The sequence below is a fragment of the Anomaloglossus baeobatrachus genome, chromosome 4 (assembly GCF_048569485.1).
Source record: "Anomaloglossus baeobatrachus isolate aAnoBae1 chromosome 4, aAnoBae1.hap1, whole genome shotgun sequence".
NCBI lineage: Eukaryota > Metazoa > Chordata > Amphibia > Anura > Aromobatidae > Anomaloglossus > Anomaloglossus baeobatrachus.
In genome coordinates, this window is record NC_134356.1 from 321,887,579 (window position 1) to 321,959,667 (window position 72,089).

Below are 72,089 nucleotides of genomic sequence, written 5' to 3' on the forward strand. Positions count from 1 at the left end.
GTATCCTTTACTTTGCAACCCTTGGAATTGGTTCAGTATGGCAATTTGGCCCTTGGACAAAAAGATGTTGTGCATCCCTGTGCCCTGTGCTAAATACAACTAAATTACTGTGCACTGCTAAGCTAAATACACAGTAATTTCAGTAGATTTGGTACGTTCAAGGAGGTTGCTTTATCTTTACAACACCCAGTTGACTTGAGCAACCAATAGATGCTGGAGGGGGTGAGTAGAGGAATGCAGCTATACCAGGATGGAGCCATATATATATCAGGATGGGTCCAGGATCAGGACAGATATACCAGGATAGACCCAGGATGATGGACATACTGTATATATACACCACGATCTTGGACATATATACCAGTATGGGGACATATATACCAGGATACGCCTGAAATGGGGGACATATATATATATATATATATATATATATATACAGTTAGGTCCAGAAATATTTGGACAGTGACACAAGTTTTGTTATTTTAGCTGTTTACAAAAACATGTTCAGAAATACAATTATATATATAATATGGGCTGAAAGTGCACACTCCCAGCTGCAATATGAGAGTTTTCACATCCAAATCGGAGAAAGGGTTTAGGAATCATAGCTCTGTAATGCATAGCCTCCTCTTTTTCAAGGGACCAAAAGTAATTGGACAAGGGACTCTAAGGGCTGCAATTAACTCTGAAGGCGTCTCCCTCATTAACCTATAATCAATTAAGTAGTTAAAAGGTCTGGGGTTGATTACAGGTGTGTGGTTTTGCATTTGGAAGCTGTTGCTGTGACCAGACAACATGCGCTCTAAGGAACTCTCAATTGAGGTGAAGCAGAACATCCTGAGGCTGAAAAAAAAGAAAAAATCCATCAGAGAGATAGCAGACATGCTTGGAGTAGCAAAATCAACAGTCGGGTACATTCTGAGAAAAAAGGAATTGACTGGTGAGCTTGGGAACTCAAAAAGGCCTGGGCGTCCACGGATGACAACAGTGGTGGATGATCGCCGCATACTTTCTTTGGTGAAGAAGAACCCGTTCACAACATCAACTGAAGTCCAGAACACTCTCAGTGAAGTAGGTGTATCTGTCTCTAAGTCAACAGTAAAGAGAAGACTCCATGAAAGTAAATACAAAGGGTTCACATCTAGATGCAAACCATTCATCAATTCCAAAAATAGACAGGCCAGAGTTAAATTTGCTGAAAAACACCTCATGAAGCCAGCTCAGTTCTGGAAAAGTATTCTATTGACAGATGAGACAAAGATCAACCTGTACCAGAATGATGGGAAGAAAAAAGTTTGGAGAAGAAAGGGAACGGCACATGATCCAAGGCACACCACATCCTCTGTAAAACATGGTGGAGGCAACGTGATGGCATGGGCATGCATGGCTTTCAATGGCACTGGGTCACTTGTGTTTATTGATGACATAACAGCAGACAAGAGTAGCCGGATGAATTCTGAAGGTTACCGGGATATACTTTCAGCCCAGATTCAGCCAAATGCCGCAAAGTTGATCGGACGGCGCTTCATAGTACAGATGGACAATGACCCCAAGCATACAGCCAAAGCTACCCAGGAGTTCATGAGTGCAAAAAAGTGGAACATTCTGCAATGGCCAAGTCAATCACCAGATCTTAACCCAATTGAGCATGCATTTCACTTGCTCAAATCCAGACTTAAGACGGAAAGACCCACAAACAAGCAAGACCTGAAGGCTGCGGCTGTAAAGGCCTGGCAAAGCATTAAGAAGGAGGAAACGCAGCGTTTGGTGATGTCCATGGGTTCCAGACTTAAGGCAGTGATTGCCTCCAAAGGATTTGCAACAAAATATTGAAAATAAAAATATTTTGTTTGGGTTTGGTTTATTTGTCCAATTACTTTTGACCTCCTAAAATGTGGAGTGTTTGTAAAGAAATGTGTACAATTCCTACAATTTCTATCAGATATTTTTGTTCAAACCTTCAAATTAAACGTTACAATCTGCACTTGAATTCTGTTGTAGAGGTTTCATTTCAAATCCAATGTGGTGGCATGCAGAGCCCAACTCGCGAAAATTGTGTCACTGTCCAAATATTTCTGGACCTAACTGTATATATATATATATATGTATATATATATATATATATATATATATATATATATATATATATATATATATATATAAAACAGGATTTGGGACATATATATATTAGAAAAGGGCCCAGGAGGCATTACTACAGGATGGGTGACATTACTTTATAATGGAAGGGGGGACAACACTTATGTCTTTATAGGATATAGAATGCTACAAGGGCCCAAAATTCTGACCAACATGCAGATGAGGGCTTCCCAAATCCTGCCATTGGAAGACCCATTTCCACCCAAGCTTTAAGTTCCTGACTGATGTCTTGAGATGTTGATTCAGTATTGCTACATAATCTTCTTTCCTCATGATGCCATCTATTTTGTGAAGTTCACCAGTCCCTCCTGCAGCAAAACAGCCCAACATGACGCTACCATCCCTGTGTTTCACAGTTGAGATGGCGTTCTTAGGCTTTTTAAGCTTCTACCTTCTCAACCAAACGTATCGGTGGTCATTATGGCCAAACAGTTCAATTTTAGTTTTGTGAGACCACAGGACATGTTTCCAAATATTATGCACATGTCTTACCAAAGCACGTTCATCTATGGTGCACAGAACCCGTCTTCTTCCTGAGCGGTATGATTGCTGGACATTCCCATCTTGTTTGTACTTGTGCATAATTTTTTGTATAAATGAGCGAGGCACCTTCAAGTATCTAGAAATTGCACCCAAGGATGAACCTGACTTATGCAAGTCCACAATTCTCTTCCTGAGATCTTGGTTGATATCTTTTGACTTTCCCATGATGCTACGCAAAGAAGCAGTATTTCAGGTGTGCATTAAAATACATCCACAGGTGTGTCTTTAATTAATCCAGATGTTGCCAATAAACCTACCAGAAGCTTCCAAAGACATGACATCATCATATGGACTGTCCCATATTGTTTAAATGCATAGTACAGTGGAACCTTGGTTAACGAGAACAATCCATTCTGGGAGTGTGCTTGTAAACCAAGTTACTCGTCTAGCAAAGCAAGATTTCCCATAGAAAATCATTGGAATGCAGACAATTCGTTCCATGATTTGTTCAACGTCCCATTCCACACATGCACAAACACACACAAACACACACAAACACTCACGCACACACACATATTATGCTCACCTTACCTTCCGTTCCTTCGCCGGCCTCCTGGTTCTTGCAGTTCACCGCTACAGGATGTGTATGGGGTAACCATCACGACCGATGCCGGAATTTCCGCTGCCAGAGCGCTGACATCAAAGGCTTGAGCCGCTTGCCTCTGATTGGACATCGCGCTGCCTTTGAGTAGCAGCTGACTTCGGTAGTTCCTCCCTCGTCGCGATGGTTACCTGATACACATCCTGCAGCGGCGAACTACAAGAACCAATAGGCGGGTGAGGGAATGGAAGGTAAGGTGAGCATAATATGTGTGTGTTTGTGTGTGTTTGTGCGGACTGCAAGAGCGGGTCAGAGCGTGGTGGAAGTACAGAACCGGAAGAGTGTGCGGTGAGTATTTGCTTATACGGCAAAGCTTGCTCGTAAAGGGAGTTACAAATTTACAGCAAGCTTTGCTCGTAAAGCGAAATACTCGCTAACTTGTTTACTCATTACCGAGGTTCCACTGTACTCTTAGTGTATGTAAACTTTTGCCTTTGCAGAAAGTAATAAAAAATGCCTTGAAACATTTTCTCTCTCTCATTATTCTGTCATTTGCAAATATAAATCATTTTGGTAATCCTAATTGACCTAAAACGGGAATCGTTTATTTTGACTTCATGTTAGATAGTGAGAAAAACATGCAGAGGTGTCTTTTTAGATAGCGTATGTAAACTTCTGATTTCAACTGTATGTAAAATTCCTTTCCACAAAAAATAGTAATGTACACTGTTTACAGTCAATGAGGTGAACAGGGATTTCTCAAAGTCTGATTTTCACTACACGTTTTTGGAAATATTTTATTGCAGAACAAAGGAGATTTCTGAGAACCCTAGAGGAAGAGTTGTTGATTCTCATCAGGCTGGAAAGGGTCACACAACCAAATTTAAGTTATTGTACTCCATCAATCCAGGGACAAAATAGGTCATGGTCAAATTGAGGAATTTCAAGACCATTATTAACCTCCTCTGGAGTGGTCAATCAACAAAGATGATTCCAAGAGCAAGACGTAAAACAGTCCGCAAGGTCAGAAAGAAACCCATGGTAACCTGTAAGCAAATAAAAGCCTCTCTCACATTAGATAATGTTAATGGTTAAGAGTCCACCATCAGGAGGAAACTAAATAATGTTGTGCATGACAAGATTGGAAGAATAATGCCACTGATGTCCAATATAAACATTGTCGCAGGTCTGCAGTTTGTAGAAGATCACTTGGATAAGCCAGAAGGTTACTGGAACAATGATGTGTGGGTGGATGAGACCAAAAAGAAGTTTTTCGGTTTTGAATGAAAAGCATTAATTTGGGGATAGTAAAATACTTCATTATAGCATAAGAACCTCATAACATCTGTGTTATCTCAGTTGCCGCATATGTACAGTATCATAGTGACAGAGATGACAATGATTACTATAGAGAAGTATTGAGTTTTCTTTCCACCGGAGGAAGGATGCATTGTGCTACTTACCAATGAAGAATCAGACATCAGAGCATTCTCCAGCTGAACGATTCATAGTAGGCCTACATGTACACCTTTCCCTGCCCACTATACCGCTGCTATCTACATAATGTATTGGACAACATTGAAAGGTGATGGAAACCAGCTGTGCAAAGATATTGATGACTTTAGAAGAGATCATCAATACCGGATCAATGGAGGTCTGACACATGGCACCCCTACCGATCAGCTATTATCAGGTAATCAGTCCCTTTTCTATTTTCTATGTCTCTTGTGATCACTTTATCTATGAAGACATACATTTTGCTTATAGCTCACTGTGGTTAATACTGAGTTTGTATGTATATTTTGGGGGATTTTCCGTAGAGTAAACTTGTAACTGTTGTATAGTGCGTGATCATTATCAGGAATGCACTCGCTGTGTTACTTTATATCATTTACAGTTTCTGTTTTTCTGTGAACACATAAATACCATAGGACACTCTTAAATGCTTTCTCGAGTTTCCTAGGTGTGCTTTCAAAGATGTAGAATTCTGTTTATACTGTGTGAAGGTTTCCAGATAATCCAGTTCATTGGTCCATAGGCACATTGTGAAGAAACTCTCTTTGCTCGGGCTGGCTGTAGGAATAATTCCTTATGTTCTATTTAGCTGTAAGACAAGTTAATGAGAATGACCTGTCATTCAAGGAAAGATCAAGAACAATATACCTCTCCAATTGTAAGAGCTGAAATGTGACCAGGTCATCAAAACAGCATTGTTCAATACTAGGGCAAACCAAAGGAAAAGTCTATTTACTGTAAAGCATGTGAAGAATATATTAACCCCTTCACGTCATGACCATTTTCTGTCTTTGCACTTTTGTTTTTTTTTCCTCCTCTTCTTGCAAGAACCATAACTTTTTTATTTTTCAATATAACCACATGATGGTTTCTTTTTTGCGGGACGAGTTGTACTTTTGAAAGACTCCCTTCAATTTACCATATAAGTGCTCTAGAAAATGGAGAAAAAAAATCAAAGTGCAGTGAAATTGCAAAAAAAAGTGCAATTCCACAATTATTTTTTGGGTTTTTCATTTACCATGTTCACTATATGGTAAAACTGACCTGGCAGTATGATTCCCCAAGTCAGCATGAATACGTATACGTAGATACCAATCAGGTTTTTTTAAGTTGTGAAAAAAAATCATAATTTTGTAAAAGAAAAAATGTAGCTTTTGCCTCCATTTTCCAACACCCATAATGTTATCATTTTTCAGGTTCTTGGTCTCTGTGAGGGCTTAATTTTTTTGCACCCTGAAGTGACATCTTTACTGATATCATTTTGGGGGCGATACAATATTCTGATCACCTATCAAAATGTTGATTAGAAAGCATGATTATTGCACATGTGTGCCTTAGGCTGGCCACATTGAAATGCTACTCTAAAATGTGCAGTTTTACAGCATTGCATAGGTCCATGGGGTTGGTGGGGGAGTCAGAAAATTGATCAGTATCTGGTGTGACCACCATTTGACTCATGTAGTACACATCTCCTTTGCATAGAGTTGGTCAGGTTGTTACTTGTGAAATGTTGGTCCACTCGTCTTCAATGGGAAGTAAAGTTGCTGGATATTGGCAGGAACTTGAACAGGAATGGGTGGCGTGTCAGGTGAGTATGCTGACCATGCAATAACTGGGATGTTTTCAGCTTCCAGGAAATGTATACAGATCCTTACAACATGGAGCCCTGCATTACCTTCTTGAAACATAAAGTGATGGTCGTGAATGAATGGCACAACAATGGGCCTCAGGAGCTCATCACAGTATCTCTGCACATTCAAAATGGCATCAATAAAATGCACCTGTGTTTGTTGACCATAGCATACTCCTACCCATAACCCCACCGCCACCATGGACCACTTGATTCACAACATTATTGTCAGCAAACTACTTAACCACACAATGTCATGCATGCAGTCTGTCATCTGTCCTATACAGTGAAAAGCATGATTTACCCATGAAGAGAACATCTTTCCAATGTGCCAGGCACCATCGAATGCGGAATTTGCCTACTCAAATCGGGTACAATGACGAGCTGCAATCAGGTACAGACCCCATTGAAGACGTTGATCCTGCAGTTGAACTTCCATGAGATGGTTTCTGACAGTTTGTATGGACATTCTTTGGTTATACAAACCAGCTGTTGCAGCAGCTCTCCAGGCAGTTGGACAATCTTGGAGGTAAAGATGTTGGGTGTTGAGGTCCTGGGCTGTAGTGGTTACACATGGTCTGTGGTTGTGAGGCCAGTTGGATGTATTGCCAAATTCTCTGAAACTCCATTGGTGGTTGGTGGAGAATTTAATATTCAATTCACAACAATAGCTTTGGTGGACATTCCTGCAGTCGGCATGCCAATTGCACGCTACCTCAAAACTCGCAAAATCTGTTGTATTTTGTGTGTGGTAAAACTGCACATTTTAGAGTGCCCTTTTATTGTGGCCAGCATAAGGCACACCTGTGCAGTAATCATACTGTCTAATCAGTATCTTGATATGTCACACCTGTGAGGTGGATGTCTCAGCAAATGAAAAGTTCTCACTAACACAGATAACAATATTAATATTGTGAACAATATTTGAGAGACAAAGGCCTTTTGTGTACATTGAAAAAGTCTTTAATCTTTAAGTTCACCTCCCGTAAAATAAGAGCAAAAACAAAAGTGTTGCATTCATATTTTGTTCAGTGTATATATGTGTTCTCATGTCTTTTCAGAGATGGAGTTGTTTTTTATTTTCTGTTAGTATGCAGGCTATTTTTATCAGACTCTTCAGGGTTGTTCATTAGTCAGTCTGTGCTACATACTTACAAAATGCCATCTTTCCATTTCTGAGTTTGTGTTGTTTGTTACTTCAGAATTCTTTGATGCATGATATAAATCATTTTATGTTGCATTATGTAGAGGAATGGGTTTCACTACATAAATCATACAGATAACGTCAGTCACTTTTTATAGTTAAAGTGTATACTGTATACATGTCATTTTTTTTCCTCACCATTCTAAGGCTATGTGCCCACGGTGCTTTTTTTTCAGCACAAAAAAAGCTGCTTTTTTCTGTGCTTCTTTTCATGCTTTCATGCTTTTTTTCATGCTTCTTTTCATGCTTTCATGCTTATTTTCTTGCTTCTTTTCATGCTTTTTTTCTTGCTTCTTTTCATGCTTCTTTTCATGCTTCTTTTCATGCTTTTTTTCCTGCTTTTTTTCATGCTTTCATGCTTTTTTTCCTGCTTTTTTTCCTGCTTCTTTTCATGCTTTTTTGTTACTATTGAATGCTTGTTTCAGCTCATTAAAGTTGGATGTGAAAAAAAGGTGTTCTGATGTCATTTCCTTGTTCAGCCCATTTTTTTCAATCTCCATTTTGGAATAAAAGTGACAGGAAAATGATGATCTATTAGATCGTTTACCAGCACCGCTATTTACCGGCTCATGCAGGTGAATAGCGGTGCCGGGAATCAGGTGCTCGGAGATCACCGTTGCTATAGCAACCTGCTCATTAGGTTACTATGGCAACAGTGGTAGCGGTGATGTCACCGCTTACCAACCTGCAGTCTCTGCTAACTCATTGAGTGATTAGACAGCACGGGGATTTGAAGCGTTCTTCCTCCCCCGTGCTTTCTGATATAGCAAAGCTAGATCGGTGACAGAAGACCAGGATTGAGGAGGGGTGAGAGGGAGTAAAAAAATGGAGTCCCTAAGTGTGTCTGTGTATTTATTTTTAATAAAGTATTTTTTGTGTGGTGTCTTTTTTTAACCCTTTATTGGAGATTCTTAATATCCGGGTCAAACTTGGCTTCACATTAAGAATCTCGGGCTTAATACCAGCTGGTAAAACAAAGCTGGTATTAACCCCTTATTACCCAGCGTGCCACCTGGCACCATGTCCACTGGAAGAGTTGGATACAGCGCCAAAAGATGGCGCTTCTATGAAAGCACCATTTTCTGGGGCAGCTGCGGACTGCAATACACAGCGGGTGGCCCAGAAATCTTGGGCCACTCAGCGTTGCGGTTTCCAGTCCCCAGCTGTCTGGTTGTACCTGGCTGGACACAAAAATTGGGCTAAGCCCATGGAATTTTTTTTTACAATTTTTGGCAAAAAATCTCAAGAAAAAAGGGCTTAACTGGATTTTTCATTGCCAGTGAAGGTAACACCAAGCAGGAGGGGTTAGCAGCCAGTAGCTGTTTAAGTTACCCTAGCAATAGAAAATACAGCGAGAGCCTAAGCATTTTTTTTACTCCTAACCCTTTTGGGTTATGTGTTTGTTTTTTTGGTTTTTTTTTAATGAATTAAAAAAAAAATCGACATGGGCTTCGCCATATTTTTGTATGCCAGCCAGATACAGCAGGCAGGTACGGGTGGCCTCCAACCCCCAGCTGCCTATTTGTACCCAGCTGGGAACCAAAAATATAGGGAAGCCCTTTTTTTAATTATTTCATGAATTTCATAAAATAATTTAAAAAAAAAAACGACATGGGCTTCGCCCAATTTATGTGTCCAGCCAGGTACAACTAGGCAGCTGGGGACTGGAATCTGCAGTACAGGGTGGCCCAAGCTTTCTGGCCCCCCCCACTGTGAATTGCAGTCCACAGCTGCCCCAGAAAATGGCGCATTCATAGGAAGCGCCATCTTCTGGTGCTGTATCCAACTCTTCCAGCGGCCCTGGTATCGGGTGGCTCACTGGGTAATAATGGGGTTAGGGCCAGCTTTGTATTATCAGCTGGCCCTAAGCCTCAAATTCATGGTGTCATGCCAATATTAGACATAGCCACCATGAATTTCTAGTAAAGATAAAAAAAACACAACACAGAGAAAAATATTTTTTATTAGAAATAAAACACAACACAATTAGTGACTCCATCTTTATTGAACTAAAGAACCCCCCTCCGCTGTAGTCCTGGGTCGAGGGTCCCTTGATGTCCAATCCGAATCCAATATCATCTGATTGAAAGGCAAACTGATCAGATGATGACACATCATCTGATCGGTTTGCCTTCTGATCAGATGATATTGGATTCAGGTCTTTGAACCTGACACAGGGTCAAGGACCTGAAACAGATTACACATCAGCTGATTGTCTAAAAGTCCCATGGGCTCCAGGACCCGCTGGTAAGCAGCTGATGCTATCACCTGATAGCATCATCCGATCGTTTACGTCCAGGGAAGATCAGCTGATTCATCATCTGCTTGTTAAAAAGCTGGCAAGCTGTTCACCGCTGGACGTAAACAATCAGCTGCTTACCGGGAGGTCCTGGAGCCCATCGGACGTGACCCAGGAGACTGCAGAGAGGTGAGTAAGGTGAAGAGTTCATGCCACAGCGGATCTCCTACATGAACTGTATTCAACTTGTGACATCCCCGGACCTCCCTGTAGAGTGGTGTCGGTAAAACACTGCAAGAATACTGAATGTCTGGTGCAAGGCACAAGGTGAACACAGTTCATGCAGGAGGATCACCGGGGTTTTTCGGGGTTCACCTTGATGTCAGCGGGGGTTGCCTGCATTTATGTGGCATAGGCTGTGCACCAGGCATTCAGTATTCTTGCGGTGTTATACCGCGACATCTCTTTGCAGGGAAGTCCGGGGATGTCAGGAGGCGAATACAATTCATGCTGGAGAATTACCGGGGGCTTTCCTGGAGATCCCCCGCTGGGATTAACTATTCACCTTGTGACGTCAGCGGGGGTCCCTGCATTGTTTAATGCCACACGTCACTGCAGAGAAGTTCGGGATGTCACAATGTGAATACAATTCATGCAGGGGGATTACCGAGCAATGCTGCCCACATTCTTGGAGATCCCCGCTGGGATGAACTCTTTACATTGTGACATCAGCGGTGGTCCATGCATTGTTTACCGTGACACCTCGCTGTATAAGTTCAGGGATGTCACAAGGTGAATACAATTCATACAGGGGGATTACTGTGGGATTTCCTGGAGATCCCCTGCTGGATGAACTCTTTACCTTGTGACGTCAGTGGGGGGTCCCTGCAGAGGTGTCGTGGTAAACAATGGGAGATAAGATAACAGCTGCCTATGCTGGCTATGTGGCTTTCTTCTATGAAGGAATCTACATAGCCATAGCTTTCTTTTCTCCCTAAAAACGCCCAAATGCATAAAATATAAAGCAACGTGGGCATTACACATGCGTTTTTTCTTGCTTTTTTCCCTGACTCCATTGAAGTCAATTGGGGAAAAAAGCAGGGAAAAACGCTAAAACAATTGACATGTTGCTTCTTTTTTCAGCAAGAAAAAAAGCAACTGAAAAAGAAGCAACGTGGGCACAGCAAGTCCTGATTCTCATAGACTTTGCTGGGATGCTTTTTCCTTGCTTTTATTGATTAAAAAAAGCAATGAAAAACGCTAGAAAAAACGCTGTAAAAACGCCCTGTGGGCATAAGGCCTTAAAGAGGTTCTCCAGCGTGATACGCTATATGACGCTATATACGCTATATAGTGTGACACGCTATATGACTGCAGACTTCTGAATCGTGACAACAAACAGTACACAGTATGTCATGCTTCCCGGGAATTCCTGATGCTTGTAGAGGGTCCAGTGATCACATGTATGCAGTTTGCATGCAACTAAACTCATTCGGCTTCTCTGAAATAGAAGTCTAGTTGGTATGTGACTTAAAATATGCAAATTGAATACATACAGTTACGTCACAATTCGGCATTCTGCTGACATAAAGTAAGTTCAGGCTTTTGTCCCAAGCCATGGTTAACCCTTTTAAGACCCTTGCAGTCAGTTATTGCATACCGGGTTACATTCAAAGGCTGAAAACCAATCCTCAAGTCCATGTAATATGTGCAGGGCCCAGGAAATGTATGAGAGATCTAGATTGTAATACACCATATAGAAGTGTCAATACAAAAAAGATATAATGACAATTTAGGAAAACAGTAATATTTGCTGTTCGAGCAAATAATCTAACAAATACTTAATTATATCTAAGTTGTTACAAAAATGTACGGTTCCTGTAGATGTGTACTTACCAGCTTACCAGATGTTGGCTCTCTGCCGCACTGTTACTGCTGTGTGTGAATATACTGTTAAGAATAAATCCGCCATACATACTTCAGAGCCGTCTGTTGCTGATTACAGCTGTGCATGCATTCCTGATTACTCTCTGAGTGACAAAGACACTGCAACATTATAATTAATGCAAGAAGCTTACTCTAAAATTATGTGTTAAAGTAGCAATTTGGTGGGTATATGATGTGCATGTTTACAGAATTTTCTAAAAAGAACATTGTAATCTAAAACAAAAGGAAAAAAAGCAATTATTCTTCATCTCTATAGAATGAGGCCACTATGGTCAATAGGTCATGTTTGTTATGATCTTTGTTGGTGGTAGCCCAGCAGCTTTTAAAAGGACTTTCATGGAAAGACATTGCACTAGTTACTTTACTCAGTAGTTCCCAAGAGAACCCTGGCCTTCACCATTTAAAGTGTACACAGTGATTTGCACTTATAAAAGGTTCGCTCAATTAGGTCTACAGAGTGGCTGCTGGCCAGTGGAGCAAGCTGGCATAGTTGTCGTAAATGCCACATCACAACCAAACACAACCAAACTAAAGGGTTGGATTCATCAAGACTGGCGGTTTTAACACTGATCTTGATGAGGTGACAGAGTGAAGTGTGATGTGCCTGATTTAAGAAAAGGTGCACACCTCTTAATATATCACGTGAGTCGTGAAGTAGATTGTGCCTCTGTGTGTACCTCGCCACGAATCTTACATTTCAAAGCTTTTATGATACTTTTTTGGTGTAAAGCTTTGATGAATCAGTATATAATCCGCAGTAAGGGTGAAAACAATCTGAGGTCACCCACAGAATATAACACGCAGGATTAAGGTAGCAGAGGTACAAGGACTGAAGCAAGGCAAGATATAAGCTATACCTGGCAACTTGAGTCAGAATTTAAAGTGGAAAGACCACCGGACATGGCCCCCAGCAGCAAGTTAATTAAAACGGATAATCAGGTCTCTGCAGAAACCCAGGTTGGCTGACAGGTTGGACAACAAGTCCCTGCTATAGTAAAGTTAAATGTATAACATGCTTGCATTTCCCAGAATCATCTGCAATGAGAACACATTCCAGATAAAGGCAGAGTAGTAGAAACATATTCAGACACAGATGTCACAATAGTCATTTATTTATCATTTGTCATTATTATTGAGGACTCCAACTACCCTGATATAAATTGTGGAGTAGACACCTGCAGGTTCAGCAAAGGAAACAGGTTTTTTACAACAATAAGGCTATGTGCGCACGTGTGCGCTCTGCACCGCACCTAAAAGGTGCGCTTCAGAGCGCAGCTGAAAAGCTCTGTTCTGAAGTGCATGGTGCCGGCAGAGAACGTGCGCTCTGCATGCTGCCTCTCCCTATAGACAGCATGTAAAGCGCATGGAAGAAGTGACATGTCACTGTCATGATGTGTTTTGCCTTCTCACTGTATTTGCTGTAATACTATGTCTTGGGATGTAAGTGACCATACCCCCCCAGCCTGTATCATATTGCAATCAGGCTTCAGCAGTAGCTGTTGTCATTGATTTGGCGGGGGTTGCATATATATATTGTTCTTCTCAGCATGGGACTTCTCCAATCTACAACTTGGTAAACAGAACAGAGCCAGCAGTCTAAAGTCTATTCATGCATCAAATGGCCAGGGGGAGGTGTGCCCACCTAAGGGGCTGATCCCAGGAGAGAATTAGGTGTCGGCTACAAAGGACTCTCTAAGGAGCAACTAATTGAGGCATTGGAAAACGCTTGCCTGCAAGATGGCACCGAGGAACAATTTCCACAGCAAGGGGAGTAAAGACGGGAGCCGGAGGTAAATACCCAAAAAAGTCAATGGGTTGTGTGGTACGAGGAGGAGATGGCCTTGCTGGGAGAGGAGACCACCATAGAATATAAGATGGAGGTCATGCGTGGAGCTAAAGAGAAGGAGCGCAGGATGGAGGAGATGGCATTGCTGGATAAGCAGCTCGCTGTGGAAGCCGCGAGAGGTTCCAGACAGACTGTAACCCCAGCACCCATCATGAGGGAACTTCCCAGGGTGTCCCGCAAAGACTTCAAGCAGTTTAATGAGGCTGCTGGTGACATTGAGGGCTTCTTCCAGGACTTTGAGCATCAGTGTCGATTAATGGAAGTCCCAGAAAGGGAGCGCGTCCGGCATCTGGTTGGGCTCTTAGAGGGTGGAGCTGCTGCAGCCTATAGAGCTATGGACCCTCGGTGGAACTGTGAGTATGCGGATATTAAACAGACTATTCTAGAACATTATGCTGTAATGCCAGACACTTACAGGACTCAGTTCCGTACTCTAGCATGTGATGAGGAAGTGTCCTTCAAGATGTATGCCCACAAACTCAAACATCTGTGGCATCGTTGGTTGGAGGCAGAGGAGGCCTTAACCTTGGAGACCGTCCTCCAGGTCCTCCTAAAAGAGCAGTTTTACTTCAAGTGCCCCGCTGAGATCCGGGAATGGGTGCGTGAAAGGAGACCAGCCACTGTGGAGGAAGCTGCAGCTCTAGCTGATGAGGCTCTCACCATCAAGCCTCGGTGGAAAAAACTACTACCCAGTGAGAAGAAAACCACCAAACCCCTAACGCTGGCAGCCCCTGGTCCTTCTGGCACCAATGTTCACCATCACCCTAGACCGTCAACTCATGGGGACCTTCGTGTGACTGTGCCTCGCACTACTCATGCTCCACCTTTGGGAATACGACGTGGAGGAAGAATCCCAGAGCGCAGATGTTATGGGTGTGGGCAGCCTGGGCACATGCAATTCCAATGTCCAGGTGTTCGGAGACAGAACAGCTACAGACCACCTTTGCCTGTTCATTATCTACAGACACCTTCACCAGGAGAAGAGCTGGATTCTGTGCCTGATGACTTGCCAAGTGACTCAGATATCCTGGCACCCCTACCCGGAGTCTATGGGGTGCGAGCTCCAGCCACCTGTTCTTCTGATCTTCAGGACAAACATCTACAGGAGGTCGTGCTGGATAGCCAAAAAGTTGTTGGCTTCCGTGACACTGGGGCTTTCCTCACCATAGCCGATCCCCGAGTAATTCAACCACAAGCAATTCAAAAGGGACCAGGAATTGCCATTGAACTGGCCGGAGGTACCCAGAGATATATTCCAAGAGCGAGTGTGACCCTGGATTATGGCTTTGGGGCAAAACAATGTGTGGTCGGTGTGATGAGCGGCCTCCCTGCAGACGTTCTTCTAGGAAATGATGTGGGGAATCTTCATTGCCACTTTGTCGGTGTGGTAACCAGAAGTCAAGCCAAGAGAGCAGCCCATGTGGACGTGTACAACCCATCCATGGAAATGAGGCCACCAGAACTGCCATTACAGCCGGTGAGTGATTCTTCTTGTAGGGATAATATGAATGTTACTTGGGATAAAGTTCAGTTTAGACAAGAAGTAGAGACTGACCCCACCCTTGCTAGTTTTAGAGCCCGAGCTGAAATAGGGTAGCTAGGGGAGAACGGAGAAAGAATTATCAGAGAAAATGGACTTCTGTATCGGGTTGCCAATGCCGACTCCCTAGATAAGCCCTGGACTTATAGCAAACAGCTGATTGTTCCTCAGAAGTACAGAATTCCCCTATTACACCTGGCTCATGACATTCCTACGGCTGGCCATCAAGGCAAAACCCGCACCGAGAGACGATTGACTCAAACTTTTTATTGGCCGGGGATTTCCCAAGCAGTGGCGCATTTCTGCCGAACTTGTGACATATGTCAGCGTAGAGGGCGACCCGGAGATCACCCAAAGGCACCCCTGCAACCGCTCCCTATAATAGAAGAACCCTTTCAAAGAGTAGCTGCTGATATCATTGGACCTCTGGCTAAACCAAGTAAATCTGGAAAGCAATACATTCTCACTGTTGTGGACTATGCCACCCGATATCCAGAAGCCGTGGCCTTGTCAAGTATCTCTGCAGCAAAGGTGGCCGAGGCCTTGGTTATTATTTTTACCAGAGTAAGATTCCCCAGTGAGATCTTGTCGGACCAAGGCTCCCAGTTTATGTCAGAGTTGGTCCAGTGTCTGTGGCACACCTGTGGAGTACGAGCGATCCGAACGACCCCGTATCATCCCCAAACAAATGGACTTTGTGAACGATTCAATGGCACTCTGAAGAATATGCTGAGGGCCTTCACGGACCGAGATTCAGACTGGGAGAAGTACCTACCCCATCTGTTGTTTGCCTATCGGGAAGTTCCCCAGGAGTCCACTGGATTCTCCCCCTTTGAACTACTCTATGGAAGAAAGGTCCGAGGACCCTTAACCCTGCTCAAGGAATACTGGGAGGGGCAAGTTGAAGATACAGGAACCCCTGTTGTCCCTTATGTCCTAAAGCTGTGAGAAACCCTGGCCCAACTTGCTAGTTTTGCCCAGAGTCATTTGCGTATGGCTCAAACCAGACAGAAGACATGGTATAACCGTAAAGCACGCTATCGGGAGTTTGTAGAAGGACAACAAGTCCTAATGATTGTTCCCCATCGGCAGAATAAACTGCAGACCACATGGGAGGGTCCCTTCCGGGTTCTCAGAAAACTGAATGATACCAATTACCTTCTTGCTTTAGATGATCAGGGGCTAAGGCAAAAGACTGTCCATGTGAATATGATTAAGGAGTACCATGACCGGAACATTCCAATGATAGCAAGCTGTCAGTTGGCTTCAGAAGATGGTCAAGAGGATGAGGACTCTCTACCTGATCTCGTGGAAGCAGCGAGAGCCCCATCCACTGTGGAACAGGTTCCCCTGGGAGATCACCTGGACTCCTTACAGAAAATCCAGATGCTGGAAGTGCTTCAACAGAGACGGGCTGCTTTCTCATCCCAACCAGGTCGAACCACCGTCACCCAACATCATGTGGACACTCAGGGCATCCGTCCCATACAACTGGCTCCTTACCGGGTACCTGAATCAGTTCGAAACACCATGCAGCACGAACTGGAGGAGATGTTACAGCTTGGGGTAATCCAGGCCTCCCATAGCCCTTGGGCCTCCCCTGTGGTGTTATTACCCAAGAAGGATGGGAGTACTCGATTTTGTGTGGACTATCAGCGATCCTTGCCCAATGCCTCGTATTGATGAACTTCTAGACCGTCTGGCTGGGTCCCGATATGTCACTACCTTGGATCTCAGTAAGGGATACTGGCAGATCCCTCTAACGGATGAAGGGAGAGAACGGTCCGCTTTTATAACCCCCTTTGGTCTGTATGAATTTCTAAGCATGCCTTTTGGAATGAAAAATGCCCCGGCCACCTTCCAGAGAATGGTGGACCAGATCCTCCGGGGATGTGGTGACTTTGCTTGTGCCTACTTGGATGATATCGCCGTCTTCAGCCACACATGGGAGGAACATCTGAATCAAGTAGCCATTATTTTGGACCTGATTCTGGCAGCCGGCCTAACTATTTGACCCGATAAATGCCAATTGGGGATGGGTGAAGTCCAATATCTAGGGCATAGAGTGGGAGGAGGGAAGCTCCGTCCTGAGCCTGCCAAAATCCAGGCTATAAGAGACTGGCCTGTACCCCAAACTAAGAAACAAGTTATGGCTTTTCTGGGCACTGCCAGTTATTACTGAAAATTTGTTTCTTATTTCAGTACTGTGGCCATGCCTCTTACCGACCTGACCAAGAAAACAATGCCCCGGCTAGTGATCTGGACTCCAGCCTGTGATGAGGCTTTTAACCGGCTGAAGGACGCTCTGGTCTGCGATCCTGTCCTGGCTGCTCCAGACTACAAGCGAAGATTTATTGTGCAAACGGACGCCTCTGCTTATGGACTGGGAGCTGTCCTCAGCCAGGTGAATGCAGCTGGGGACGAACACCCAAGTGCCTACCTCAGCAGGAAACTGCTGGACCGAGAAGTGGCCTATGCAACTGTTGAAAAAGAATGTCTGGTCGTAGTGTGGGCCCTTAGGAAACTACGGCCGTATCTGTATGGGCGAGAATTCACTGTGGTTACTGATCACAATCCCCTCACCTGGCTGAATAGAGTCTCTGGGGACAATGGACGCTTGTTACGATGGAGCCTGGCTCTGCAGCCCTATAACTTTACCATACAGTATAGAAGGGGCAGCCAACACCAAAATGCAGATGGACTGTCCAGGGAAGAGGAGCCTTGAGTCCTGTCAGCCATGCCTGCGTGTACTTAACCAGCGACCTGTAGAGGTCCCTAGTACGTACACAAGTTGGGAGGGGAAGGAATTGTCATGATCTGTTTTGCCTTCTCACTGTATTTGCTGTAATACTATGTCTTGGGATGTAAGTGACCATACCCCCCCAGCCTGTATCATATTGCAATCAGGCTTCAGCAGTAGCTATTGTCATTGATTTGGTGGGGGTTGCATATATATATTGTTCTTCTCAGCATGGGACTTCTCCAATCTACAACTTGGTAAACAGAACAGAGACAGCAGTCTAAAGTCCATTCATGCATCAAATGGCCAGGGGGAGGTGTGCCCACCTAAGGGGCTGATCCCAGGAGAGAAGAACATGTTAGAGCAGTTAGTTGGGAGCTGAGTTTTGAAGAAGAAGGGAGCGAGATCTGATTTTGTGGACAGATCTCGCCGTCCAGTGGATTGTGTGGGATTTCTGGGACTTTGAAAAAGACTATTACGTCGTGATCTGGCACTTTGGATTATCGGGAGGTGCCCCCGAATCTGTTTTATTTGGACTTGTCGTGTGCTGTTCCTGTATTCCTGTTAGTAAACCTGTTGGATCATCCTCGGCCTGTTGTCTCTCCTTGCTCTGCTGTACACCCCGTCACAGTCACTTCTTAGAATGCAGCGATTCGGGCAGCAGCCTAATCGCTGCGTTCTAATAGGCCACGTGCGCACGGCTCCTGCACAATCTCCATAGATTGTGCAGGGGACGCAGGACGCATGCAGTTACGCTGCGGTGCAGAACGCAGCGTAACTGCATGCAATACGCACACGTGCGCACATCCCCTAAAAGACAATTGCCTAACACAGCTGGTTCAGGACCCACCAAGAAGGGGGGCGCTGCTAGACCTAATATTAACCAAAAGGCCAGACTGTATGTCAAATATACGGGTTGGGGTCACTTGGGTAATAGTGATCACAAAATAAATAAATAATTAAAATAAAATCAATAATACATTTTCAGGTATCCTTTAATGAGATGTATTGAATAGGGGCTACAAGGACACTAAACTTCAGGAAGGCAAATTTCCAACATCTAAGAGATAAACTTAGTTTCATAAACTGTGACAATGTCCTGAAAAATAAAAGTACAGAAATAAAGCATCCTGATTAGATCCTGTGCAGAATATATAAACAAGCTAGAAATAATAGGAAACCACTATGGCTAAATAGAGCTGTAAGGGACGCAATGAATGACAAAAAGAAAGCATTTAGAAAATTAAAGCAAAAGGGTAGTGATAAGGCATTAAATACTTATAGAAAATTAAATAAATTCTGTTTAAAGCAAATCAAGGTAGCAAAAATTGAGACAGAGAGACTCATTATCAGAGAAAGTTAAAATAATCCAAAATTATTCTTCAGCTGCATAAACATTAAGAAATAGAGATGAGCGGTTATGTGCACTAGATTCTGTGATTGGGCATTAATCCAGGGAACTAGTCTGATTGCTGAATGTGGAGTCGAGAAGGAATTTTCCCCCTAATATGACTTTAGGTCTACTTTCAACAGTAAAACTATATAAGATATGTTCTCATTGTTACATTTACAAACGGTACTAGAGTCTTACTTGAGGTGATGAATCATTGTTGGAAGCCAACATGGACAATGTATGTATCATAAGGAATTACTAGACTCCATATTGTATCTATGAGCTACCGAGATTACCAGGACTTTACATCAAATGAATCGGCCTTGTACAGTGAGGAGTTTCATAACCTGTGAGGCAAGGAGGCCATTGTGTGTTCTGTGATGATCTGATCTTTGTTCTATCAACAGAATAAAGGTTGAACCTTCATGTGAATTGAACAGGGTGCCTTTAGCCTCTTGGAATATACACAACTCCTGTGGTGTTCATGAATTGAATGTCCTGTTTATGGCCTATTAAAATGTAAATTTTTAAACAATCCCTTCTTCAGGTGGAATACAAGCCATTGTTCTGGAGATGGACATCAAGTCTCTAACCTCAATGGCATGTAAACCTGTCCTCAGGCTTTGTAATATGAAAGACCTTTGCTATATACCAGGACACTATCCATAGGATCCACAGGTTTGTCAAGACTCTTGATCCTTTAAAGGCCCCTTTACACACTGCAACATCGCAAACGACATCGCTGTAACGTCACCGGTTTTGTGACATAATAGCGACCTCCCCAGCGACATTGCAGTGTGTGAAACACATCAGCGACCTGGCCCCTGCTGTGAGGTTGCTGATCACTACACATCTCTCAGGACCATTCTTTGGTCCTTTGTTTCCCGCTGTGCAGCATGATCGCTAGAAAGTCTCAGTGTGTAAAGGGGCCTTTACAGCGACTTCGTTAGCGACTTCCCTTTCAAAAAGCTGCTTTACAACGTTCCCAAATACTAGCTAGGTCATTCGGCAGGTCGTATCGCTGTTGCGTCGTTTTCCAGGTTTGCCTGTTTGACAGCTCACCAGCGACTCACCAAAGACTTTGTAGCGATCCCGGCCAGGTTGGGATCGCTGGTGGGATCGCTAGAAAGTTTCAGTGTGTAAAGGGACCTTAACCCATGGACCTCAGAGAGCCACCATCAGGAGAGAGTTGACTTCAGCAGCCATATGCACGTTCCTGGACAACTCAAAAGACAGTGACCTGATTGGATGGTACTATCATGTGGAGGTGTTACAGAAATGGGCACTGTATGGGGCATGTTTGATTGTGTGTCTGATATAAAGGTAGCATACCAAGCTAGTCAGTCTACTCACTTCCATCTTCCACCACCCTCGTCTCTTACCTTTTCCCTTTCATTGTACCTTTTCCCTTAGTTAGGCTTCCCTTATGTATTTCATTGTAATTACCCTATTTGTAATAAATCCCCTTTTAAAGATCCAGTAGCTCTTGTTAATTATAATTGACTGGCACCCCAAAAATCAGCAGCAGATTTCTACAATCAAATAGTTGATTCTTTCCACTTAATATTTCATTATGTAATCTGGTACCATTTTTGATTTACATTATGAATTAAACTTGCCCCTTGATGAGTGTTATATGCAGACTAAAAACTGTATCATGCAGTTTGCTATGGATCCTGGACACTTGGTGACTCGAATTTATAGGCATCAGTTACTCTGCATGGCTTTATATTGACGTCATCCACCTACTAGTCTAATACTTTATTTTGTGATATGGTGATCATCAGCTTTCTTTATGTGAATATATTCATATACCACATAGTCACAAGGTATACTGTATAAACTAAATAATGCTTAGCTATTTATGAAGGAACTGAACATTTAGAGCTAAATTATGAATAAAACCATACATCAAGAACAGGAAGACTTTTGTAAAACAGGCTTAGACAGTCGCTTTCCAAAGCTTGGAAGTAGTGATCCAATTAAATCCTTAGTTCTGAATACACAGCTCATGTGTGGAGTCATACTATGCTCTTATAAACATTACCAGGTAAAGATCTTATATTGATACCAATTGATTACCGGGAACCGTTCTGACATCAGTCAATGCTGCCACTGCATTGCAGTTATTGGTTTCAGTTTGTCTTCATGTTCTCAATCACTTAAGGGGAATGCGTGATCAGAGAATGACCTATTGTTTAAATCAGGTTTTTCTTTACATTTATTTTTTCAATTTTTTTTTCATATAACAATCTGTTTTAAAAAAAACAAAATTAATAATCTAGCTATTTTCATATTGGTCACATGGCTATTTTAGATTCATATGACCTGTCCTTTCCGGAAGACTTTTTATCAGGCTCATTATAATCAGAGGCTGAATTATAATGACAGATATCACCTGTATACACACAACACAGGATCCAACAATCACAATTAGTAATGTAACAGTTCCCCCTGATCCCCTCCCTTCAAATTGACCTTTGCATATGCTCATTACATACTTCAATAAAAAAGGTAGGGTGATGTCCATGAAAGAGGAACTTAAAGTATAAAACAGTCCCAGTGCCCTGTGTGAAAATTATAAGTTTTATCTTTTGACTACAGATTGTGATGCAAAAAGAAACCCCATTAAACATTAGATATCAAGTTAAGTTATAATGTTTCAGTATGTATTCAGTCCGGTTCAGTTATCAAGTATTTCTATGGATTAAACAGCTTTGGATACACATTCAACTGAAATGAATCACTGACGTTGGCAGGCCACTGGTTCCAGGCCACATTGTTAAGGCACCTCTCGTGCCTGCGGGTCACATGAAGCAGCCTCAGGGGCTACATGTGGCCACATGTTTGAGACGTGTCATGTAGACATAAGTTCATCAAATTAAACATATGATATCATCAGGCTATTTTACCTAGAAGTGGATGGCTCTCATATGGTGTAGGAGCAGTTCTATCACAAAATTCCTCCAAGTCTAGAAATGATGGTTTCTTCTCAAACTGAACGTAGTTTGTCTATTAGTGTTATAAAACTCTTTGACTTAAAATTAGCTCTAGAGGGTTTGTGACATTTATTAGAGCTATGTTTCTGAGGAACATCTATATAGACCATAAAATTGTAGAGCATCTTTATTCACCCCTGAGGATGAAGCAGTCTCAAGCTTAATAGTCACTTTTCTTTTTGCAATTTCATTTCATCCTCACTTACCGACCATCCGGAAAAAAATAGAGGGCTGATGCCCTTTCCAGGAGCTTTGATCCTTGTGAAGCCTCTGAAGATGCTCCCTCTCATTTAATTGATCCTGAATGTATTAAACTTATTCTTGCTTCTATCTATTGATTCTGCACCTAAAGGACATTGACTTAACTGTATAGTACTTCTCCAGAAAGTCTTAACTTGGGCCTACTCTTCTCTTTTCTCAAGACACCCAGGAGTAAAATGAACTGTCAAACTCCCTTCCTGTTTATATTGGTGTGCTAAATGGAAATAGGCTCTCAAAGAATTTGTGGCATCTTGTCCTCAATATGCCCAGCTCAAATCTCATGTAAAGTACCTCTTACTCCTCTTCAACCTCCAGCAATTCCAAAATAATCTTTGGCTAAGATTTACATGTATTATATTACAGATGTACCTGAGGTGCAAGGGTTCACTATCATTTGTGCTGTGGTTCACGGTTTTTCTAAAATGTTTTGTTTTGTTATATTATCTGGATTTCCATCTGCTCCACAACTGGCCCACGTGTTAAAAAAAATAAATGTTCTGGTTCCACGCTATATTTTTGACAATGGTGTGCAATTTGTTTCTGGATGGCACTCTGCAACAATCCAATAATGTATTTAGACTTCTCTGCCTATCACCTCCAACGTTTATGGAGCAATACCTATGGGATTTCTCTAATTCTAATCAAAATAATTGGCAGGATTTGCATTGTTGGAGATACTCACCCACAACAATTCCATTTCTAAATCCTCTGAGAAATATCCCTTTGTCAAAGTCTGCAGTTATGACATGATCTTATGCTGATTAAGATGATTACTCTGATTATTGCATCTAAAAGACAACTATCTGCTGTGAATATTGTCTCTTGTGACATTGATGACATCTGAACTGAGGTCCATCAAAATTTGCTGCAGTTGTGGCTAAAGCAAAAAAAAAAAAAGAGTACTGGCAAACACTGTCAGCCTGTTCCCAACATCTCTCGTGATATCTCTGCTATTCCTGTGGGTATTCACACTTCTGTTATCAAGATTTTGGTTAGCCTATAAATCTACTGTATCTTTGATACTTCTGTGTATAAATACAGTTCTATAGTAAAATACCAGTTGCCAACACATTTTATTTGCTCCTATGCTATCTTCACATCTTGCACAGTTGTACCTATTGCATCCAGCTCCTCTTGTCCATCTATTATCCTGCATATGGTGTTTGATTGTTTCAAATTCTTATTATTCTTGTGCCGTCCGGTAAGCCAGCTCCGCTTCATCAGCACATCCAGTTCATGCTTTTAACCCAAACCTAAAGCCTTATCAGGTGAACCATAGCATTGCATGTCTTCCAAAGCACATAGCATGCTCTGCTTTAACAAAAAATTACCAGGTCAGCCTCTCTAAAGTTAATTATATTTAGCATTCCCTTCCGCCATTGCACCAATCATACAGGGTGATTCACTTCCTATTTTACCCACAAACATTGTTATAATTTCTAAAAGAGACAATCTATCGCACTGAAATTTGGACTATACATACTTTGGTTCATGAGAGTCTTATGTTTTAAAGCAGATGTTGAAAATGCCCACCGTTTACATCCAAGCACACCTGCATCTGACGTTCTATATTGTTGAATGTATTCTGCAGGAATTCTGGGGTCATAGCCTGAATTTCTCGCTGTATTTTCTCTGGGAGTGTCTGTAATGTTAGTGGCTTGTTACTGCACACTCAACCTTTCAAATGGCCCCAGAACAAAAACTCTGGCAGCATTAAATTAGGTGATCTTGGTGGCCTTGATTACTCTGTGATCAAATATGGTTTCAATCTCTGTTTTGCTGACAACCGACCTGTGACGTTGCAGCATCCTGTTGGAAGTAACCCATTCTAAGCTACTCATCGTCCGGCTAATTGATGAAGGTTTGCAAGATCCATATAGACCTCTGTTGCACTGTTACTTAAAAAACATTGGGCCAATTATGCACTGCCTAGAAATGGCACACCAAACACCAACTTCTTCTGGATAAAGCGGCATCTCATGAAGCACATGCAGGTTGCTAGCTTCCCAAATACGGGTGTATTGTGAATTTTGTGAATTGACATTGCCACATAGGTGAAACTAGGCTTCGTCTGTGTACCCCATATAATCCAATATGTTTTCTTTTTCAGCAATGCAGCTCTGGAACCACTGACAATAACAAATTCTTTTTTTTTTTATCAGGCCCTTTCAATTCTTGAATGATAGTGACTCTGTATGGGCGAACACAGCCGTTCTTGGCCGCTTGTTGACATGAGGAATCTGATATGCCTGTCTCCCTGGAAAGCCTGTGCAATGATTTATGTTGAGTTGGCAAAAGTTGCAGTTTCACATCTTTTATTGTTTCCTCAGAAATTTTTGGATGTACTGCATCATGCATATCCAGTAATGTTGCTGTATGTAGCAGCTTATTCACCAATGATAGAATACATGGTTTGGAAGCCGAGTTTCAAGCTCCAAACTTGTTTAGAAACTCAATTTGGCACCTCTTTATGGATTCAGTTTTGTAATAAGTCTTCACAATAAAAACACACTCCTCCAAACTGTATCTATACATTGTTAAATGAACAAGGAATTCGCCAGGAGTGAAAGTCGAGCACCACACATAAACTACTGATATGCAACAAATCTATCTTGTGGTGGAGACAACCGGCAGGGTAACAATTTGGCGAGACCACTCGGTGACAGGATGTTTCTCGTCGCTCAGGTTCATTGTAGTGTTCTTTCTCATGAACCAAAGTATGTACATTCCAAATTTCAGTGCGATCAACAGTCTCTTTTAGATGTTACAAAAATTTTGATAGGTAAAGTAGCAAGTAAATCACCCTATCATAATCATAAAAGTGTAGTGGAATGCTTTTCCTGACCACTATCACTTTGCCTCTGAGGGGTCCTTCCTATGGTGGGAGTTTATGCGGAGAACAGCAATACCTTATCACTGATCTCAGATTTGATGATGACATTGTTGACAGCACTTTTTTGGTACACTTTCCCACTGAATTTGTGTACATATATCACAATATTTGTTTACATACATCACAAATGGCAGTACATTTTGAAGGTCATACATTTTTTAATTTCAATATAGTTCTGGTATTTTATAGAACACCAGTCCTCATTATGTCTACTAGCATCCTGAATAGTAAAACTACTGACCTTACTAGATGTGAGAAGTCTTAAGACATATATCTGCTGAAGTGACTAGGCACTGAGGTTTGAAGAATGCTCTAAGGCATCATCTCTCCTGACATTGACAGATATGGACAGTTGTGCTAGTATTTTTTGTTCTAAAAGAGCTGAGATCTACAATGAGCTGAAAGAATTAATTCCAATGACAGGGCATGCTCCAGAGAGCAGAAAGACAACTGACAAGATAGGTTCACGGGTTCTGATTAAGTATGGTACTGTATATAAGAAATTTTGTCTCACTAGAAAGTATGTACTTAACCCAAAGTAATTCACCTTAATGTTTCATAATGAAAATATTTTAAATCTTAATACAAATGAACTGAAAAGTTTATTTTTTTAAAAAAATATATATATTTATATTTTTCCTCAGCAAATGCTTTACAGTGGATATGGTGTGCTTTGGATCATGAGCCATTCCAAGCCTTCTCCATACTTTCTTCTTCCATCATTCTGGTACAGGTTAATCTTAGTGTCAGCTATCCATACAATGCTTTTCCAGAACTGGGCTGGCTTCTTTAGATGCTTTTTAACAAAGTCTAATCCAGCCTTTTTATTTTTAAGCCTGAATAATGGTTTGCACCTTCTGGAGACCCTCTGTATTTTCTCTCATGAAATCGTCTCTTTATGGTAGACTTGGATACTGAAACACCCACTTCTTGTAGAGTATGCTTCACTTGGGTGGATGTTGTGAAGGGGTTTTCCTTCACTATGGAAAGGATTCTGTGATCATCCACCACTTTTATCTTCCTTGGACATCCAGGCCTCTTTGACTTCCCAAGATCTCCAGAGTGCTAATTGTCTCCCAGAATAGAACTCTTGATTTGGCCATCCCTAACATTACTGCTATCTCCTCTCATGCATTTTTTCTTTTTTTCAGCCCAATGATGTTCTGTTTTTCCTTTATTGAGAGCTCCTTTGACTGCATGTTGTGGGTTCATAACAACAGCTTCCAAATGCAAATGTCACACCTGGAATCAGCTCCAGACCTTTTAACTGCTTAATTGATGATTAATTAATGAGGGTATAGCCTATGCAGCCCATTTAGGAGCTTTTGAGATAATTGTCCAATTACTTTTGGTTCCTTGAAAAAGAGGCAGCTACATGTTAAAGAGCTGTAATTCCTAAACCCTTACCCCAGTTAGGATGTGAATACTCTCAAATAAAAGCTGAGGATATGCACTTAAAAACATTGATTACATAACTGTATATTGGATATGTTTTGGTAAACAGGTAAACTGCCAAAATTTGTGTCACTGTCCAAATATTTCTGGAAATAACTGTACTTGCACATACACAAGTATACACTTATGGCATGAAAGGAAATAAATACACATTCACTATAGATTATAAATATACACTACTACACTACAAGCAAATATTTTAACATGGTCAGTGCAAACTTGCTAAATACAATTCTCTACAGTATATGTACTCCATGCATCCAAGCATAATTATGTACATTCTGTACATAAATGTATATACCATAATTTTTTCTGTTTTTGTTTGTATGCTCCACAATAAAACTGTAATTTATCATTTTGACAGTGCATTGGACTTCTTGCACTTGATGCAGATCACTGGATGCAGTTAGCAGACAACCCACTACAGGGTGCAAACACAACAGAATAGTCATCAGGCCTAGTCAGTACCAGGATGTCAGTGAGAAACCAGAGGAAGATGCAAAACTTGGTCAGGTGCTAGCCAAAGGTCGGGAACCAAGAAGTCACGCCAATGTCAGGAGTGAGAAACGGAGCCAAAGTTAAATACAAACAATGCAAGGTCAGATGTCAGGAGATCAAAGTCAAACACAGGGACGGGATTGGGAAGTCAGCAGAGACTGGGCAAACAGACAGTACAGGGAGATGCAGGAACAGAAGAGACACAGGATGGGAAAATCACGGGATGGAACTGGGAAGTTAAGGGGGTGAAAGACAGACATGCGGTACGGGAAGGGCATAGGTCAGGATGGTAGCTGGCAGGTAGGATGGATCAATGAACTCTTATGGGAGCCAGACTCACATGCTGCAGAGCAGGAAGTATTACTGGTGGCGTTCCAGCAGCACAAGGATATAGCGTTCTTCCCACCGAAACGAGGCAGGTAGGAATAAGCCCCTCCCATAGACTATAACCCCAGGGAGAGATACATGTCATGGCTCAGTGGTGTCTGAGCCTGACACAGATCATGACTGTATATATATATATATATATATATATATATATATACACATACATAGCTATATATATATATATATATATATATATATATATATATATATATATATATATATATATGTATATATATATATATATATATGCAGCTCTGGGAAAATTAAGAGACCACTGCAAAATTGTCAGTTTTTCAGATTTTTCTCTTTATAGGTATATTCTTAGTAAAATGTAAATTGTTCTTTTATTCTGTAAATTACTGACAACATGTATCCAAATTTCAAAGCAATACATTTTGTATTTATTTTCTGAAAATGAGAAATGGTCACAATAACAAAACAATGCATTGCTTTCAGACCACAAATAATGCCAAGAAAACAAGTTCATAATCATTTAGAAACAACAATATTAATGCTTTAACTCTGATGAGTTCAGAAATCAATATTTTGTGGAATAACCATGATTTTTAGTCCCAGATTTCATGCGTCTTGGCTTACTCTCCACCAGTCTTTCACACTGCTGTTGGGTGACCTTATGCCACTCCTGATGCAAAAATTTAAGCAGTTCTTCTTTGCTTGATGACAGGTGACTATCCATCTTCCTCTTGATTACATTACAGATATTTTCAATGAAGATATTTTGAATGATAGCTGTGTGGCATGGCACATTGTTCTGCTGGAAAAAACAGTCCTCAGAATTGGGGAACATTTCCTGAGCAGAAGGAAGCAACTGTTTTTCCAGGATAACCTTGTATGCGGCTTGATTCATACGTCCTTCGCAAAGTTTAATCTGCCCAATTTCAGCCTTGCTGAAGCATTCCCAGATCATCACCGATCCTCCACCAAATTTCACAGTGGGTGCAAGACACTGTGGCTTGTACGCCTCTTCAGGTCTCCATCTAGCCATTAGACGACCATGTGTTAGGCAAAGCTGAAAAGGACAATGCGCCATGTCACACAGCTAGGTCAATCAATGTGTCGATGAAGGACCACCACTTCAAAATCCTGTCATGGCCAGCCCAATCTCCAGACCTGAACCCCATTGAAAATCTCTGGAATGTAATCAAGAGGAAGATGAATAGTCACAAGCCATCAAACAAAGAAGAACGGCTTACATTTTTGCACTAGGCGTTGCATAAGGTCACCCAAAAGCAGTGTGAAACACTGGTGGAAAGCATGCCAAGACACATGAAAGCTGTGATTAAAAATCATGGTTGTTCCACAAAATATTGATTTCTGAACTGTTCTTTAATTAAAACATTAGTATTGTTGTGTCTAAATGAGTATGAACTTGTTTTCTTTGCATTATTTGAGGTCTGAAATCAATGCATTTTTTTGTTATTTTGACCATTTCTCATTTTCAGAAAATAAATACAAAATTTATTGCTTGGAAATTCGGAGACATGTTGTCAGTAGTTTATAGAATAAAAGAACAATTTACATTTTACTCAAAAAATATACCTATAAAGAGAAAAATCAGAAAAACAGAAAACTCAAGGGGTCTCTTAACTTTTGCCAGAGCTGTATGTACATACAATTATATGCATATTCACTACATAGGTATATATATTTACATCTATATATACACATATATATATATATATATATATATATATATATATATATATATATATATATATATTACACATACAATTATTTGCACACTCACTACATAGGTATATGGAATTCCATGTGGCACACACATACATTGAAGGAAATAATTACTTTATCCCTTGCTGATTTTGTATGTTTGCCCATTGACAAAGACATGGAAAGTCTATAGTTTTAAGGGTATGTTAATTTTAACAGTGAGAGATAGAATGTTCAAAATAAAATCCAGAAAATCACATTGTATACAGTATATTATATAAATTTATTTGCATTCTGCAGAGAGAAATAAGTATTTGATCCCCTACCAACCATTAAGAGTTATGGCTCCAACAGACCACTTAGACGCTTCTAATCAACTTGTTACCTGTATTAAAGACAGCTGTCTTAAATTATCACCTGTATAAAAGACTCCTGTTCACAGACTCAATTAATAATAAGAATAAGAATAATAATAATAGTTATTCATTTATATAGCGCCATTAATTCCACAGTGCTTTACATACATAGACAATCAGTCACACTTTAACCTCTACAACAAGTGCAAGACCAAAAAGCTTTCTAAAGATGTCAGGGACAAGATCATAGACCTGCCCAAGGCTGGAATGGGCTACAAAACCATAAGTAAGACGCTGGTTAAGAAAGAGACAACTGTTGGTGCAATAGTAAGAAAATGGAAGAAATACAAAATGAGTCTCAATCGACATCAATTTGGGGCACCATGTAAAATCTCACCTCGTGGGGTATCCAGGATCATGAGGAAGATGAAAGATCAGCCTAAAACTACACAGGGGGAACTTGTTAATGATCTCAAGGCAGCTGGGACCACTGAGACCAAGAAAACCACTGGTAACACATTACACCATAATGTCTTAAAATCCTGCAGTGCTCGCAAAGTCCCATTGCTCCAGAAGGCACATATGCAGACCCGTCTGAAACTTGACAATGAACACCCGGATGATTCTAGAAGTGATTGGGAGAAGATGCTGTGGTCAGATGAGACAAAATATGAGCTCTTTGGCCTTAACTCAACTCGCCGTTTTTGGAGGAAGAGAAATGCTGCCTATGACCCAAAGAACACCGTCCCCACTGTCAAGCAAGGAAGTGGAAACATTATGTTTTGGGAGTGTTTCTCTGCTAAGGGCGTAGGACTACTTCACCACATCAATGGGACAATGGATGGACCCATGTAATGTAAAATCCTGAGTGACAACCTCCTTCCCTCTACCAGGACATTAAAAATGGGTCGTGGCTGCATCTTTCAAATTATAGACTGTTCATGTCCTTGTCAATGGGCAAACTTACAAAATCAGCAAGGGATCAAGTAATTATTTCCTTCACTGTATACATAAGGATATTACCACAATACCCCTTTAGGCCTCTTTCACACGTCCGTGAAAATCACGCACGTTTTTCACGGACGAGTCAAAGGTGCATTTTGCCCTCCGTGATCCGTGTTTATGGTACACGTGTGTTCTACGTGTGTTATCCATGAAAACACATGGAGAACGGGAACTTTCTGCTCACCTGTCCCTGGCTTTGCTGTCCGTGGTGCTGATTTCCGGTCTCCAGTCCTGCTGACTCCCCGCTGCTGCTGCTTCCGGCCCGCAGTGGAGTGAATATACAATGAGCATAATGAGCGGCTGTCGGAAGCAAGTGACAGCAGTGGCAGAGACAGGAGGGCTGGAGAAGGTGAGTAAAGTTTTGTTATTTTTTTCTCAGACACATGTGTTTTCTCCGGTGCGTGTCACACGGAACACCTCCGTGTGGTCCGTTTGCGTTCCGTGTGACACCCGTGATGCCGGAGAAAAACAGACATGTCTATGTGTGGAGCACACGGGCACACATATGCTCCACACGGACACACGGTCCATGGCAGAACACGCATGTGAGCGCAGACCCATTGATTTAATGGGTCTACGTGTGCCCGTGTCTCCAGTACGTGAGGAAACGGACCAAACACGTACCGGAGACACGGACGTGTGAAAGAGGCCTTAAGTGGATTCCAAGCACAAGAATAACATTTTGCTGTCCCCATAGGTAGGGGCGGATTAAGAGTAGCCAGGGCCTGGGCAGTTTAGAAGGCGTGGGCCCCCATGCCACAATTTGTCATGTGAAATGTCACACAATCCCCTTGATAGATCATGTGATAAGTCACATGATTAACACACAGGTGCACATCTGCAGACATAAAATTAGAAAGACAGCATGTAGCAGGCCACACAATCAGATAGATCAGGCTATACATAACTAGCAATCCACATAATATAGCAGGAGTGGGTAATTCATTTTTTCGAATGGCCACATGAGACACTGTTTGGGGAGGACTTAACAAAAAAAAATGAAATTAATGCTACTCAATATTGATATTAACATAAAAATTATAATTATTATTTTATATTAAGATTAATTGTATCACTTAATTTTGAACAGAAATAATTATGCTGTCACTTCCCAAATAAACAATATGAAAACACACACAGCACCCCCTAAATACAGTATGAACCCAGGCACAGACCCCATCTTGTACAGCATGAGCACCCACTAGCCCCTAATCACAGTTTGAGCCCCCACATACCTTTTATGTATAGCCTCCTATATACAGTATGAGCCCCCAGACCTCCTCTGATATACAATATAAGCCCCCACATAGCCTCCAATATATAGCATGAGGTTTCACATAACTTCTTATAGACAGCATGAGGCCCCACATAGCTTCCTATATACAGTATGAGCCCCATACAAACCCCTATATACAGCATGATCCCTCACACGTCCTTCTATATACAGCATGAGCCCCCACATAGCCTCCTATATACAGTATGAGCCCCCACACAAGTCCCTATACACAGCATGAGCCCCCAAATAGCCTTCTATAAATAGTATGAGCCCCCACATAGACTCTTATATACAGCATGAGCCCACACATAGCCTCCTACATACAGTATGAGTCACCACATCGTCTCCCATGAGCATCCACATAGCCTCCAATATACAGTATGAGCCTCCATATAGCCTCCTATATACAGCATGAGCCAACACATAGCCGTCTATATACAGCATGAACCCCTACATAGCCTCCTATATACAGTATAAGTCCCCACACATCCCATACACATTTAAACAAAAACACTAATTTTATATCCAAAATTCAAGTCTTAGGCGGGCTTTGCACGTTGCGACATCGGTAACAATGTGTTACCGATGCTGCAGCGATAGTCCCGCCCCCGTCGCACGTGCGATATCTAGTGAAAGCTGTCGTAGGGATTATTATCGCCACGGCAGCTTCACACGCACTTACCTGCCGTGCGACGTCCCTCTGGCCAGCGACCCACCTCCTTCCTTAGGGGGGCGGGTCGTGCGGTGTCACAGCGACGTCACACGGCAGGCGGCCAATTGAAGCGGAGGGGCGGAGATGAGCAGGATGTAAACATCCCGCCCACCTCCGTCCTTCTCATTACAGCCGGCGGCAGGTAAGGTGATGTTCCTCGCTCCTGCGGCTTCACACACAGCGATGTGTGCTGCCGCTGGAGCGAGGAACAACATCGTACCAGTCGCACCATCGGCATTATGGAAATGTCGGAGGCTGCAGTGATGATACAATAACGACGCTTTTGTGCTCGTTCATCGTATCAAAAAGGTTTTACACGTTGCGATATCGACTGCGACGCCAGATGTGCGTCACTTTAAATTTGACCCCATCGACATCGCACGTGCAATGTCGCAACGTGCAAAGCCGCCCTTAGACAATGATAAAGACGAGCTGAATCGCTGAAACGTGTAGTCTGTTATAGCCTGCTGGATTCATACTGCCATATTGCTACATGTTAGCTAGTTTTTATGGATATCATTAAAAGTTACTTTTTAAAGAAACCTTAAATTTTAGATATCACGCTGGATTATTTTGTTCTTTCTCCTCTGTAATGCGGTGAGCTTCCACTGGATCTTCCGTGCAGAATCCACCAGGGAAAGAGCTAATTAGGTGGACATTTTCTGAGGTAAGCTGGCAAACTGTTGCATTGTGTATTGAATTGTATATATTTAATCCAGAAAGTAGACAGTGTTTATAAAAAATACAAAAGATGTTACAAAATGGGAACAGAACAATACAGTATATACAATTACATAAAATAAAAAGAATAAAAAACAACTTAACCTGTTAGCAGAGGGAAGCACTCCTTTTTGGGGAACGTACAGAGCCACAGTGCATTGTGTCTTCCAGGACTGACAAGAATCATAATTTGGCGTGTGCTTCTATTAACCCAAGTTACATCCATATACCTCCCCTCCGGTGACTCTTAACAGGGCTGGTCTTCAGAAACTATAAGATGTGTCTTGGTTTTATGTTTTTAAGTTATGAGATTCCCAACTTTTAAAATATCTTCGCCCCTTCAGATCCCAGGCGGGAGACATTGCTGTCATCTTTCCTATCACGATTTTCTCTTTTTATCGATAGGAGACATTGCATAGATATTGTCATCTATCTGACCGATATCCATTTGACAAAACCACAGCCATCATCCAGTTATGTGAGACAATGCTTTACATTCACACCTTTATCTTGATTCTAGAAATATGAGTTTACATCTATTATTTCTACGTCATTCATAAAACTTCAATTCATAATTTTTATAAGGGTAACAGAATTTGAGGTACTCTGCTTGTTTTTCTGTTCAAGCTGATGCTCCTATCTCTACCAGCCATATATCTGTCATTCTCTGCAGCTATCCTTTAGAGGATTCTCCTTAATTTGATATTTCCAAAGGTGGGGGGTCAGCTGTCATGTAGAGGTCAAGTGTTATCCTAACTTTAGTATTTATTAAGGTAATTATGAGACATCAATTATAACACTGCAATTCTACTGTATTTTATACAGAGAAGTTGCGATTTTCCCATGAAGCTCAGCCTGTGACTGAACTTCACAGGATGACTAACATGGCAGTTTCAAGGGTGTTCAGCATTCCAAGATGCCATGGCAACCCAGCAGTTCCCTGCAATCCCATATTTGACAGCGGCACTTAAATTGTTAAATTACAGTGATTGGAGCTAGCTCGAAGTTACAAGCAGATGCTGGCCATGTAACATGGCAAGAACCTACAGGCAAATGACATGTATATAACACAGCTGACATCTGCTTGGTATAAAACAGGCTCAGCTGTTCAGTTGGCTTCATACCTTGTTTAGTGACCCATGATGAAAAAAGTATTCCATAAGTATCTAAAGGATTGATTGTACCATTAAAGGGACTCTGTCAGCACAGTATTACTGTTCAAACCAAGCACAGGTGCTCGGTGCATCATAGCGAGGCTAAACATTTCAGTGCACCTTTCCACCTGCTTATTTTTCATTTATCGCCACACTTCTCTGGCTCTAGGAAGCCAGAGCTGTCCATCAAAGAAATGGGGGTGGACATGTCTGTACATGTCTTTGCTGATACAAAGGGCAGCATGATGGCTCAGTGGTTGACACTCTTACTTTGTAGCGCTGGGATCCTCGGTTCAAATTCCAGGAGGAAGTTTGAATGTTCTCCCTTTGTTTGATGGGTTTCCTCTGGGTTCTCCAGTTTATACACACACTCCAAAAACATACTAATAGAGACTTTACATTGTGAGCCCCAATGGGGACAGGGATGATGATGACTGTAAAGTGTTGTGAAGTTAATGGTACTATATCAGTGAATAAGATTAATAATTAAAAAAACAAAAACGTAAAATAACAATTCAGGAGCCTTTTTTTTCTTAGGACTTTGTGTTGAGCTGAATTTTGCTGTGATTATGAATCAAGTTGGAAGAGTTCAGGAGAAGAAAGTAAAGAATTACAAGCCCTATTATTAGAACAAGATCATATCTGGATTCACAGTTGCAGCTAAACGGTTGAAAAATTTTAACAAGGCCGTGTCTGTTCCTTTAATACGTGTCGCAAGCCCGCCTATTTCCCACACGTCAGCTGATCTGATCAACCGACATGTGCAGCTAACAGATGCAGGTGGATTGGCGATCCACCCACACCTGTTAACTAGTTAAATCCCACTTTCAATCTCTGCAGGATTTAACGCACGCCGAAAAGACGCACACCATTTGCAATCACGGGGTGCTGAAGGATTGTCATGACAGCTGGGGTTTAGCTGATGACCCCTATTACTGTCAGGACATAGTTCCTGTGAATGCCGGCTGAGCTCTGGCATTCACAGAAGATCAGCATTTCTGTTGCACAGAGTGGTGCTGAAGCACTGCTCTGAACAACAGAACCAGTCAGACTGTGTCAGTTTGAAGTCCCCTAAGGGGACCAGTAAGATCAATAAAAAGTATAAAAAAAGTTTTAAAAAATATTAGAAATAAAAAAAAACAAAGTTCAAATCACCCCATTTATGCCCCATTGAAAATAAAACAATTAATAAAAATACTACTTTCTGAGTTCAGAATTCCCGATCTATCAAAATATTAAATAAATTCATTAAAAGGGCATAACGAGAAAAAAAAATTAAAACTAAAGAATTAGGTTTTTTGTTCACCGAAACTTGGAGAAATTGGAGACGCAGTAGGATATCAGTAAGCTGAGTATATTTTTTCTTTATTTTATAAGATTTTAAGTTGTTCTCCCAAAAAGAATTGCCTGGTTGGACTATTTCTGATAGATGTTAAAAGTAAAGGTTAATTCTAATTGGGAACTTTTACGCAAACATCTACTCACCTGGAGTATAGTATCCGCCAAATAAATCTCAAAATACGATATTGATATGTATATAACAAGACAGAACTAACGAGAAATCTTACTAAAGTAAGTCTCTGTGCACCGCTATAAAATAGGCCTAGGGAGATTAGAAATAAAATGTTAAATCATTTAATTAAAAGAAAGGAAGAGTAGCTATCTGTATTCCAAGACAGAAATGCTTTGTGAATACATTACTTTCAAAATCACTCATTCATTAATGCTTCCGTACGGCTTTCTAGGTTCCACCTGAGTGTTTTACTCCAGCCTGATACATGTAAATGCTTAATTCTGTTGGGTGAAATATGAATTTCCAGATCTAGAAGTAAAACAGTGATGTAAAAACTGTAGTGCAGCAAAGTACTCATCCAGAATAGTTATTAGGTCCATGTCTGGGAAAACTGTGCTTTGGTGGACTGCATCCAGTGGTGTAACTTGAAGCTTGTGGAATTCAATGTAAATTTTCAACATGGTTTTTAATAGTATTGGTCATTTCTAGGGATGATTGAATACCTCAAATATTCGGCTTTGCGAATATCCGACGAATAGGTCGTCGCTATGCGAATATTCGATGCGCAATGTAGGTCTACGGGAAGCCTGAATAGTTCCGAATAGTTGTTATCCGGTTTTCCCATAGACTTATACTGCACATCGAATATTCGAGAATATTTGAGGTATTCGATCATCCCTAGTCATTTCATAAGGGTCAAAAATACATTTTTGACCAATTGAGACTCCAGATCCCTGTTCCCAATATTTACACCCTAACCCTTTTTTGTGAGACAATTTATGCCTGTGTCACTCTTTTCCACTTTTATCATATAACATGCATAGCATCTTTCCCTTGAGTCCTACATCAAATATCACATTACCTGTCTACCAAGTATCAATCCATCAATACTGTGTCAGTTCCACATAATATATCAGACTAACTTCTATAACCGCCAATCCCAGTCATTATGTGTCACACGGAGATTTTCCCAAAGTTTTCCGACTGTCATGGCGGCATCAGGTTCTGTTCAATTCACAGATTCTAACACTCCGCCTGAGAAATTCTCTGATGTCTAAGATCAACGCAGGCAGACTTGGGAATTGACCTGCTGTGTGCTGTTTCAAAGGCAGGCTAGCAAGAGTTAATGTCTACTAGTCTGCTTGTTAGTTTCTTTTTATCATATGTTGTGGGAAAGCCAATAATATCTGCTCCATCCCTATTTATGCTGCTGACTGAATCCTTCCACCTATGCCAAATATAGTTATCTTAATTGGTCTGGTGAGTGGTGGTGTTCCAGACTATTGGGTGGAAGTAGTGCTTATTGCTCTGTGCAGTTATGGAATTTATTTCTGTTGTCTTTTGTAGCTACCTTCCTGCTCTTGTTTTCTCTCCTGAATCTCTTGTCTATTTGTGTGTGTGTGTGTGTGTGTGTGTGTGTGTGTGTTCGTGTGTGTGTGTGTGTCAGAGTTTTGGTTTTCCCTTCTCTGTCTTTATCTGTGGTTAACATCACATTCCTGCCTTTTCTTTCCCTGGTGGAAGGGGAATATCACATTAGGTCTGGTCAGGAGCCGGGCCAGGAATGGAACTCAGGCTTCTTTACCATTAGGAGTATCCCTGAGGTTAGGGATAGCATATGACCACCTAGCATGAGGGACTGCCCTCATTAACCAACAGTCACATGCTGACATTACTTATAGGCACAAACATAAATGTAAGGTCATAAGCCTAATTTAAAATCTATTATAGGCCCTTCACCTATTAATGTTATTTATATGTCTTAGCCATCTAGGATCAGGCAAAAATGACCCCTAAACCTCTATGGTTATGTCCTGGCCTATATATATATATATTTGTATTTGTTGCATCTATCGTACAAAATACAAACCTTTCCCAGGTGACACCTCAATACACCAAGTCAAGAAGACCACAATCTCACAAATGTTAACCATTTACAAGCAGTCCAATGGAGTTTACCATTACTAACCTTATAAATTTACATTTTGATTATGTTCCTAAAACTAAGTTTGGCCTAAAGACTGTCCTAATTAAAAATACTTTACCTTTCCAATATTAGCATAATTTATAGATTTACATTTAGCAAGAAGATGTAATAGGACAATTCTCTAGTAAAGTAAGTTATACGCTTTCTTTATATTGTTGTACGACAATGATATATTGCTTCCATTTCCTCTTGTTTTTGTCTTGTGGAAGCACATTCTTCGGTAGACAATGGGGAACAGCAGCAAGCAGCATGTTTCTCTAAAATCTGTGTGTTCAACTTTATGTTTCAAAGGTTAGTAATTACACTGTAGGCACAGGACTGCAACGTGCAATTTGTTAAGTATGTTTGCACTTAAATTTTGCTAAGAAGGATTCATGGTTGGCATAGAATAGATTTAGATTCTTTCAAATTAGAGTAATTAAAATAAAGTAGAGTAGTTAATACGCAGACAGATCACAAAGAAGATTAAATGAATCAAATAAATGTAATAAACTGCCCATTGTTAGGGATTATTTCTTTAGAATGAAGGGAAGAATTATGACATTTTTTATAGTAAAAAGAAAAGTAATATATTAGTTTTGTTTAGGTTTACATATACCTTTTAGATGTCTCTATACTGGGCATGCTGTATGTGCTAGCGGGGTTGCCAACCATCCGTAAATTTATGGACAGTCCGTAAAGACCAGAAGCTTTACTCTGATGTCGGTTGTACTGTGCATGTGTTAGAGAGGCTGCCATGCTCAGTACAAAGAGGACCTTACCGGAAGAAAGATGTCGGAGCAAGGATCCCTGTGAGCACACCAGTGACATGAGCAAGACGATCCATCCACCACTGGTAGGTATTGAAAATGATCAAATGTCGGAAGCACTTGTAGATTTTGGGATATTGAGAGAACAAGAAATCCCTTATAGAATTCTAACTACATTTATTGTACACTAATTCAAGTGCTTCTTGAGAAGAATTGATGCAGTATTCCAGTACTCAATAAACCACTGCAAGGCTAGGTTCACACACTGCGTTTTTTTGATGCTGCGTTTTTGTGCGTTTTTTGCGGCAAAAAACGCACAAAATCGCACCCGCGTCAAAAAAATGCGGCCAAAAACGCATGCGTTTTGCCGCGATTTGGTGCGTCTTTTGCTGCGTTTTCCTGCGTTTTTACTCACTGCGTCTTTATGTGTTTTTTATCAGTGAACAAGAAAAAAAGGTCTGATGTCATTTCCTTCTTCAATATGTTCTTCATTCTCCACTAGTGTATGCAGGAGAGCAGACAGCTGCAGAACTACAAGGCTCAGCATACTCCATCCAATAGTGTATGCAGGAGAGCAGACAGCAGCTGCAGAACTACAAGGCTCAGCATGCTCCATCCAGGACTGCATGCTGGAGGGAGAGTCAGGAGGAGCAGACCTACAAGGCTCAGCATCCTCCATCCAATAGTGTATGCAGGATAGCAGACAGCAGCTGTCGAACTACAAGGCTCAGCATCCTCCATCCAATAGTGTATGCAGGAGAGCAGACAGCAGCTGTCGAACTACAAGGCTCAGCATCCTCCTTCCAGGACTGTATGCAGGATTTCTTTGCCCCCCCAAACAAAAAAAATGACGTGGGCTTCGCCATATTTTTTGTATGCTAGCCGGGTACAGCAGGCAGGTACGGGCTGCCCCCAACCCCCAGCTGCCTATTTGTACCCGGCTGGGAACCAAAAATATAGAGAAGCCCTTTTTTTTTTAATTATTTCATGACTTTCATGAAATAATTTAAAAAAAAATGACGTGAGCTTCGCCTAATTTTTGTGTCCAGCCAGGTACAACTAGGCAGCTGGGGATTGGAATCCACAGTGCAGTGTGCCCATGCTTTCTGGGCACCCCCGCTGCGAATTGCAGTCCGCAGCCACCCCAGAAAATGGCGCTTTCATAGAAGCGCCATCTTCTGGCGCTGTATCCAACTCTTTCAGCTGCCCTGATGCCGGGTGGCTCACTGGGTAATAATGGGGTTAGGGCTAGCTGTATATTATCAGCTGGCCCTAAGCCCGAAATTCATGGTGTCACGCCAATATTAGACATGGCCACCATGAATTTCTAGTAAAGATAAAAAAAATACAACACACAGAAAATATTTTTATTAGAAATAAAACACAACACAATTAGTGACTCCATCTTTATTGAAATAAAGAACCCCCCTCCGCAGTAATCCTGGGTCAAGGGTCCCGCGCCGTCCAATCCGGATCCAATATCATCTGATCGGTTTGCTGGAAGGCAAAGCGATCAGATGATGTGTCAGGATCAAGTGCCTGAATCACATCACACAGCAGCTGATTGTATAAAAGCCGTTTATACAATCAGCAGATGCATCGGTGCAAAAAAAAAAAAATACTCACTTATGTGCTTATTACCGGCAGCTCCTAGAGCGGAGTCTGATCCCGTCCGATCGCTGCAGGAGCTGCCGGTAATCAGGGATGAAGTCTCCTGACGCATCCGCTGATAGGTTAAACCGGTCGGCCGCTGGCGTCACCCCGAGACTTACGATCAGCTGATGCGTCAGGTGACTGCATCAGGTGATCCATCGCCAGGTCCTGCATCCTGCAGGCATACGTACCCGGGGAGACTGCACACACCCGGAGCGGCGGTACTGGGAGGAGATGGGAGCGGGCATGGCATTGGGAGTCTGCAGACAGGTGAGTATGACTTTTTTTTTCTACTGTTCACTTTTGATTTCGCAGCCGCTTCCACCTCCTGCCCGTACATGGCGCCACACGGCAGCATACATGCACAGGATGGGAGGTGGAAGCGGCGGTGACGGTACCGGGAGGATTCACGCTTCTGTGTTTACTGACAGAAGGAATCCTCTTCCTGTACATGTCACTTTACTACCCACCTCCTGCGTTTATAGCTGCGTTTTTGGTCTTAGAAACGCACTAAAACGCACCAAAACGCACCTATTTGCATTTCTCATTGCGTCTTTCAACATCCCATTGCACTCAATGGATGAAAAGCGCAGTGAAAAACACGGAATAATTGACATGCTGCGTTTTTGTGGCACCACAAAAACGCAGCTGAAAATAAACGCTGTGTGCAGACAGCAAAAATGAAAACTCATAGACTTTGCTGGGGAAGCAAAGTCATGCAGTTTTCTGAGCAAAAACGCACCCGAAAACTGCGCAAAAACGCCGCGAAAAACGCACTGTGTGCACTTACCCTAAGAATTGTGAAGGGACCATAGAATCATTAATCCTAAATGCAGATAATTCCAACTGTTTAGTTTTAACACTGGCCCCACACACCACAACATTCCCAGGAAAACAGTATCAGTAAAGGCCCCGTCACACTAAGCAACATCGCTAGCAACATCGCTGCTAACGAACAACTTTTGTGACGTTGCTAGCGATGTTGCTGTGTGTGACATCCAGCAACAACCTGGCCCCTGCTGTGAGGTCGTTGGTTGTTGCTGAATGTCCTGGGCCATTTTTTAGTTGTTGCTCTCCCGCTGTGAAGCGCAGATCGCTGTGTGTGACAGCGAGACAGCAACAACTAAATGTGCAGGCAGCAGGAGCCGGCTTCTGCGGAGGCTGGTAACCACGGTAAACATCGGGTAACCAAGAAGCCCTGTCCTTGGTTACCTGATATTTACCTTTGTTACCAGCCTCCGCCGCTCTCACTGTCAGTGCCGGCTCCTGCTCTGTGCACATGTAGCTGCAGGACACATCGGGTTAATTAACCCGATGTGTGCTGTAGCTAGGAGAGCAAGGAGCCAGCGCTAAGCATTGTGCGCTGCTCCCTGCTCTGTGCACATGTAGCTGCAGCACACATCGGGTAATTAACCCGATGTGTGCTGTAACTAGGAGAGCAGGGAGCCAGCGCTCAGTGTGCGCTGCTCCCTGCTCTCTGCACGTGTAGCTCCGTGCGCTAGTAACCAAGGTAAATATCGGGTTGGTTACCCGATATTTACCTTAGTTACCAAGCGCAGCATCTTCCACGCGGCGCTGGGGGCTGGTCACTGGTTGCTGGTGAGCTCACCAGCAACTCGTGTAGCGACGCTCCAGCGATCCCTGCCAGGTCAGGATGCTGGTGGGATCGCTGGAGCGTCGCAGTGTGACATCTCACCAGCAACCTCCTAGCAACTTACCAGCGATCCCTATCGTTGTTGGGATCGCTGGTAAAAGTTGCTTAGTGTGACTGGACCTTTAGCTGCCTCAAAGGCAAGAGAAACTCGCTTAACAAGGGAAATCAACATTATACCTTATTACCAAAGTTAAAAGAACAATGGACCAACCCAGATAAGACCTTGCACAACTGGAAAGCTCGACAAGCTCAGTAGCCAGAAAAGTATTCAATGGTACAGTTAGGTCCAGAAATATTTGGACAGTGACACAATTTTCGCGAGTTGGGCTCTGCATGCCACCACATTGGATTTCAAATGAAATCTCTACAACAGAATTCAAGTGCAGATTGTAACGTTTAATTTGAAGGTTTGAACAAAAATATATGATAGAAATTGTAGGAATTGTACACATTTCTTTACAAACACTCCACATTTTAGGAGGTCAAAAGTAATTGGACAAATAAACCAAACCCAAACAAAATATTTTTATTTTTAATATGTTGTTGCGAATCCTTTGGAGGCAATCACTGCCTTAAGTCTGGAACCCATGGACATCACCAAACGCTGGGTTTCTTCCTTCTTAATGCTTTGCCAGGCCTTTACAGCCGCAGCCTTCAGGTCTTGCTTGTTTGTGGGTCTTTCCGTCTTAAGTCTGGATTTGAGCAAGTGAAATGCATGCTCAATTGGGTTAAGATCTGGTGATTGACTTGGCCATTCAGAATGTTCCACTTTTTTGCACTCATGAACTCCTGGGTAGCTTTGGCTGTATGCTTGGGGTCATTGTCCATCTGTACTATGAAACGCCGTCCGATCAACTTTGCGGCATTTGGCTGAATCTGGGCTGAAAGTATATCCCGGTACACTTCAGAATTAATCCGGCTACTCTTGTCTGCTGTTATGTCATCAATAAACACAAGTGACCCAGTGCCATTTAAAGCCATGCATGCCCATGCCATCACGTTGCCTCCACCATGTTTTACAAAGGATGGGGTGTGCCTTGGATCATGTGCCGTTCCCTTTCTTCTCCAAACTTTTTTCTTCCCATCATTCTGGTACAGGTTGATCTTGGTCTCATCTGTCCATAGAATACTTTTCCAGAACTGAGCTGGCTTCATGAGGTGTTTTTCAGCAAATTTAACTCTGGCCTGTCTATTTTTGAAATTGATGAATGGTTTGCATCTAGATGTGAACCCTTTGTATTTACTTTCATGGAGTCTTCTCTTTACTGTTGACTTAGAGACAGATACACCTACTTCACTGAGAGTGTTCTGGACTTCAGTTGATGTTGTGAACGGGTTCTTCTTCACCAAAGAAAGTATGCGGCGATCATCCACCACTGTTGTCATCCGTGGACGCCCATGCCTTTTTGAGTTCCCAAGCTCACCAGTCAATTCCTTTTTTCTCAGAATGTACCCGACTGTTGATTTTGCTACTCCAAGCATGTCTGCTATCTCTCTGATGGATTTTTTCTTTTTTTTCAGCCTCAGGATGTTCTGCTTCACCTCAATTGAGAGTTCCTTAGACCGCATGTTGTCTGGTCACAGCAACAGCTTCCAAATGCAAAACCACACACCTGTAATCAACCCCAGACCTTTTAACTACTACATTGATTACAGGTTAACGAGGGAGACGCCTTCAGAGTTAATTGTAGCCCTTAGAGTCCCTTGTCCAATTACTTTTGGTCCCTTGAAAAAGAGGAGGCTATGCATTACAGAGCTATGATTCCTAAACCCTTTCTCCGATTTGGATGTGAAAACTCTCATATTGCAGCTGGGAGTGTGCACTTTCAGCCCATATTATATATATAATTGTATTTCTGAACATGTTTTTGTAAACAGCTAAAATAACAAAACTTGTGTCACTGTCCAAATATTTCTGGACCTAACTGTATATAGTAAATGGCCAAAGTGTTCGCATTATTATCCGTATCAGATTATTGTGGGTCATAAACTTGGCTCTCCCATCCATCAGTAGTCTTTGTAAATGGATCTGAATAGCTCTGCTCTGTTCACTGTACTTTCTCAGGGAATGCAGCTAAGCCTCTATGGAAGTGAATAAGAGCAGAGTCTCAATAAAAAGGAATGCCATTACATAGTGTTTGGAGCTATACTGTTTGGCTATGTTCCCTGTGTACATCCAGATGCTGCTGACAATGGCTAATCGGTAGAGGTGCGATTTGTCAGACCACTACCAACTTGTAATTTGTGACCTATCCAAGGGAATAAGTCATTAAAATCATGAAAATCTCATCTTTTGCCTCTTCTGGGTGTTGGTCAGTCTGTAACAGGGCATCCCAAGGACAGCTGATGCTCAAACTTCTGCACCCACGTTGTCAATGAGCAAGACTGAGAGTTCCATCAATACAACTGCCTAACATACACCTCAAGAGATTTATATACATTAACCAAGAAAAAAACACACCTTATTAAAGGGAGACTGTCAGCCCAAATTAACAGTATTAACAAAGCCCACAGACTTGGGAATAGAACTCCTTTAGTAATTGTTCTAATGACGTCCTTTGTTCTGTAGAAAGTGACATTGATATCTGCTCATTAGATTGTTCAGTACACCCTTGGCGTGGCCAGTAGGCTCATTGCAGTGTCACCACTGATTTTGCATGCCTCTGATTCCGTCACTGGAGGCTGACAGTGCTGGCTTGCATGAGCGTTATCTGCAGACTGTGCTCTATCCGGGGAAGTCAGAACTGTCACTCACCAGTGAAGGAGGTTGAGACATGCAAAACATGTGTGTGGATTAGCACATTGAGCCTTTCAGCCACACCAAGGATATGGCAAGCAGCTTAATTAGCATATTTGATTTAACTTCAATTTCTGCAAAATGGAAACAGTGACAAGAAAACTACAGGTGTGATTCTGATAGAGGCTATATTCCCTACAAGAACATGAACATAGTTTATACTGACTGGCAGACTCCCTATATTTTATCATACCACTATGGCAATGAAAACATGGACAAATTATGGCCAATGGAAAATAAAATGGAAAAACAATCCTTATATAGGGGTTATATTTGAATAAAGCCTGCTTTACACCTTACGATTTTTCATACGATATCGTATGCGATCGTACTCACCCCCATTGTATGTGCGGCACGTTCAATTTTTTGAACGTGTTGCACAAACGATTATTTGCTGTCACACGCACTTACCCTTCCATACGACCTCGATGTGGGCGGCGAACATCCACTTCCTGGAGTGGGAGGGACATTCGGCGTCACAGCGACGTCACGCGGCAGCCGGAAAATAGAAGCGGAGGGGCGGAGATGAGCGGGACGTAAACATCCCGCCCGCCTTCTTTCTTCCGCATTGCCGGTGGGAGCCGCGGGACGCAGGTAAGCTGCTGTTCATTTTTCCCGGGGTGTCACACACTGCGATGTGTGCTACCCCGGGAACATTGAACAACCTCATGTTCAATTTTTAGGAATTGAACGATATGTGTGCGATGAACGTTTTAACGTTCAATCGCAATCGCACGTAGCTGTCACACGTTACAATATAACTTACGATGCCGGATGTGCGTCACTTACGACTAGTGATGAGCGAGTACTAAAAAGCTCGGGTGCTCGAAGCTCGGGCCGAGCCTCCCAAGATACTCGTGTACTCGGCCCGAGCAACGAGCCCAATGTTATCCTATGGGAGACCCGAGTATTTTTGTGAAATGACCTCCCGGCAGCATGGAGAAACCCTAAAAATGGCACAAAAGTCTCAGAAGAGTGCTCAAATGACATGGCAACAGCATGGGGAAGACCCCTTGAAGCATTTATCACTCAAAAGTCACAGCTGTGAACAATTTTGTCCGCGTTTTACGCCATTTTTACGGACTCACCAGAAAACCTTCCAAAATGACCCCAAAATGATTTTTCATGGCGGAAATGTTAAGGGCACATACCCAATAGTGAGATAGATCTGGTGTATGTTACTTTTTGAGATTAATACATGAAAGATTTTACGTGAAAACATTGTGTGGCACTCCGATGTCCCTGAGAAGAGACGTACATGAAGGCCTCTTGAGTCTAATGTGCCCATTTTGAGGAAGTGAGTCTTTGTAGTATTTTCCTTTGCCAGGGCAGTCCAAAATTGTGAGGTTCACCAATGCCCCTGCATACAGACGTGCATGAGGGCCTCAAAACATTAAGTGTCCATTGTCAGGAAGTGGGTGTATTATAGTATAGCCCTTAGGCAGGGCAGCCAAAAATTGGGAGGCTCCACATTGTCCCTGGATAGAGACGTGCATGATGGCCTTTAAACCTGAAGTGCCCATTGTAAGGAAGTGGGTCTATTTCAGTATAGCCCTTTGCCAGGGCAGCCAAAAATTGGGAGGCTCCACATTGTCCCTGGATAGAGCCGTGCATTATGGCCTGTAAACCTGAAGTGCCCATTGTAAGGAAGTGGGTCTATTTCAGTATAGCCCTTTGCCAGGGCAGCCAAAAATTGGGAGGCTCCACATTGTCCCTGGATAGAGCCGTGCATTATGGCCTGTAAACTTGAAGTGCCCATTGGAAGGAAGTGGGTCTATTTCAGTATAGCCCTTTGCCAGGGCAGCCAAAAATTGGGAGGCTCCACGTTGTCCCTGGGTAGAGACGTGCATGATGGCCTCAAAACATTAAGTGTCCATTTTAAGGAAGTGGGTGTATTTCAGTATAGCCCTTAGGCAGGGCAGCCAAAAATTGGGAGGCTCCACATTGTCCCTGGGTAGAGACGTGCATGAGGGCCTCAAAACATTAAGTGTCCATTTTAAGGAAGTGGGTCTATTTCAGTATAGCCCTTTGCCAGGGCAGCCAAAAATTGGGAGGCTCCACATTGTCCCTGGATAGAGCCGTGCATTATGGCCTGTAAACCTGAAGTGCCCATTGTAAGGAAGTGGGTCTATTTCAGTATAGCCCTTTGCCAGGGCAGCCAAAAATTGGGAGGCTCCACATTGTCCCTGGGTAGAGACGTGCATGAGGGCCTCAAAACATTAAGTGTCCATTTTAAGGAAGTGGGTGTATTTCAGTATAGCCCTTTGCCAGGGCAGCCAAAAATTGGGAGGCTCCACATTGTCCCTGGGTAGAGACGTGCATGATGGCCTCAAAACATTAAGTGTCCATTTTAAGGAAGTGGGTGTATTTCAGTATAGCCCTTAGGCAGGGCAGCCAAAAATTGGGAGGCTCCACATTGTCCCTGGGTAGAGACGTGCATGAGGGCCTCAAAACATTAAGTGTCCATTTTAAGGAAGTGGGTGTATTTCAGTATAGCCCTTAGGCAGGGCAGCCAAAAATTGGGAGGCTCCACATTGTCCCTGGGTAGAGACGTGCATGAGGGCCTCAAAACATTAAGTGTCCATTTTAAGGAAGTGGGTGTATTTCAGTATAGCCCTTAGGCAGGGCAGCCAAAAATTGGGAGGCTCCACGTTGTCCCTGGGTAGAGACGTGCATGAGGGCCTCAAAACATTGTTCCCATTGCAAAGGAGCGGGTCTCCTGTCGTTGTAATGTCCATTCTGCAAAGAATGGGCGAAAAAATTTACCACTGGGGGTATACCTGAAACAAAGACCTAACTATTGTAACGGTCATCATGATGGCGCATGAGGAGAAGGAGGAGCAGTCCAGCGATTATCCAAAGTCGAGAAGTGTACCCATGGGTGAGTGGAGGTACATGGCAAACTTTAAATTCCGCTCTCATTTGCTGGTGGTGTGGTGAAGTCTGGCCCAATCCAACCCTTGTTCATCTTTATCAGAGTCAGCCTGTCAGCATTTTCAGTTGACAGGCGGGTGCGTTTATCTGTAATGATTCCACCTGCGGCACTAAAAACACGCTCTGACAAAACGCTAGCAGCAGGGCAGGCCAGGACTTCCAAGGCGTAGAGAGCCAATTCATGCCACGTGTCCAGCTTGGATACCCAATAATTGTAAGGCACAGAGGAATGTCGGAGTACAGTTGTTCGATCTGCAAGGTACTCCTTCAGCATCTGGGCAAACTTAGGATTTCTTGTGGCACTACCCCGCACCTCAGGGGCTGTGGTACGTGAGGGGCTGAGAAAACTGTCCCACATCTTAAAGACTGTTCCCCTACCTCTGGCGGATTGGACTTGTGCCTCTCTCGGCTGTACGCCTCGGTTGTCCACTGATTCCTGACCTATGCCGCTAGCGTTTTGTGAGGGGAATGCTTTGCCTACTTCCGTGAGTATGGCCTTCCGAAACTGCTGCATTTTGGTTGACCTCTCCTCCACGGGAATAAGAGACAAAAAGTTCTCCTTGTAGCGTGGGTCTAACAGTGTTACCAACCAGTAATGATTGTCGGCCAAGATGTTCTTAACGCGAGGGTCACGAGACAGGCAGCTTACCATAAAGTCAGCCATGTGCGCCAGACTCTTAACAGCCAGGACTTCAGTAGCCTGACCAACAAGATGACTGAACATGCTGTCCTCCTCCTCCTCCTCCTCCTCCTCCTCATCTACCCTGTCCTCTGGCCAGCCACGCTGAATCGAGGATATGACTGGTGTGCATGTCATATCCTCAATTTGGCCGGAGAGTTGCTCCATGTCTTCATCCTCCTCCTCGTCATAGTCCTCCACTGCACGTTGTGATGAGACGAGGCTGGGCTGTGTGTTATCACCCACACCCACTACTGTTTCTTGCTGCAACTCATCGCGCTCCGCCTGCAATGCATCATGTTTGTTTTTCAGCAGGGACCGTTTTAGAAGGCAGAGTAGCGGTATGGTGACGCTAATAATGGCGTCATCACCACTCACCATCTTGGTGGAGTCCTCAAAGTTTTGGAGGATGGTACATAGGTCTGACATCCATCTCCACTCCTCAGGTGTTATGTGTGGAGTTTGACCCATTTCCCGACGGCTTAGGTGATGCAGGTACTCAACAACTGCCCTCTTCTGCTCACATATCCTGACCAACATGTGCAGAGTTGAATTCCAACGCGTGGGGACATCACACACCAGTCTGTGAGCCGGAAGATGCAAACGGCGCTGAAAGCCGGCAAGGCCGGCTGAAGCAGTAGGTGACTTTCGAAAATGTGCAGACAGGCGGCGAACTTTTACCAGCAGATCAGACAGCTCTGGGTATGACTTTATAAACCGCTGAACCACGAGGTTGAGCACATGGGCCACGCATGGAACATGTGTCAGCTGGCCTCGCCTCAAAGCCGCCACCAGGTTCCGGCCATTGTCACAAACGACCTTTCCTGGCTTTAGGTTCAGAGGTGTGAGCCAGTGATCTGCCTGCTGTTTCAGAGCTGTCCACAGCTCTTCTGCATTGTGGGGTTTGTCACCTATGCAGATTAGCTTCAGCACAGCCTGTTGCCGCTTCGCCGAGGCAGTGCTGCAGTGCTTCCAGCTTGTGACTGGTGTGGAGGGCACAGTGGATGAGGATTCGCAGGAGGAGGAGGAGGCTGAAGAGCATGACATTCCGGAGCTGTAGAGTGTGGGTGAAACACTGACTGAGGTAGGGCCTGCAAACCTTGGTGTGGGAAGGACGTGTTCCGTCCCTCGCTCAGACTGGGTCCCAGCTTCCACAATATTAACCCAGTGTGCCGTCAACGAGATGTAGCGGCCTTGCCCACAAGCACTTGTCCACGTGTCTGTGGTTAGGTGGACCTTGGGTGAAACAGCGTTGTTCAGGGCACGTGTGATGTTTTGTGACACGTGGTTATGCAACGCGGGGACGGCACACCGGGAGAAATAGTGGCGGCTGGGGACCGAGTAACGTGGGACAGCTGCCGCCATCAGGTCACGGAATGCTTCTGTCTCCACCAGCCTAAAAGGCAACATTTCCAGCGCAAGCAGTCGCGAAATGTTAGCATTTAGAACTGTGGCATGTGGGGTGTTGGCAGTGTATTTGCGCCTGCGTTCAAAGGTTTGCTGAATGGATAACTGAACGCTGCGCTGGGACAAGGACGTGCTTGATGATGGTGTTCTTTCTGCGTAGGCAACTGCAGGTGCAGGAGTGGAGGAGGCTTGTTCGCAGGCAGCATGGACAGAGGATTGGCTCGCATGCACAACCAGCGAAGACGTAGCAGTGACATCAGCAAGCACTGCTCCTCGACTCTGTTGTACTTCCCACAAAGTCGGGTGCTTGGCTGACATGTGCCTGATCATGCTGGTGGTGGTCAGGCTGCTAGTTTTGGTACCCCTGCTGATGCTGGCACGGCAGGTGTTGCAAATGGCCTTTTTTGAATCATCTGGATCCAACTTAAAAAACTGCCAGACTCGTGAAGACCTAACATTTGTACAGGCACCTTGTGTCGTCGTGTTGTTCCGGGGAACGGTTGCCTGACTTCTGCCTGGGGCCACCACCCTGCTTCTTACTGCCTGTTGTGATGCTACGCCTCCCTCCCCCTGTGCACTGCTGTCCTCGCTCTGCATATCCTCCTGCCAGGTTGGGTCAGTTACTGGATCATCCACCACGTCGTCTTCCTCTTCCGCACCCTGCTCCTCCTCCTGACTTGCTGACAATTGTGTCTCATCATCGTCCACCACTTGTTGAGACACGTTGCCAACTTCGTGAGAACGTGGCTGCTCAAATATTTGGCCATCTGTACAGACGATCTCCTCATGACCCACTTCAATATGAGCTGGCGAGAGGCCAGAATGTGTGAATGGAAACGTGAACAGCTCTTCCGAGTGTCCAAGTGTGGGATCATTAATGTCCGAGGAGGACGTGTACTCAGCCTGGTGGTAGGAAGGAGGATCAGGTTCAGATGTGCGGTGCAGTATCACGGCTACTGACACTTGACCGTGTGGAAGACAGAGTGTTTGTGGTGGTGCCAATCTGACTGGAAGCATTATCCGCTATCCAACTAACAACCTGTTGACACTGGTCTTGGTTCAAGAGCGGTGTACTGCTGCGGTCCCCAAGAATTTGGGACAGGACGTGCGAGCGACTAGATGTGGCCCTTTGTTGTGGCGAAATTAGAGCTTGCCCACGACCTCGGCCTCTGCCTGCACCACCATCACGTCCACTTCCTTGTTCCTTGCCAATGCCCTTGCGCATTTTGCAATGCTGTGCACTGCTGACGTGTATATTCACTACTTGTGCGTTATATCAAAGTTTCTGGAAATTGCACACAAGTGCACCTGTACGCTGCCACCGACAGGCACACACGTGCGGTTTTTAAATGCAAGCACGGACGCACTAAGAACCTAACACAGGTTTTAGGAGCAAAAATTAAGAACTCTGACACTATCAGCCACTGCTGACTGACGTGTATTATACACTACACTTGTGCGTTATATAATAGTTTGGTAAAAACGCACACCAGTGCACCTGTACGCTGCCACCAACAGGCACACACGTGCGGTTTTAAAAACCAAGCACGGACGCAATAATAACCTAACACAGGTTTTAGGAGCAAAAATTAAGAACTCTGACACTATCAGCCACTGCTGACTGACGTGTATTATACACTACACTTGTGCGTTATATAATAGTTTGGTAAAAACGCACACCAGTGCACCTGTACGCTGCCACCAACAGGCACACACGTGCGGTTTTAAAAACCAAGCACGGACGCAATAATAACCTAACAGGTTTTTTTGGGGAGCGACAATTACAGTACAGACAAGTCAGACACTATCTGGACTGTTTTACACTGTGTACACCAGCCCCAGATATGAAGGCTGGTATACGGTCACCACTACCCTGCCTGCCTGCCTGCCTGTATACTGCTACAATAGTCCTGACAAGGACTCTTTTGGTCACTAGCCTGTATTCAGACCTGGCTATACCCTGCCTGTATATAGCAACAATAGTCCTGAGAAGGACTCTGCTACTGTACGCCGACCTGGCTATACCCTGCCTGCCTGTATACAACTAGAATAGTCCTGAGAAGGACTTTTGGTCACACTGTTTGCAGCCCTGCAACTGAAAAAGCTATAAAGGGCCGCAAAGCTTTCCCTGAATCAGCGACACTCTCCCTACACTCACTGTCAGAATAGCTGTGAGCAGAGCACAGCGCGCCGGCCTATATAAAGGCTCGGTGACGCTGTGCAGGCCGGCCAATCACTGCAATTCCACAATTAACAGGGCTGTGGCATTGCAGTGGTCTGCCAGCCAATCCCTGCATGAGGGCTGGCTCTCAAAAGAGCGCCAACATGCAGAAATGAAGACCACGAGTAAAGCACGAGTATCGCGAGATTACTCGGTCCCCGCCGAGCAGCCCGAGTACAGTGATACTCGTGCGAGTACCGAGTAGTGACAAGCATGCTCGCTCATCACTACTTACGACATGACCCCGCCGACACATCATAAGATATATTGTAGTGTGTAAAGTCCGCTTAAGGCTCCTCAATCTGTGAAGTCAAAATTTTCTAAGATGGCTTGTAGATAATTGTTTTTTTCATGGTCAAAATGGTATCAAATAAATCTGTAAAAATGTGCAATCATTAGGAGTTTAAATCGTTTTTGTATTTTCCCTATCCACTAATAGCAACACTTAAAAGGTTCCCATCTCCAAAATCCTATCCCAATATATAATAATAACAAATACCTCCAATTAGCAATGTAGTATAGTTCTCCATGTATAGCCATGTCTCTTACCTCATATGGAGGGCATTGAAGATTAGATTTCCATGGTTAAGTCCAGTTATATAGTGACAGTTAGTTGCTCGTGGTTATAACCATGGATACCTAAGCTGCAATTCCCTGCACATGAGGTAAGAGACATAGCTATATCAGGAGAACTATACTACATTTCTAATTGGAGGTATTTGCTGATATTCTTCTTATTACACCTACTACTTATAGAAACAGGATCTTAGAGATGGGACTACCCCATTAAGCTGGCCATTTTAGAGAGCTATCAGCCTGGATGCTCATATTGCTAATAGCTATTTCTATCATCCCTGTGTATACATATAAATCTGTTCTAACTAGAGAGAGGAGAGTAAGGTGCTGCGAGACTCCACTGACAGCAGCTTATCTTTCCCAAGAAAAAAATGATCAAGCATGTTGAAATCCAATCGACAGATCTGTCTCTCTTCCAATTTCCAGCCTTGGGGAGTAAAGCGGGCTTTACACACAACAACATCGCTAACGAGATGCCGTTGGGGTCACGGATTTTGTGATGCACATCCGGCCTCGTTAGCGACGTCTTTGCGTGAGACACCGCAGGAACTACCGTTAACGATTAAAAATACTCACCATATTATGGATCGTTGTCCAGTCGTTCCTATTCCGATTATCGTTGCTGTTGCAGGTACGATGTTATTCGTCGTTCCTGCGGCAGCAAACATCCCTATGTGTGACACCGCAGGAACGAGGAACAACATTGTACCTGCGGCTGCCCGCAATGAGGAAGGAGGTGGGCGGGATGTTCGGCCCACTCATCTCCGCCTCTCCGCTTCTATTGGACGGCCGCTTAGTGACGCTGCTGTGATGCTGAACTAACCGCCCCTTTAGAAAGGAGGCGGTGCGGCGGCCACAGCGACGTCGCTAGGCAGGTAAGTATAGTGTGACGGGTGTAAGCGATGTTGTGTGTCACTGGCAACCGACGGGGGCGGGTACGCTCGCTAGCAATATCGCTAGCGATATCGCTGCGTGTAAAGCTGGTGTCACACTAAACGACAGCGACAACGACGTCGCTGTTACGTCACCATTTTCGGTGACGTAACAGCGACCTTGTAAGTCGCTGTTATGATCGCTGCTTAGCTGTCAAACACAGCAGAAGCAGCGATCATAACGTCGCTGTGCTACATGTGCAGAGAGCAGGGAGCCGCGCTTAGCGCTGGCTCCTTGCTCTCCTGCAGCACACATCGGGTTAATTAACCCGATGTGTGCTGCAGCTACATGTCACAGTTCAGAGAGCAGGGAGCCGCGCTTAGCGCTGGCTCCTTGCTCTCCTGCAGCACACATCGGGTTAATTAACCCGATGTGTGCTGCAGCTACATGTCACAGTTCAGAGAGCAGGGAGCCGCGCTTAGCGCTGGCTCCTTGCTCTCCTGCAGCACACATCGGGTTAATTACCCGATGCATACTGCAAACACATGTCACAGTGCAGGAGCCGGCGCTGGCAGCAAGAGCGGAGGCTGGTAACCAGCGTAAACATCGGGTAACTAGGGAAAGGTCTTCCCTTGGTTACCCGATGTTTACGCTGGTTACAGCTTACCGCAGCTGCCAGTGCCGGCTCCTGCTCGCTTCATTTCATCGCTCTCTCGCTGTCACACACAGCGATGTGTGTGTCACAGCGGGAGAGTGACGACCAAAAAATGAAGCTGGACATTCAGCAACGACCGGCGACCTCACAGCAGGGGCCAGGTCGTTGCTGGATGTCACACACAGCGACAGCGACGGGACGTCGCTGCAACGTCACAGAAAATGGTGACGTAGCAGCGACGTCGTTGTCGTCGTCGTTATGTGTGACACCAGCTTAAAGCCTGCTTTAGGCTAACATTTATCTAATGTGTAAGCCATCTTTAATGTTGAACCTACTTTTACCCAAACATTTGGCTGTATTATTTTTGTAGCAGAAGTTGTCAGAAAATCCCGTCACCTTCTGCAGTGGTAGAGTCTTGTTTATTATGGGCGCATGCTGTTAGGTCCTCGATTTTCATAAGCTATGGCTCAAACCACCCAACTACCGCTACTTAACAATATTTTCCTGGATAACATAGAGGGGAAGCTGTCAGTTAGTGACAAGTGGGTAGGTGGAGCCGAAGCTCATAAATACCTGAAATCCAGTGCTGCAAAAGATAACAAGGGGTTTCAGGAAAATGGCTGAAAGCAGAAAGCACAATTGTTTTATACTGATTATACAGGTCTACTGAGTTAGCATGCAATGTTTTATCCTGTGATTAAAAGCGACTGGCAGTCCATAGCATTTGACAACATTGTGACATACAGCGCATCCTGCAGAATCCATGCATAGTGGATGGTTTTCGGGATCTGTAAGCATTCCTAGCGGAAATCTTTAGACACTTTTCCTGTATATCACAGTGATATTTTCTCCTATTGTTTATATTAATTTTCCACCTCCCATTGCAGGAGTATACATGAGACTGTCTAAACAATGCATTATCATAATATTACAGAGTAGTCTCCAACCTTTATCGTTCCTCTATCTGAAATTTAAAGCAAATTAATCCAGACATTGGGGGAAGGGGCACTGCTGTTCATTTGTCACCTACATAACAATATTTCCCGAGGTTGGAAATTCTCACATTGTCACATATGGTGTTGAAGCCTCCATTGTGACGAAGGTAGCAGGAAACTCTGACACTTATTTATAGAGGGATCCCAGCGGTGATAAATTGTTGATGCGTTCTTCTCCATGTGACGTGCCCTCAAATGACATTTCTTATTTGTTCATTTAAAAGAACTTGACTCTCATCTGCTTCTTACAGATAGCTCGGTAACCCTGTAAATGAGTCTTGGAAATGATGTGTCCCTGAAGCTCTTTTGACTGTACAAACATCTTAAGGTTTAACACCAATATTAACTTCAGCCTCATGTGTGCTAACGCTCTGCGCAGTCACGGTGTTATAAAAAGCGGGGCATCTGGGAAGCACTCCTTGGTGCCGTTGCCTTTTCTTAATAATTAAGGCTTTAAAACTGGCATATTCAACATCATGTGGGAGAGAAAAGACTGAGTCATTGTGTGATAATGGGAGCGAGGTTTCTCCACAGTTTTACATGTTGTGTGAAATACCAGGAGCAAGCCTACTTTCTTCGAGCTTCCCGCTGCACAGTCTTACTCCTACACCCTGCAGACAGCTTCTTTGTCACAAAGATACACACTGAAAAGGCTATGGCAAATCCTTCTGCTTACAAAGCAGGCAGAGGAAAATCATAGAATGAAAAATTTACCAAGACATGGAAGAGGAAAACCCATATTAGCATGATGATGGAATGTGAATAACTGAATAACTGAATAACTGGGGGTCTGAAGAAAAGTTATTTTATACAGACAGAGAAAAATTAACACTGAGGACGAGACCCAAAAACTGACTGCATTAGGATGTGTGCATACTTTAAAGCATAACTGTAATTTTATTTTTTTCATAAATCAATAGTACACATGAAAGTAAGCAACTTTGTATTATATTTTATCAGACAGATCTGCTTCTTTCTCTGCTAATCATTATCAAAATTATCACTTATGTGGTAAAGTTGTTACTGATGTGATTCTATGATAGGAAGAGGGAAGGGCTATAGGCAAAGGGAGGAGCTATAGACAGAGGGAGGAGCCAAATGCAGGGCTCCACCCCTCCTCCTTCTGCTATTTACGTAGAATCAATCGGCATATATATGAATGAGATTCTATGTAAATAGATGAGGGAGGATGGGGTGGAGCTTTGCATTTGGCTCCTCCTTCTGTATATAGCTTCTCCATTTGCCTATAGCTCCTCCACCTCCTCCCTCTTCTATTTAAATAGAATCTCATTCCTATATATGCCGATTGGTCTAGTATTTTAATTATAGTCTCAGATACACCATTTTTTTGTCTACTTAGAGGTTATTTTATTATTTATGTTGTGTATTGTGTTATCACTCTTCTCATATAGAATCTCATCAGTAACAACTGCTATCTCCTCGCTCTGTAACGGAAAAGCCTTCACTAATGATGAGCGAGTTTCAAAATACTTAGATTTGCGATACTCGTAACGAGTACTGTCTAATACTTGCGTATGCATTCTTATACTCTGGAACGCTCTACCTCAGCACATCAGACTCTCCCCTACCGTGGAAAGCTTCAAGAGGAACCTCAAGACCCACCTCTTCCAACAAGCCTACAACCTACAATAGCCCTCAGCCCAGTAGACCACTGCGCAACCAGCTCTGTCCTCACCTATTGTACCATCACCCATTCCCTATAGACTGTGAGCCCTCGTGGGCAGGGTCCTCTCTCCTCCTATACCAGTCTGTTTTGTACTGTTAATGATTGTTGTACGTATACCCTCTTTCACTTGTAAAGCGCCATGGAATAAATGGCGCTATAATAATAAATAATAATAATAATAATAAGTGCGTGCAATGCAAGCCAATGGGGAATACTCACAATGTAACGAGTAACCCAAATGCCGCACTATTCGCTACTTGCACGAATAGTATGGCATTCAGGTTAATCATCACATTGCCAGTATTCACCATTGACTTGCATTGCACACACTATTCGGAATGCACACGCAAGTGTTAGACAGCACTCGTTATGAGTATTCTGGCTTTGTGACATGTGCACAGAAAAAAAAGCAACAAAAACGTAACAAAACTGCACCATGTGCACAGACCCTTATTCTTGGATGTTATTAACAGTCCGTTATTGATGCTCCTTATTTGTTAACAGAAGTAGATATTGTAAAACAGATTTCTCAGCTCTGTTGACATATGTGTCTTAGGATATATTTGTATTCTTTTCTTAGAACCTCAGTTATGTTGTTTCTCTGTTATTTAATCTGAAAATATAGAAATAAATTGAAGTGACAATTCGGCATGTCCTCACACATTCTCATACTATCCTATAAGTGCTGACAGTGTTTGACTGTATAGGGCCATAATTCTACTGACAGGTGGAGTGATAATGTTCAGTTCACCATGGCCATTTCTGCTCATATACTGAACATTATAACGTAGGGACCTTTGTATGTATCCATTACACAGGCAGCACTATAATTAATTGTCTGTGTTGTAAGCCAGCATGGACAATGTATGTATCATAAGTAATCACTGGATTCCATATTGTATCTATGAGCTACTGATATTACCAGGACTTTATATCAAATGAATCGGCCTTGTACAGTGAGGAGTTTCATAACCTGTGAGGCAAGGAGGCCATTGCGTGTTCTGTGATGAACTGACCTTTGTTCTATCAACAGGATAAAGGTTGCACCTTCATGTCAATTGAACAGGGTGCCTTTAGCCTCTTGGAAGATACACAACTCCTGTGGTGTTGAGGAATTGAATGTCCTGTTTATAGCCTATTTAAAATGTATATTGGTACACAATCCCTTGTTCAAGTGGAATACAAGCCATTGTTCTGGAGATGGACATCAAGTCTCCAACCTGAATGGAGTGTAAATCTGGGTTTACACACTGCAACATCTCAAACGACATCGCTGTAACGTCACCGGTTTTGTGACGCAATAGCGATGTTGTTTGCGATGTTGCAGTGTGTGAATCATATCAGCGACCTGGCCCCTGCTGTGAAGTTGCTGATCGCTACAAATCGTTCAGGACCATTCCTAGGTCCTTTGTTTCCCGCTGTGCAGCATGCATCGCTACAAAGTTTCAGTGTGTGAAAGACTTTGCAGCGACCTTGTTAGCAACTTCCCTTTCAAAAAGCTGCTTATCAACGTCCCCAACAACCAGCTAGGTCGCTCTGCAGGTCCGGATCGCTGTTGCGTTTTTGGCCAGGTTTGCCTGTTTGACAGCTCACCAGCGACTCAACAGAGACTTAGGGAGGTCGCTGTTACGTCACAAAACCGGTGACATTACAGCGATGTCCTTTGCGATGTTGCAGTGTGTAAACCCAGCTTAAAGGCCCAGTCACACTAAACAACTTACCAGCGATCCCAACAACGATACAACCTGATAGGGATCGCTGGTAAGTTGCTAGGAGGTCGCTGGTGACATGTCACACTAAGCGACGCTCCAGCGATCCCACCAGCAACCTGACCTGGCAGGGATCGCTGGAGCGTCGCAACTCGTGGAAGCATGCTGCGCTTGGTAACTAAGGTAAATATTGGGTAACCAACCCGATATTTACCTTGTTTACCAGCGCACACTGCTTAGCGCTGGCTCCCTGCACACCTAGCCACAGTACACATCGGATTAATTACCCGATGTGTACTCTGCTACATGTGCAGGCAGCAGGGAGCCGGCTTCTGCGGACGCTGGTAACCACGGTAAACATCTGGTAACCAAGAAGCCCTTACCTTGTTAATTACCCGATGTGTACTCTGGCTACGTGTGCAGGGAGCAGGGAGCCGGCACTGACAGCTGAGAGCGACGGACGCTGGTAACGAAGGTAAATATCGGGTAACCAAGGTAAGGGCTTCTTGGTTACTCGCTGTTTACAGTGGTTACCAGCGTCCGCAGAAGCCGGCTCCTGCTGCCTGCACATTTAGTTGTTGCTCTGCCGCTGTCACACACAGCGATGTGTGCTTCACAGCGGGAGAGCAACAACTAAAAAATGGTCCAGGACATTCAGCAACAACCAATGACCTCACAGCAGGGGCCAGGTTGTTGCTGGATGTCGCACTAAGCAACATCGCTAGCAAGTTGTGCCTCAGCAGCGATGTTGCTAGCAATGTTGCTTAGTGTGACGGTACCTTAAGGCTAGGTTCACACACTGCGTTTTTTTACGCTGCGTTCTACAAAAACGCACAAAAACGCACCCACGGCAAAAAAAACGTGGGTGCGTTTTACCGCAATTTGGTGTGTTTTTTGCTGCGTTTTGCTGCGTTTTTGCTCACTGCAGTTTTATGCGTTTATTATCAGTGAACAATGCCATTAAACATTAAAGATTGTTGAAGAAAAAAAATAAAAAAAAGTCTGATGTCATTTCCTTCTTCAATATGTTCTTCATTCTCCACTAGTGTATGCAGGAGAGCAGACAGCGGCAGAACTACAAGGCTCAGCATGCTCCATCCAGGACTGTATGCTGGAGGGAGAGGCAGGGCGAGCAGAACTACGAGGCTCAGCATACTTCATCCAATAGTGTATGCAGGAGAGCAGACAGCAGCTGCAGAACTACAAGGCTCAGTATCCTCCATCCAGGACTGTATGCAGGAGTGTTTTGCCCCCCAAAAAAATGACATGGGCTTCGCCATATTATTGTGTGCTAACCAGGTACAGCAGGCAGGTACGGGCTGCCCCCAACCCCCAGCTGCCTATTTGTACCCGGCTGGGAACCAAAAATATAGGGAAGCCCTTTTTTTTCTAATTATTTCATGAATTTCATGAAATAATTAAAAAAAAAATGATGTGGGCTTCGCCCAATTTTTGAGTCCAGCCAGGTACAACTAGGCAGCCGTGGATTGGAATCCGCAGTGCAGGGTGCCCATGCTTTCTGGGCAGCCCTGCTGTGAATTGCAGTCCGCAGCCACCCCAGAAAATGGCGCTTTCATAGAAGCGCCATCTTCTGGCTCTGTATCCAACTCTTCCAGCTGCCCTGGTGACGGGTGGCTTGCTGGGTAATAATGGGGTTAGGGCTAGCTGTATATTATCAGCTAGCCCTAAGCCCGAAGTTCATGGTGTCACGCCAATATTAGACATGGCCACCATGAATTTCTAGTAAAGATAAAAAAAAACACAACACACAGAAAAATATTTTTATTAGAAATAAAACACAACACAATTAGTGACTCCATCTTTATTGAAATAAAGAACCCCCCTCCGCAGTAATCCTGGATCAAGGGTCCCGCGCCATCCAATCCAGATCCAATATCATCTGATCGGTTTGCTGGAAGGCAAAGCGATCAGATGATGTGTCAGGATCAAGGATGTGAATCACATGACACAGCAGCTGATTGTATAAAAGCCGTTTATACAATCAGCTTAAGCATCAGTGCAAAAAAAACAACAACTCACTTATGTGCTGATTACCGCCAGCTCCTGGAGCGGAGTTTGATCCCGTCCGATCGCTGCAGGAGCTGCCGGTAATCAGTGATGAAGTCATCTAACGGCATCAGCTGATAGGGGAAGCCGGCCAGGCGCCGGCATCACCGCGAGACTTACGATCAGCTGACGCGTCAGGTTACTGCATCAGGTGATCCATCGCCAGGTCCTGCCGCCATCGGACGTGCCCGGGGACACTGCACACAGCCGGAGCGGTGGTACCGGGAGAGGAGCTGGGAGCGGAAATGGCACCGGGAGTTTGCAGACAGGTGAGTATGACATTTTTTTTTCCTGCTGTTCACTTTTGATTTCACAGCTGCCTCCATCTCCTGCCCGTACATGGCGCCGCACGGGAGCAGACATGCACAGGACGGGAGCTGGACGCAGCGGTGGCGGTACCGGGAGGATTCACGCTTCTGTGTTTACTGACAGAAGGAGTCCTCTTCCTGTACATGTCACTTTACTACCCACCCCTTGCGTTTATAGCTGCATTTTTAGTCATAGAAACGCACTAAAACGCAGCTATATTTGCAATTTGCATTTTTCATTGCATTTTTTAATATCTCATTGAACTCAATGGGTGGAAAACGCAGTGAAAAACGCAAAAATAATTGACATGCTGCGTTTTTGAGTTTAGCACAAAAACGCAGCTAAAAAAAACGCTGTGTGCAGACAGCAAAAAGGAAAACTGTTAGACCTTGCTGGGGAAGCAATGTCACAGCGTTTTCTGAGCAAAAACGCACCCGAAAAACACGCAAAAATGCCCCGAAAAACGCACTGTGTGATCTTACCCTAAACCTGTCCTCAGGCTTTTTGATATGAAAGACCTTTGCTATATACCAGGACACTATCCACAGGATCAACAGGTTTGTCATGACTCTTGATCATTTAACCCATGGACCTCAAAGAGCCACCTTCAGGAGAGAGTTGACATCAGCAGCCATATGCATGTTCCTGGAGAACTCAAAAGACAGTGACCTGATTGGATGGTACTATCATGTGGAGGTGTTACAGGGATGGGCGCTGTATGGGTCATGTTTGATTGTGTGTCTGATATAAAGGTAACAAACCAAGCTAGTCAGTCTACCCACCTCCCATCTTCCACCACCCTCTCCTATTGCCTTTTCCCTTTCATTGTACCTTTTCCCTTAGTTAGGTTTCCCTTATGTATGTCATTGTAAATACCCTATTTGTAATAAATCCCTTTTTAAAGATCCAGCAGCTCTTGTTAATTATTATTAACTGGCACCCCAAAACTCACTAGATTTCTACAGTCTGGCATCTAAAGCTATATTTTTCCCAAAGTGGTTACAATAGAAATGTATGGATTATCACCAAATATGTGATGATCAGATGATGACTGTTCCAGTTTATTTTAACCCCTTAACGACCATGGGCGGTAAAATTACGCCCTAGCGGTCATAGTGTGAATCTCCCGTTGCTGCTGCCTGATTTATACAGCTGACATGTGTGCCTGCTAGGCACGAGCGGAATCGTTATCCACCCATGCCATTTAACCCCTTAAATTCCGCTGTCAATAAGTGACAGTGCCATTATAATCGCGATCGCGGTAAATGTGTACTCACCGCCCAATACCGGAAGTCACATGAAGTGATCACGTGACTTCCGGTGGTTGTCATAGTAGCACAGGGTGTGATGACTCCTGTAGCTCACATGGTTCACTGTTTCAACCGGCCGAGAGCTGTGTGAGACAGGAAATGAGCATATCTGCTGATCACAGCTGTGTAGCTGTGATCAGCAGATATGGAAGAGCAATCAGAGAGCTGATCCATATAGCCCTCTAGGGGACCTAGTAAAATAAAAAAAAAATGTTTTAAAAAATGTAAAAAATTAAAAAAAAATAAAATTTCAAATCAGCCCCTTTCACCACAGTGAAAATAAAAGGGTTAAAAAAAGAAAGAATATACACACATTTGATATCACTGTGTTCAGAAACACCTGATCTATCAAAATATAAAATCAATTAATTTGATCAGTAAATGGCGTAGTGGAAAAAAATTCCAAATGCCAAAATTAAGTTTTTTGGTCACCACAAATTTTGCGCTAAATGCAATAACAGGCAATCAAAAAGTGGCATCTACGTAAAAGTGGTATTGTTAAAAACATCAGCCTGAGACACAAAAAATAAGCCATCACTGAGCCACACATCCTGAAAATTGAGACCACTATAGGTCACAGAATATGGCCTAAAACATGACGCCACTTTTTTCGGACAAACTTCTGATTTTTTTTTAACTCCTTAGATAAAAGTAAACCTATTCATGTTTAGTGTCTACCAACTTGCACCGACCTGAGGCACCACACTGACACATCAGTTTTACCAAATAAGGAACACAGTGAATAAAATATCTCAAAAACAATAGTGCTATCGCACTTTTTTTGCAATTTTTCCACATTTGGAATTTTTTTTACATTTTCCAGTACACTATATGGTAAAACTCATGGTGTCATTTAAAAGTACAGCTCGTTCTGCAAAAAATGAGCCCCACATGACCCGATTTACTGAAAAATAAAAAAGTTACATCTCTCGGAAGAAGAATGGCGAAAAACAAAAAAACGGAAAGCGCAAAAATCGGCCGATCGTGAAGGGGTTAAGCAAAGGTTTGTATTGATTTGGCAATCAAACAGTTTTCGCAACATAACCATGAGAAAACCCTATTATAAGCAAAATTAGCAGACTAATACAGGGTTTGGTGGTTAATAAATGGGAAATATAATTAAAAAAGTGACCTAAAGCAGTGGTATTTTAGCTATGAAAAAACTATTAAAATTGAAGATAAGCAAAGCTTAGAAGTAACACTTATGCCTATATCTTGGCACGCGCATGTATAGTATTTTGCACATATCTTCACATTTTTACCAGAATTAAAAAGACCTAAAGTGTTTCAATAATTCAAATACAGGTAAAAATTTCAGTCACAGATTTTATAAATGTCCTTATTAATCACAGATTGAGAATACATGTGCAATTGATCATTATCTCCCTCATTTTAGTGGAAATAAAATATAGAACCTGGAGCACATATCCTTCCTAATTGGTGAGAGGGGTGGTAATATGATGAAAAGTTCCTGTATAATCACCTTGGTTGTATTGGAGGCTGTACAATGAAAGCGAAAAAGTAACATGATATACGGTATATATATAATAGTGCACTGTCAGTCAAAGGCTGACAACACTTGAATGCAATTTAGGAATCCATGGCTACAGCCATGAGCAACTAACTGTAACTATATAAATGGACTTAAGGCTGGCGTCACACTTGCGATTGAAAAATCGGTCCGATTCACATGCCGGAGAGTAGGATGATTTTTCTTCTCACTTTTCATCAGTGTGCTGTCAGTATGCTCTCAGTGTGCTATCAGTGTACTCTCAGTGTGCTGTCAGTGTGACATCCGTTTTTTTCTCTGCAGCTGTTACTTTTTTAAAGTCCTGTACAGGAGCATTTACAGTGTTCTGTACATGTTATAATTTTATTTAGAAAAACGGATGTCACTAGGATGGTCCGTGTGCCGTCCGTGTGACATCCGTTTTTCTCTCGCTCCCATAGACTTGCATTGGAGAGTCTCGCACGAGAAACTCTAGAAATCACAGCAAGCTGCGATTTTTTCCTCAGTTCGATTTCTGCTGAGGAAAAAATAGCAGATGGGAGCTGCCTCCTTGATTAATATTGGTCCGAGTGCAATGCGAGATTTTCTCACATTGCACTCGTGCGAGTCGATCACAAGTGTGATGCCGGCCTAACCAAGGAAACCTTAGCTTAGTTTATATGACTGTTTATTGTGCCTTTGGTCTTTAGCTTGTCTCTGTAATTTTGACCTCATACACATACTGTAATAGGATTGTGGTGTAAGCTGAATGCGATCATTTTTGGCTATTTCTGATCTACTTAAATAGACCAATAACTATGTAGGCTATATACAATTGTACAGCTTGAAATTTGATACATAACTAGACAACATTATTGTTGATATTATTAATATGCACTTTATTGGGTAATGGTGGTGGTTTTTGGAAAGGAAGCCTTAATAGGGCCCTTAGGGCTACCCCATGTTGAACGGGGCATCATATCAACTTATTAGAGTGCCAGCCTCTGCGGTTAGGCAGGGACACTGAGTGTAAGATAATCTCTTTTTTCCCCTCTACATTTTTCTTGATCAATTTGATTTGTTTGTGGGAGGTTGGCCTTACACTATAGCCCCTTTTTGCATATTGGTTGTTCTATGACACCACAAGTACCAGAATGCTAAACAGAAACAGAAGGAGCGAGTACAGGCATAAATGTTGCAGCATTACTTTAACAGAATATCATCTTTCTTCCTGACACTCTCCATTATATCTTATTCACCCGTAAAGCCTGCTTTACACGAGACGATAGATTGTGCGATAGCACAATCGATTGTACCCGCCCCCGTCGTTTTTGTGTCACGGGCAATTAGTTGCCCATGGCGCAAAAACTCGTTTAACCCCCGTCACACGTACTTACCTTCCGGACGACCTCGCTGTGGGCGATGAACGTCCACTTCCTGGAGTGGGCGGGACGTTCGGCGTCACAGCGACGTCACACGGCAGGTGGCCAATAGAAGCGGTGGGGCAGAGATGAGCGGGATGTAAACATCCCGCCCACCTCCTTCCTTCCATTAAGCCGTCGGGTGCCGCGGGAGGCAGGTAAAGCTGCTGTTCATCATTCCCGTGGTGTCACACGGAGCAACGTGTGATGACACGGAAACGATGAACAACCGCCGCCATTTTAATTAAACAATTATATGAAACCTAGCGACGAGTACACGACTCACGATTTGTGAGCGATTCTGCGTCGCTAGGAGGTGTCACACGAGACGACGTCGTGCGGTATGCCGGATGTGCGTCACGAAAACCGTGACCCCGACGACATATCGCACAATCTATCATCTCGTGTAAAGCCCGCTTTAGTGTTGCTGGTCAGTGTTTGCTGAATATTTGCTATTTGAAACCATGAATGGGAGTGTGTGTGTGTGTGTGTGTGTGTGTGTGTGTGTGTGTGTAAATCTTTCAATTACAGTTTTTTTTTCCCTTGTAGGTTCCTTTCACGATTTTGGCTTACAATGACTTAATATAAACCTGCCTGTGATGATAATGAGATGTCTGCTGTGAAGTAACCTCTACTGTGAGGCTCAGTGGCCAAATTGAACACTATTAAGATCTCATAATTATTTTTCATTATACATAATAGTATGAAAAAAAATGTTTTAAGGTGTATAGAAAATATAATTTAAACAATATATATTTTCTAGCTTTACGTTTCCTATAAGAGAACTGTAAAATGACCTTGATTAATGTATCAGTATTCCACATTAATTTCATATGGTTGTCTGAACAGGGACTTTTTCGCTTTTGCGCTTTAGTTTCTTTCCTCCCCTTCTTACAAAACTCAAACATTGATATTGTTCTATAGATATAGACATATGAGAGCTTTTTTTTTCAGAAGAAACTGTAGTTTTGAATGACTCCATCCTTTTGCTATACAATGTACTTGAAAATAAGAAAAAAATTAAAAGTGGGATAAACTGTGAAAGAGAAAGCAAATTCGCCATGATTTTTTGTGCTTTGTTTTTATGGCATTTATTGTCCAGGAAAAATTACATGACGCAAAGCATTCAACTGCAGTAAAGTGATGACGACAAACGGCATCAGTGGCCCCGTGCACCGTGTGCAACCATGGTCGGTTCTATGTGCCTGCGGTCCCCAAGAAGCAGGTAAAAGGACACCACAGGAACAGAGGACAGGTGAGAATAATTTTTTGTGGGAACCTTATTTGAGTATAAGCTGAGGGGGGCATTTTCAGCATGAAGAATAGGCTTACTTCCACAATCACTTATTCTATATGCTGCAATATGACAGATTTGAGGTATAGTCTACTATGAAGCTCAGTCTATGCCTATGGCTGAGTTTCCTGGGAGTACCATGATGACTTGGATTTTCAGCATGCCCCTGGCTGCCATGGTAACCTACTGGTACTCCCCAACTACATCACGGGAGGCAGATGCATGCGCGCATATTCCATCTCAATGCCACTATCAGAGACATACAAATGGTTAACAGCCATGGCCAAACCTCAGCTGTTAGTCGGCTAATTAATATAGAGCTCCTTCCACACATGCAGACTACTTGCCAGGATGTTAATGCCTGTCCTAAAGTGGGAAAGGGTTAATGGCCGAGTCTTAGGATACGTCATCAATGTCAGATGGGTGGGGGGCCTGAAACCCAACTTCCGGTTTCAGGTGTTATCAGGCCTGGCGACTGGACGCATACAAGGCGCTGACTTATGGTTAGCAGCAGCAGACTCTACACAGATAAACAGAGCCATGGTGTTCAGCTCCGTTCACAGTTTACATTTGGCTGCTAGAGCTGATAACTGCTGATCCTAAGGATAGGTCATCAATATCTTTAATCCAGACAACCCCATTAAGATCTATGCTCAATGTCATTCAATATTCTGTTCCTTACAAGACACAGATCTGATAACTGTAGGATAATTGTACTCAGCCATGCACTTGGGAGCAAACAATAATGGTTTCTATTGAATGATTACAAGCAGAGATTTTGAAAATCTCAAAGTGTTAATATAGAAAGTGCGGTATACTGGTAAACTGTCTAACATTTTATTATACCATGACTACATGTTATTTGCTGAAAGTAGAATACCCCTTAATGAGGGGTTGATGAATTCAGGGGAACCAACTTTACCATGTGGCCCTAAAGGTTTCCAACAAAACAATAAATAAATGAGAAATTGGAACAAACTTGACCAGAGTCCTGCCTTTTTGTGCCTTTTCTTACATGATGGAAATACAAAAAGTAACAAGAAGCATGGTTACAAGCAGATGTTATATATTAGATTTCTTACTAATGGGAAAAAGTTTTTTATTAGAGGAGTTTTTTATTAGTTTTATCTTTATGTCACATAGGAGTAATAGCACACAAATATTTTTACTAGCAGAAGTGGTATTGATCGATGTTTACAGACCTGCACCAATATAATTGTTTTACACTTTTGTGCAGCAAGCCAGAAAATACGTTTTCATGGATTTTCCCTATAAAGGAAGCCTGTCACCTCCAAAGCTATTGTAAAAAACATATAAAGTCATATAAGACACTAAACCTCTTTAAAAAACATCCCTGTAGTTTAGTTTTCATTTGCTTAGTTTTACAGAAAATGCTTCTATTACTTATGCAAACAAGGAGCTGTAGTGAATCCTTGGCGTAGTCAAGGGCTCAGTGCACCGTTCTGCCTCTTTAATTACCATGTAGCGCACCCCCTTTATGTTGATTGACAGAGATTGCAGTGAGTGCTGCCTAAATTGAATCCCTGCCCCTGTGTGCCTACTTTAGCTGCAATGCCTAGCACATGAGGTAAAAGACATAGTTAATCAGAACTATACTACATTTCTATTTGGAGGTATTTGCTAATATTAATATCGTGATACCTACTACTTATTGGGATAGGATCTTGGAGAAGGGAATAACCTTTAACCCCTTAACGACCCATGACGTACTGGGTACGTCATGGATCGTGTGCCGTTAATCCCCGCCCCCTGCCGTGCATTAACCCCTTACATTTCGCTGCCAAAATCTGGCAGCGATATGTATATGGGCGCCGCCATGACAGTTACTTGCCCCGCCCCCCACCGGAAGTCACGTGACATGATCACGTGACTTTTGGTGGTTGCCATCGTAGCACAGGGTCTTGTGATGACGCCTGCAGCTACGAAGTTTCACTCTCGTTTTCACCCGGCTCAGAGCAGGGTGAAACAGAAAGTGACTGTATCTGCTGTTTACAGCTGTATAGCTGTGATCAGCAGATAGATAAGAGCGATCGGATTGTTGATCGCTATAGCCCTCTAGGGGGACTAGTAAAATATAAAAAAATGTAAAACAAAAAGTTTTAAAAAATAAAAAAACCTAAAAGTTCAAATCACCGCCCTTTCACCCCATTGAAAATTAAAGGGTAAAAAATAAAAAATATACACATATTTGATATCGCCGCATTCAGAAATACCCGATCTATCAAAATATAAAATCATTTAATCTGATCAGTAAATGGCGTAGCGGCAAAAAAATTCCAAACGCCAAAATTACGTTTTTTGGTCACCGCAAATTTTTTGCAAAATGCAATAACAGGCGATCAAAACGTAGCATCTGTGCAAAAATAGTACCGTTAAAAACGTCAGGTCGAGACGCAAAAAATAAGCCATCACTGAGTCTCAGATCCCGAAAAATGAGAACACTACAGGTTTTGGAAAATGGCGCAAAACGTGCGCCACTTTTTTTGGACAAGCTTGTGAATTTTTTTTAACCCCTTAGATACAAGTAAACCTATACATGTTGGTGTCTACAAACTTGCACCGACCTCAGGCATCACATAGATATATCAGTTTTACCATATAGTGAACACAGTGAATAAAATATCCCAAAAACTATTGTACGATCACACTTTTTTTGCAATTTTTCCGCACTTGGAATTTTTTTGCCATTTTCCAGTACACTATATGGTAAAACTTATGGTTTCATTTAAAAGTACAACTCGTCCCGCAAAAAACAAGCCCTTATATGGCAAGATTGATAGAAAAATAAAAATGTTACGCCTCTCGGAAGAAGGGGAGCAAAAAACAAAAACGCAAAAACAATGAAACTAAGTAGCAGTATGGTGGCCAAGACAGGTTCCACTCAAAACAGGTCTCGCGATGATTGACCAAAGAAGTTGAGTGCACGTGCTCAGTGTCTTATCCAAAAGTTGTCTTTTTAAAATAGATGTATGAGTGCTGCCAGCATTGCTGCAGAGGTTAAAGGGGTGGGGAGGTCAGCACGTCAGTGCTCAGACCATATGCCGCATACTGCATCAAATTGGTCTGCTTGGCTGTCAACCTAGAAGGAAGACTCTTCTAAAGGTTATATACAAGAAAGCCCACAGATTGCTGAAGACAAGCAGACTAAGGACATTAATTACTCCATGCTCCATATGGGGAGCTACAGTTCATTGATGCAACCACGAATGCCAACATGTACTTTGCCTCATGGCAGTATTCCAAATTGAGAATGTTCCCAAACAACCCTCCAAGCCGACCAATGCATTGCTAAAAAAATTGATGGTAAAGGAGTTGGAGTGGCAAAGCATGTATCCAGATCAAAACTCTATTGAGCATCTGTGGGGCATCCTCAGATGGAAGGTGGAAGAACACAAGATCTCTAACATCCACCAGCTTTGTGATGTCCTGTGAAGCTCTCGTGCATTCCATGCTGAAAAGACTTAAGGCACAATTTAGCCATTTTCACTTAGGGGTGTACTCACTTTTGTTGCCAGTGATTTAGACATTAGGGGCTGTGTGTTGAGTTATTTAGGGGGCACACCAAATTTACACAAGCTGTACACTGACTATTTTACATTGTATCAAATTGTCAGATCTTCAGTGTCCCATGAATAAATACAATAAAATATTTACAATAATGTGAAGGGTGTACTCACTTTTGTGACATATTGTACATCTCTCCTGCTTGTAATGGCTGCTCGCTACATTTCATGTATCAGTGTACCCAGCGACTGATGCAAACAGGAGAGAGAAAGTGAACACGCTTGCACTGACACTATGCAATTACTTCCTGGGCTTCCGCATTGTCAGTGTGCATGCATTGGCCAGGCATTCAATTAGGGCAGTGTATATTCCAAAGAAGACCACTTGTCTTATCCATAAAAAAGGTATAATATATTGATCCATAGTAAAATCCAAGTAGAAAAAATTTGTGAGTATGCACAGTGGTACACAGCAAGGCACAGAGGGAACTATATCAAAAGAAACATGTTTCTGACCTCTATGGTCTTTGATCAATTTGGGCAGCATTCACTCTAGGCAAATAGACACAATCAACATAGAGGGAGGTGCGCTACGTGGCTATTCAGTGGGCAGAACAGGTCACTGAGCCCTTTGACTTTGCCAAAGGTGAACTGGTCCTCCGTCTTTTGCATAAGGAATACAACGGCTTTTTTTTTCGGAAAAACTAAGCAAGGGAAAACTATAATACATGGATGATTTTCTTTTGTGTCGGGTACTGGTCATTGTATGACTGTATAAGCAGTTTAAATGGAGTTTTGGGGTGACCGTTTTGAGACGACTTTAATCTAAAAAGCTTCTAACTTTCAAAATGGCAGCTGGCACAAAAAGGAAAAAACATTGCTGTCTGAGTGTGCTTTGATTTGTATAAATCTAGGCTGCAAAGAAAAAATATTCAGTTGGAAATTGTGATTTAAGGTGGCCATAGATGCAATGATAATCATTAACAATCCGATCATTAACAAGAATTATTCTTTCATTCGGAATAAGTCCCAGGCCGGCTTTGCAATTTTTCTTTTTAGCTATTAAACTTGTGAGCACATTGCTTAATTTAATTAGCTATGAGCTAAGGAAATGTGAGCTGCACAAAATAAATTGAATCTATTTCAGAGGGACATCATTTTCTCTATGTATGTATTACGCTTTTACAACAAATGTCTCGAAAGTGACAAATATTGGTACATTGGAAAGCTCACCGTCCAACTGCCATGGTCTTCACATAAAAGCAAAGTTATGCATGCAGCCCCCAGGTTGCACGTTGTGTTTCTAGGCCTAACTGAAATTATTAGATGTTCACATTGTATTTATATCGAAATGTATAAAATGCCTAGTGAGGGGGAAGTCACAAAATACACTGCATCACTAAACAGGTTTGTAATTAAGGTATACAGTGCGCAAAGCAAAAGCAACAACGAAAAAGAAGCAGTTGACGCCACAAGCTATACCAGATTTGGCTACGTTCATTAAAACTCAGATTTTCACATTTCCCAACATTTAATCTTAATTACTTTAGGTCAAGAATGTGAAATGTCTCAATCATACTAGAATTATTTATTTGACCTTTCATTTTTCAGTCCTATTTCCAATGGCGAGATGTTTAGATACTTGTGGATAGTATTTGATGGCACAGCTTTTAGGACTCGTTCAGATGAACATTTTATATAGACACATAAGTAAACATCGGACAGCACACTGAGTGCCCATGAAAAAAAATCACAGCCTGCACTATTTTCTTCTGCATATCATTTAAAAATCGTTCATTCAATTATATGGGTGTGGGAAAAAATTTTGGATCCCATACAGGTCATCTGTGTAGTATCCAATCTAATCGGATGCATTGCAGTACTTAACA